Raw genomic sequence first — 71525 nt, 5'->3', positions numbered from 1 at the left:
ATACAAAACTACTTGTACACCAAACTTGAGATATATGTGAAGTTTTCAATGTTTTGATTTGTTTAATGGGTTTAATAAGAATGCCTAGACGTGAAAGAAAAGTTGGGAACAGAGGATGAGAAAGAGACTGGACAGTTAAAAGGATTGCAGCTCTGAAGATGAACTACAGTAATATGTTAATTATTTCCTTGCTCATCACAGTAGGAAATAGAAGAGAGAATGACATGAAGAATTGTGTCATTTTTTGACATATTGAAGGTACGGCATTGTTTTCTGTGCTGGAAGGTTGAGTGGGCCACTATTTTTTCTTTTACTTTTTTATTTTAATTATAACTATTCACAGACAGGGAAGTGTGGAACAGGATATGATGGGGTAAATAATATGAACTTGAAATGGAACTCTAGAGACTTGTATTCTTTTTGGAATCACAAGTATTCTTGTATTTTCCAAAAATGCATTTTATAGTTGTTGTGTCTAGTAAATAATTTTAGAATACAATTTATAAGTGGCAGTTCTTTTCTGAGAACTAGTTGCATCTTTTGCTGCAATTTGTAAGCATAGATGTCAGTAGTAGCTGATTCTGAATGCTGTGTTTCGTATCAAGTCTTTGTACTGTACTGACTGCATTTGATTAATGCAGTTTTTATTTTCATCCTGTTCATTAAAAATAAAATGATTATAGAGACTGGCTGCTCATTGCCTTCAGTGAGCATTCATATCCATGTGTTAAATGATACGACATGTTGTATACTTCGAATTTGGTAAATATCTTAAGTTTTTCCTTCCTCATCAGTCAATAAAGCCCTGCCAAGAGCTTTCTCAGTTGCAGATCTCTGCTTGGAAATAATGGGAATTCTGCATACTCAGTGTCTCTAGAATAAGGCTTACTGATGACCTTTTGTTTTAGGCTATGGGTGCAGAGAGGTTTCTCTATCAATGAGCAAACCCAGTTTGAGTTACCACCACCAAAGGTTTTAGAGACAAGACCATTGGAATTTGAAAGTATGATCTGGTTTCAAGGATTCCAGGAAAGTGATAAATTGATTTGACTTTAAAAGTTTCACCCATTTCAGAAATCAGAAATCCTACAAGTCAGTGAGTTTCCCATTACTTAAAATACAAACTCCTGTGGAGAATAATGATCTCTCAAAATGGCAGCTGCTGTACTATATATATGTATATTATTTTTTGGTAGGTCTTTTTTTCCCCCAAAGGAAATGCGTAGAAAGGTTCCTTTAAGTGCAATACTTTGGATGTTGCAGATAGACTATCTCAATTAGAACAAGTGGGTGTACCTTTCTTATTTAGTGTTCTAGTGTCCTACTATAATATATATTCAATAATCAGCTATAAAAAAACAATTGAAGCATATTTTGAGTTGGTAATGTTGACCAAGATTATTCTAAAGACATTACATAAATTTCTGGCAAAAAAGGTTATGTGTCAGGGTGATTGCTAAGAAATTCTTCCCTAGTCTTCTTGTTTCTTGCCTCTTTAAGTAAGTCTTGTAGTTTGGCTGTATTACAGGAACTTCCGATGCAAATAACTGTGATATATTCTTCTTTTGGGGAAACAAAGACAGTTCTGATTCCCTCTAAAATCTGTTGTGGACCAGGGCACTGTACAATTCTTCTGTCCACCTACTGTCCAGGGACCTGCTCTAGTAAATGTGTTGCATCTTAGTGGAGAATAGCAGAATTTGTACTTTGCCTGTAGGTTTCCTTGCCTACATCTGTGGTGCAAAGGCTGAGACACTGAGAGGAGATAGAGGTGGGAGTATATAAGCAGCTAGAAAATCCTTTATTTGACATGCATTTGCTGCTTAGTGTAATATGATTAGTGAAGGTCAGGACACTTAATTGTCAGTGAAAGAGAGAACAGGTTTGTTTGTTACTTACATGTGAACTAGTCCAAGGCCCTTCTGTCATCAGACTGGTTCCATTGCCAAGAACACACTTCATTTCTTGTGACTATCCTGTGACATCCATCTTACGCTGTGAACACTTCTACGGGCCAGATCCTCAGCTTGTGGAAATCCAAGTAGCTCTTGTTTAAGTCACTGAAACGCTAGTGATTTATGCCAGGTGAGCATGTTTCTTAATGCTGCAAAATATCTTATTAATCAAATTCAAGGTTCATTTTTTATCAGTTTATGTTAGTATTATTTTTGCACAATAAGAAAAAAAATATGTGATGACCTTACTAAATGCTCACATTTCTACCGAGTGTCCAAGCGTACAAACAAGTAAATGAAGCTTCCTGAAAACATTTTGAAATGGGACAAAAATTCTGTTTTCAACTATCAACTGTTAAGAATTTTGGGTTAATCTATGTCACGCTACGAATCTACGTATGTTTGTTTAAAAGGCGTTCAATGGTTTTTGGCTGGTGCTCCTTTATTCTTCTCCTGAAAGAGATGGCTGCAGAGAAGGGGTAAAGGTGAAAAATGGATCAGTATAGAATTTGTAGTGGTGCTGCTGCCTAGGCTGTTTTGGATGATGGCACTCCAGGAACTTCTTTTCACAATGTGTAAAGTAGAAATTTAATTTGTTTAAACGCTTGTGCTTCAATGATGAATACATTTGAGGCCAACAGGAATTTTTCAATTACTTTTATTTTAGACCTGCAAAACACAGGTTGGGAGAGAGAAAAGGGTGCAGCGTATCGAAGCATTAGCCATTTGAAGTCTGTCTTTGTGGCTTTGTTGCTGTGCAAGATATATAGTCCCTCTCTTAAGTGTGCTCAGGTTCTTTAGTGTTTTCCCTGGCAACAGCTGGTTATCTCATAAACAGTTCAGCTCTTTTTTGGTGCTCTTCTCCATTATTACTGGTATTTGCAGAGACTTATGAGAAGAAAAAATGCAGTTCCTTTTAAACATAACCATTTGCAGCAGAGGAAGAAACAGACTGAACCTGCAGCAACTATAAAGCATTCTTTCCTTTACTGAGATGTTTTGTATCGGATTCCAGTGAAGTTCCAAAATTGTGACTGACACTAGAACTTGGTTCCAATCTTGTACTGATTTTAAAGGTAAAGCTCTCTTAGTACCAAAAGAAAGGCAAACCTCTACAGTTCAAGACGTGTGCATGTGTTAACTGCAGTTTAGAGCACTTATTAATGCTGTGAAAGGAAATGAATACATAAATACTCCATCAGAGTATCAGAGCATCTTTTCTAATGACTGAATTATTGTTTGTTGATAAAAAAGCATTTCTTCAGCATCCCCAGAGATAAATGCTTTTTGTGAAGGACATTTTTTAATATAGCAGACACAGCCTGTAAATACCTAGTAGAATATGCTAGTGCTATCTCAACATGCTTACATTTCTGTAAGTTCTTCCTTTGCATTTTTGTCCTCCCTGTTAAGAAACCTAGAAACAGTCACCAAGGGGAATGTGTTTTGCTTCCCCTCTGTTTTTTAAAGCCTCACAGTTGTCTGAAGCCTCAAGCCCATATAGCTTCTCTTTAATTTTGTTTTCTGCAGGAGAGCTTATAGCTTTTACTTTCTTGTTCTCTTAATTGGTTAATGTAATGATCAGTTTGAAACTGCAAGAGGTTCATGCAGAAACCATTTCTAAAGCAAAACCTATGACTGCTTTTCACTTGAAAGTCAGTGAAATTTTATCCTCATCTACCTCCCAGCTATAGCTGAGCCCTTAGACTTTGACTAAGAGCTGAGTGTTTGAGAACTTCAAGCTTGACCTAGCTAGACTTTTGTAGACAGAACTACCACTGATTTCAAAAGATGAGCCATATATGAAGCTCTAGTAAGATCAAGATCTTTAAGAGATTAACACTTTTAGTTTAAGAATTCACACATCTCAGCTTAGTGGTCAGAAAAATAGACACATGCTACAGCATATGATTAATTTTTATTGGATATTTTTAAGGGAAGTGTCTGCTGAAGTAGAGTTTAGAACATTGTAAATGGTCCACACAATGAAAAAATCATTAAGCAGTGTTTCAATATGTTGCTAAAGCAATGAACAAGTAACAGACACTGTCAAATAAATAAATAAGGGACTCCTGATTTTCAAAGTTTTGGAGTTTCTCTTGCAGATTCATCCCAATTCTATCTTGTTTGTTCTCTTTGCACCTCTAAGACTGCACCAGTTCCTGGAATTCTGCAAAAGATAAGAGAATATTTGCAGTAGAAATAGTAATTTAAGAGGATTGGAAATAAAAGATTAGTGGTTTATCAAGAGATTTAGAAAAGGAATGAACAGAAAGCAGGTGCTAACAGATGACCAAAGGGGAAGAAAGGTATATGAAAGAAAGACATTGCTCAAACTTCCCGCTCCAAACAATAGATGGAAAGGTAGCACTTTGCTAACATTTATAGGGAACAATAAGATGCCCGTAGTAGTTTTAGCCTACTCTGCTTAATAGTGATCTTGGGCAAAAATAATGGAATGGCTAATATGGAATTTGTGAAAGAAGAAATTAAGGACTTCAGTAAAAGAGTTAAAAGTGTCTCTGTGTATTTTATTAGCTGTTTGTAGTGCTTCAGCAATTGAGAAGTGTTGATTTAGAGCATAATCAAAAGCCAAAAATGTTTTGGAGTTTCAAGTAGTATGACATTCAAGCACTGTGTTGCACACTAGGATATTGCTTTTTAGAAGATCTTCTAATTGTTTGGTTTGTGTGAGTTAGAGTATCTGCTCGGTCCCATCCCTGGAGAATTATATTAGTATATAGGTTGCTTCATACATCATGTGTGTTTATCCTGGGACATTTCCTAAGGAACTGAATTTAATACCTTCCAAAGAAACAGAAGAGTTCAGTCCTCCCCTTGCACAGTGAGCTAGGAAATCTGCACACCAGCACATTCCCTCTATGCTCTTCCCTAAGCCCCTTTCATGCTCTTCTCTGCAGCCTGCTTCTCATGAGAGAAGTTGCCATTGTCTCCAAGCCTTTCTGTGTGTGTGTGTGTGTGTGTGTGTGTGTGTGTGTGTGTTCCTATGTGTGCGTGTGTGTGTGTGTGCTTCCTGCCCAAATGGGACATGGAAGCATGGAATTATGAAATCAGGAGGTTTCTGTTGTGCTGGGCAGCCACTAAATCACATTGGCATTTCCATGGAGTTGGTGCAATATGATGCGTCCTAAAACAACCACTGCTTCCTGTCAGATCCTTAACCCACCGCTGGAGATAATAGCATCCAGCCACATGCACAAAGCCCTTTGTGGGATCTCATGCCCAGGATAATGATACTTGATCATTCTCTTTTCCATGTTATGCAAAACGTATATTGGACTACCTGCGCCTGAGCCTTGCATATTGGGTATGGTTTCACTGATCTGAGGGGGATTTCTGTTGGGAGATACTGCTGTAAATCAGCCGATGTGTGTGACCAGGTGGTGATCCTGCTATATAGGGCTGGTTCTTTTGTTCTCGGTTTGACATTTGTATATTACTAGTGCTGCTAGTGCTGCTTTACACCGGGGTAAGTGGAAGGAGAAACAGGCTACTGTTCCTTTTGAAACAACAGGAAATTTGTGAATGAGTGAGTAGCAATGAGAAGGTTCCTTAGGACAGCCTGGGTGGTTTGTTTTGTTTGTTTGGTTTGGTTTTGGTTTGTTTTTTTTTAACCTGCTTGTGCATAAGGAGTTGCAGAGATGAACCTATAAGATCAGGGACCATTTCTGCCCTCACGCAGGTTGCTACTGCAGGGGTTTCAGCAAATTCACTGGAGTTAAATTAGTGTACAATCAACATAGAAGAAAAGAGAATCACCCATCATTTACAACACATCCTGAGGAGCATTATTGTGTTTATAAATAAGTTAATACCTTCAGCCCCAATTTTACCATCCCCATCATGATCTGCAGCTGCCAAGAGGGTCTTAGTTTCTGAACTGGTCAACACTCTGGCTCCACATTCAAACCTCTGAAGAAAATATCTAGAAGAAAGCACCTTTGGTTATGATTTTCATAGAATAATATTCTTTTATGCTGGCTGCATAATCAAACTGCTCTCCATAAAGCAATTAGTTACTCCAGTAGCCAAGTCCTCCAAAGGTTGCTTTGTTTGACAAACTAAATCTTCATCATATACATTTCTGCTTTGTAAGTGCAGTCCTGATATGTTTATTTCTGCCCACTACCAAAATGTAGCCCCAAGAGTTATATTTTTGCTGTACTGGGCATTAAAGTCAGTTATTTAATAATTTGGTTTATATAAATTGTTAAATAATTTGTATTATTTAATACACCATTTTACACCATTCACAATCTACTGAAGGTTTGGTCATGTGTTTAGCATAACCTGCGCTCACCTTTACAATACAGTTTTGAAAAAAAAAGTGTTGATTTTTTGATAGTCTCTTACTAGTAGTTAAGGCAACACAGAAAATCCTTACTTGAGCTCATCTTCCTCAATAAAGCCACTTTGATCGTTGTCGAGAATCCGGAAGATCTCCTTGATCTGACTGCTACTCTTTTTAGACATCCCACTGATCTGAAAGAATTTTTTGGGACTAAAGGAATCTGGAGCTGAAAATAAATTAATAAATAAATTAACCCCAGACCACTGCGTTCACTGTTCCTGAACGGTCTGAGGCTATTGCTTTGTCACGTTTTAATTGTTCTAAATATGAAAGGTAGGTAAAGGCTGTCAAAGAATGAATATTATCATACTGTACCACACCTTCCTAAGCATCAAAAAAATTATATGGTTGTAAGTTACACACGCAAACTACTGACAATATGAAATAGTCATGAACAAATATACTGAAGCAACTAGGTAAAGAGACAACACAAATTGGTTTCCAGTATGCACCTCTTCAGTACTCCTTTGGGACTGAATTAAACTTGCCATGTGTCTCACAAAACAACAGATTTTTAGTTTTAATTGTTTTCTCACCTTGGCAGTCCCGCAGAGCAGCAGCAATATCAGAAGGGCTTAGAATGTCTGTGATGCTCATTTTAAATCTGTTCAAAATAGGGTATGACAAACAAACTCATGAAATGCAAATGCATCTTACAATAAACTTTTTTCTTCAAAGTTTTGAAGAATATTGTAGTAACTGGCTCGCAAGACTCCTGATTCAAACTGACATTACTGCTATTTCTAAACAAATTATAATACTTAGCACATTATTTCCTTAAAAAGAGCAGTGCTGAAATAACTTTTTAATGAGTTTGATTATGTAAATGATGATGTGAGTCGGCGACCAATTTTTTATCTATTACCTGCTTCCTATTTAAGTAGAGCAGATTTTTTAGACTCTATGCAACAGTTAATCCAGTCATTAGTCTTACTGGAATGCATGGCATTTGGCAATACAAGAAAACAAGATATGCAGTGGAAAAAAGAAAGACAAGAAGGTTTGCTTTTGTTTTCTCCCCCATCAACTCCGAAGAATAAAAAGAAAACTGATACTTATCTACATAAGGTCCATCCATATGTAATTCCAGCAGTTAAAATCTTAGAACAATGGTTATTGTACTTACTACTGGTACAACCCTGCACAGTAATTTCATCTAATTAATCTCTGGTCAGCTGCTCACCTTTGTAGTTTTCTCAGCTAGGTAAAGGAAAAATAGCTGAGGAGATACCAGGCAAAATAGTAATGTTGGCTATGGCTTGCCACTCTGGCTTATAAAGGATTCAAAAGGTGACAATAACCACTACTTAGGTTACTGTTTCATGGATCAAATGTTTGATTTGAGACCTAGCTCAAATTTCTTCCCTAACTAATTAAACTTTTCTTTCTATTTATATCCTAAGATAATATGGACAAGAACAACAATTTTTTAATAAATCCACTTGTGCTTAATTAAGTACAGCTCTGCCATCAAAACATATTTGCTTAAACTCTGAAGATTTTCAGTTAACCCCTGGACTTCAAAGTCACTCACTGGAAGCGGTCAAACCCTTACGAAAAGAAGCCAGTTTGGTTTCCCTGAGCCTGTAGATTCTCTGGGGTGTATGGAGAAGCTGGAGACAAAAGAGCTGAGGTGACAATGTGTCATTCTGACAAAGATAACTTGTCGCTAAGATAGGGGAAAGCGTGGCATCATTTGGGGTGATCTTTCTGCAGCAAGCTTCACTTTGCATTTCCTAACCATTTGCAAAATTACAGTGCTATCCCTGATCAGGGACAGAGCAGAAGCCAATGCCTTCAGGGACAGCAAAACTCAGAAACTAGGTAAAGCTGAGTAAGGTAATCTTGTTAACTGTATTGCTTGAAAGGTTACGTATACTCGGATGGCCTACTTAATCTATTTTGAATATTTTAAATTACATGAAATCAATAATAAACTTACTTGAAGCTGTAGGAATAATACTTTGCTAGTGTGGAGATAGATTTATATACATGTTACAACACACATACATGCAGTTTCTTTCCTTAATGTGAAATAAAATTGCAGTTATGCCTTAGTGGATTTTTTTTTATATATTTCATGAGCGTTAATTTTAGAAAGAAACTTAAAATTGAGTTCACAGATTTGAGGTTGTCCTTCTCAGACAAAAATCAACTTCTATCTTTAAGGTGATTCGTGTGGACAAGATTCTGTGGATGAAGACCCAGTAAAAGAACTTAAAAACACATGCGTATTTTGATTAGAGTTTATTGTATAACAGTCTGTTAGGGTATGTAACAATGTCCTCATAATCTGTGAACATTGTTTTTTTTAATTAATGGAAATAGCATGGTGTGCTGAACAAGGAGTATCATGCAGCGGGATAGAGTAGTAATACATTTAAGTTTTTTTTTTTTTACGTTGGTATAAGCTAATGGACTTCAGTGGATTTACTCCTGGTTTGCTTAATGTCAGTGAGAAAAGTATCAACCATAGCAATCGCTCCATAACAGCTGTGTATCTGAATTAGGATAAAGAAATAAAAGGTGAAATTAATGTAAAAAGCAGAAGATGTGGTCACAGGTCTTCTACTGCTCTTTCTGCTTATCCTCTTTGTTCAGTACTGTATGTTCCTATTCTTCAGTACCTAAGATTTGCATGATCCTATAATCTGTCAGGGAGTGAGGTGCATATGCTGTGCTTTCTACAGAATCATCCTGAAATTGTTCTCATCCTTGTAGATAGATTTTTACACTTCATCGTGAATTTTCTCCTTTATGATCATCTCAAGTTCACATGAAACCTTACAGAAGTCTGGTTCTTGACATTTTTTTGACATTCTTTACTGCCAAAATGTTTCTACCCAGAAGGGTTTTTTTAGATCTTTATGATAGTGCCATTGATGTTACTGAGAACAGAATTTCACTTTTGCTCCTACACACTGCCTGGTGAACTGCTTGCTTTGTTTAAATATTTGATTTGTCATACAACACTAATTATTAAAAGCTAGTGACAATGAGGAAATTTAAATCATACAGGGGAAAATGGCAAGATCAAGGTGGGCATATAAGATTCAAACTCAAAACAGTCTGCAACTAATTGAGATATATTAAAATATAAGGACCTAATGCTCAAGAACAGCACCTGGCTACCTCATAGGCGCTGACCTCTCGAAAACATTGGGTTTGGAACAGTTTTTACATGTGGCAAAGTATTCAAGAGCAGTAAGGTAAATGGAATGAGTGTTATAGTAAAATAATGATCTCAAATAAAAGTACGCTAATAACTGCAATAGGTTCACTATTAACACTTATGAAGGTTTCTTTTAATGTTTGAAATTCAATACTGACACCAAAAGTGATGCTGATCCTGGCTGAAAGATGGTTTACAAAAGCCTAAAAGAGCTGAATTTCAGAATCAAGTTGATGTCACTGTATATTGATACAGGTGAGAATCTAGGGTTACTCGTATTTATTTATTTATTAATGCCACTTCATCTGAAGTACAGGTTTCCCTTCTCTACAATTAGAATGAAATAATCCAGGATGAGTATATTATATAAAGTGATATTTTAACTAGATAATCTACTTCACAGCTGAATTATCTGTTTGTTTTCCTTACTTCTGGGGTATACATTAACTCAGGTGATTACAGCTCTAGAGGTGCAAAAACTGTGACCTCTGAAAGCACTTCAGAAATTTTCTAAAAGATAATATGAAGGCAATGTAATGGTCTAGAGAAAATACCTAATAATTCAACTAGAAGAACAACGGCTAGGTTGTCCCTAACAGGCAGTTTATACCAGGGCAAAACGTGGTACAGAATCTGAGTGTTGTACGGTTTCCAGGAATATTTAGCACTTGTTCCAAGAAAAATTATTTGGATTTTTCTTTTTTTGTTTGCTAGGCATGTTTGAAAGTGCTATTGAATTGTTCTTCTGAAGAAATATATACTTGCATAATTTTCCTTCTGTTGTTTTCCAGCACAGTCAAGAACATTAAAGCTACTCTTTTGGTTTCAGACTTCCAGAATTAAACTGGAAGTTGTAGTTCTGAGAAACACAGAACATTCATACTGATAAATTCTTGCTAGGACTGTCCTACTTTTTACCTTGAAATAAATCTCTTTTCTGTGAAATCTGACAAGAAACATTAAAACAGAACTATTTTAAAATCAAATGCCATTAACTTCTCTAATAAACAGAGGAAAATTGTGTATTGATAAATCATTGACAGGTTGGGGACTCTTCTTGTACTCTTTGTGTTTTGTTTGGTATAAAGTACAGAGTTACTTAGTAGTGACAGTCAACCAAAGACATGACTTCAAGCAGATGCAAATGAAACTTCAGCAGTAGCCTCAGGTGAGACCAGAGGAAAGGTGTTAACCTGAGACCAACTACAACAGTGTAAAGAGATGCTGTAGCTGCTGTTCTAAAAACCATACAATTCCATCTTTCAACTGTGTTAGTATTGGGCCTAGAACCATTGTATCATGATCCTGGATAACAGATTCTGCCTTTGTAATGAGTCTGGAAGTGTCTAAAATAGAAATTATATCCTGCCACTTCAAGCTGTCTCTCAAGGGACACACTTTAATCATATAGAAATAATTACAGAATCCAATTTGAATGGTTGCTTGGGCTATACTCTTTATCATGTTTAACAGAGAGGTTTAAGGACAAATGATTTAATGTTTGATTTTTCTGTACTGCATATTGTTACAATGAAGGGTGAAAACAGTAAAATTCAGGAATCAAAAACCTAAGTGACAAAGCTTTCCTTCCCTGCAGCAAGTAGGTAGGGAATATTGCCCAGAGCACGGAGTGGACATCTGGACTGTAGAAACCATGAAATACAGAATACATCCTGCAGCACTGAGGGACTTGGAGCTAAACAAAGACAGGTACTTCTCTCTTGTGTTAGGAGAGATGTCTTGTATGCTTTCCCCAGTCTAAGTTATATCCTTATCATTCCACGTAAATGAGATTTATTTGTCTAAGAAAATGATAGCAAAATAGACCAACATAACTTATTAATAGCATAACTAATTCATAGAGATTTTTCTGATCAGGGTAGTTTTTCACTTAAAAAGCTGACCTGAAAGATGATTTTGCTGTCCCTGCTGGCATTTGATATGCTATATGTTTGTCTTTAAAGGCACTAGCAAGTGCTTCCATGACTCAGTAACACAGTCTTCTGATTCTGACCCTACACATAATTGTCCAAGATGTTTCTGGCTGCTGTCGGCATTATAGATAGTATCAGATAGAAGGATCTTTGCAAGTCCAAATTCTTCAAGTTTTCTCTGTATTTTAAGAAAAACTTTGCCATAAAGTTAGAAGCTGTGAAAGAATCTGTATGCTGCCTTTTGTGATGTGTAGAAGATATGTACAGTGGCACTATATTGTTACCAAAGGCTTTTTACACATGGCTGCATTTCACAATGATCCACAGTGTAAGAAGCCACAGTAAAATAAAACAAGTAGCACTGAAATCATTCCAACTATTTCCATATTTACTGCCTGTCCTCATTGAAGTCGGTGGGATTTCTGCCATTAATTTCAGCAGTAGGAGGATGTATAACCCTTAGTGAAGTATAAAGTAAAATATACTCTATAGTTAGAGTTAACCTTATCATAAGTAATCATCAAAAGTCACTTATTTAACAAAAATGGCCTTCTAAATAAAGGAGAAGCAGGTGTCTAGATTCAGCAAAGCATTTAAAACATTTGCATAAAGCATGTGGCAAAATTGCATGGAAGTTAAAGTCAACAACACAGTTATGGACTCTGGAGGAAGGGGTTGGATAGAAACATTTGCTGAATACGGGCTGTGGTCTCAGGCCTGCATACTTCTCTTTCTAGAAGAGCTCTCCTCACTTTTAGGGAGTTTTATGAGAATGTGTGTGTACAATCATGCTGAGTTCCTCCCAGTTGTGGCTTTACAGGCACAATTGGAAGAGCTTTCCTAAAGCACAAAGCAGTTACAGACATTTCACAGTACCTGGCAGCCTGTGTGAGTGAGAGACAGAGAGTGATAGAAAGAAGGAGAGTTTATTCTTGTAGATGCAGATAGCATTTTCTCCACCGATCTGCTCAGTGATAATGCTGAAAAAAGGAAAGGTCTAAAAACCTCTTTAGACACAAGCCCTTCTTAACTTGCTGGAATGGTCAGCTGAAGCTGATACCAGATCTATCTTGTCATTAATTTTTTTAATGTCCTTGATGGAATGGTAAGTGGTGAAATTGTCTTAGATTTGTATAGACCTAGCAGGATAATCAGTGTGGAAGTAAGTGTGGTTAAATAAAGGAATTGTCTGCTAACTCAAAAATGATCTGTGCCTTTCTCTCTATATTAGCCATTAACACTGGTACAGTGCTTTGAGATTTACGGGTAACCCATACTGCATACTGCAAATATAAAACTTAATGTTTGCTGAGATACATTGTATTTTCTGACAAAAATGATAGCTTTTAGCTCTGCGATAATACTGCAGTTATTAATTCCTCAGAATTTCCTTTGTTTATTGCTCTCCTGAAATGACACTGAAATCATACGTGTGGATTTGGTTGATGGATAATTCTGTTTCACTGTTCAGGGAAATTCCACAAAATTAGCACCCGATTCATTCATTAGAGTTAATGGAAAGACATCTTCTGGCTAATGTATAAGGCGTGAAACACATTACTGAGTGTTCATAAAAGTCATAGAGATTGCTTTAATTTTCTGTAATGATGATGATTTCCCTGACATTATATTGATACTAATTGTTTTTCTCCTTCTCCAGAATGTCTTATCCTAAATGTGTTACGGATCAGTCAGTATCACTAGAGCATTGACAGATAATTTTGAGATGAAGGTTTTTAATCTGCAAATATATGAGACAGTCATATAATTTTCTGCAAGATTAATGCCCAAGAACTAAAAAAAAACAACAAAAAACCATAAAGACTGTAGTGTCAGGTTAGGTAATGTTAGCAATTAGTTCATCTGTGCAACCTTAATTTATTGCTCTGTGTGTTTGTATTATGATACAATCTTAATGACATCATCACTCTGTTATTTTTCAACCAGAACTCTAGCTTAGTCAGTGCACAAGTTGGATGAGGTTCAGTTAGTGATCAACTATTCAAAATTTTGCATTCTCCTCATTCCTTGTTTCCAGCTTGTTATTCCAATCTGTCTCTAAAGAAAAAAATGACTAATTTCTTTTTTTTTTATGATGCTCTTCATTTTACTACTGTTGCCTCACAAACATTTATGCATTTATTTTAGTGCTGTGAGATGTGGGCATTATGTTATCCTCAGTTTAGAGATGGAGAAAGGCAAGAGAATATTGATTAAATTGGGACAGTATGCCCTCATTTCCCAATATGAAGCACCGGGGACTTGATTTTTCAAAATGCTTTTGTCCTAATATAGCCAAAGCACAGCTCCCCTTGCTTTCAGGTGCACTTGTTAGGGCTGGGAAAACATATTGTCTCAAATTAGGCTTCCAGGCAAAATAAGCAATTTATAATTCTGTTAACAATTAATACTCTTTACATTAATCTTACAAGAAATCATTTTGGCATAGGTAGTGTTGATATGATTAAGACATGCAGAATACCTTTTCTGGCTCTCTGCATGCAGACTTGCAAGTCTCAGACTGACAGAGAGAGGAACTGCTGGCTCCTGGCTCCCACCCCTGTGCAGGTAGACCCACGTCTTGCTCCTTTGTTTCTCTGTGTCATGGTACGTAACTTGCCAGGTGCAGCTGGTATGCTAGAGATGTGATCCACTGACCAACCTGTCCAGCACAAGGAGCCAGGGCATTGGAAAGGGCCCTGCACCTAGGATTTGCCACTAAAGGGAAATCAGCGTCCAAAGTGGCCTCACCAAAGGCATATTCCCCAGTTGCAACCCAGCACCACTGATCTTGTCTCTGACCTGGCAGCCAGGTCCTGTCCTTCCTGCTCCCAAGGTCTAATGCATAATGTCTCATCATTTGGAAAACAAAATTGTAGTGATCTGTGGTCATGGATAATGTAATCTGTCAATATTGAGTCATAAACAGAAGTGAACAGAAGGGATACTAAAACTATTCTGACTTGACTGAGTTCAGACAGATAAAATACTATTTAAACTTCTTGTAAGTGGAACAATAGTGCCATCAGGTGGGCAGGCAGGTGAGTGATTCCTTGGAGAATTCATAGAACATCCTGTTGTGTGTATTTTGAATGCATTGCAATATCAGTAATTTGGGTTCATCCTGGATGCGGTTGTTTTATATTAAAACTAACAACCTAATTAGCACTAGGTCCTGCCATCCATATAGGCTACATCATCACTGTGAGATGTAGAGGCCTGCCAATCTTAATCAGTGTATAAAATGTAATCCATTGCATAAAGAATGACATAAAAACTTATGGAGCATTAAATACATGTTTTGCTTATACAAGTGTAATTTCACCACTACTTGTTACCATAATCAGGTTTTATACCCTGATGTTTTATTAACTCAAGATTTTTACAGCAGGTGCTAGCTATTATGTGAATATTGAAAATAAATGGCCCACACAAATGCTTTTAATTTCTCATTCTCTTTATATTTTTACTAGAATCTCTAAGGGCCAAAATTCATATGAGCAGAGTGGCTTCCAGTTTAATTTTCCAGTGATATAAAGACCTTCTGCTTAAAACATTGAGGAATATGGTTCAAGTAGTGCGTTGCACTACTTCAAACATTTTCTAGCAATATGAAGTCACTTGCCAGCAATTGTTCATGATCTTTCAAGGTACAGAATGTATAAACAAATAGTAGACTTGCAGTAGGAAAGATTGTTTACAGTACAGATAGCTTGGTCTTTGTCTTAAACACTTTTTAAGATTTGACCAGGGCTTGAAACTCTGAAAAAGAAAGAAAAGAATAGTAAAATTGGACCACATTTTTAATCTCACAGTCAAAACAGTATTTTAATTTTTAGAGTTAAGTTGGGAAACAAATGATATTTTGTCCAAGAATCATTTCTTGAAGTTTAGTGCATTGTATGCTGATAATAATGGATACTTAAAAGAAATGTTGCATTTAAGTATCATTTTCACATTGTATCAATAGTTCAAAAGTAAAAATCAGTGAAATGATATACTAAAATTTCCTAAATATTTAAATTATGATTCCAGTCATGAAAAATCTCTGTAGATGAAAAACTGGACTGACCACCAATTGCCCACGGCAGAATGTAGACAGGCTCCTGTGCTAGACCTTTTCTACAATAGGAAGCAGAGCTGAGCACCTCAGAATCGGATCCATAACAGCCAGCATGTGGAGCAGGGCAGCTGTCTAGAGCTAGACACTAGGAAATGCCAAGGGCAAAAAATTACTCCATTTCATAAAAGGAATCTTACCATCCACTCCAATTTTACCGTCTCCATCACTGTCACCTGCTGCCAGGAATGCCTTGGTCTCAGCATCAGTCAAAGCTCTGGCACTGGCAGAGAAGTTCTTCAGGAACAGTCTGTTAAAAATGAGAGGACAAATCAGCAAGAAATATTCAGTACTAGAAGCATTTAGAGTTTGTTATTAATAATAGCTGTAAAATTCCAAGCCTAATTCAATCTTTGAGACTATTTCAAAAACTCTTTGTGAAATCCTGTTGAATTCAGTGACGAAACTTCCTTCCACTTCAATGAGAACAAGAGTAAGAAAGGAAGAGGTTGTTGCATCATAATATGTAAAAATCCCTTGGTGACATTTTGGCTTCATTGGATTGTAAAGGTAAAATTAAAACTGATTCTCTAGTGGCAAGATTCCTCTTCCTCTTCCTTATCTTCCTTCTTCTCTCCTAAGATGTAGGTTCTTCATAAGAGTGGCAAGAATTTATCTAGCCTTACTTTTTAACTTCAAAGTCAGATGAATACGATCTGGGAGGTGGAATTCAGGTGACAAGAACCAGATGAGAGAACGATAGCCCTTTGAACTCAGTCTAGTAAAAAAACTTGCAATAATAAAAAGCAAACTCTAGCAGAGCTGCTATTTTTGTCTTTGCAGTCTGTCACTTATCCATACATGAAATAAAGATTTTCAGTGCTATAGAAGTATTTTCCCCTTGTGATCCACCTCTTCCTTCATTATTTGTCTTGCAACCTCTTCAGCACAAGCACAAAAAAAAAATTGATTTTGTTCTAGAATCCAAAGAGATGGAAAGAAAGGGAGTATTTCTAATCTTATCTTGCAGACATCTTGAGACAGTAAAATGAAAGTCTATTGATAAATCTTTTTTTTTTGGGGGGGGGGAGGGATTTACTTACTTCAGTTCATCTTCCTCAATAAAGCCGCTCCTGTCCTGGTCAAGAATTCCAAAGACTTCGGCGAGCTGGTCTTTGGACTTGGAGTTAAGACCCACTTTGACAAAAAAAGTTTTGTAATTGAAGGAATCTGCAGCTGAAATAAATAAGCAAGAGGAGATGATGAAAAGTAGTTAGAGATCTGGCACCAAAAAATAAGCTTTTTCTGCATAAAGCAACAAAGTGCTCTGCAGCACAGCGAGAGTCATTACAAACTCCATTCAACAATCTTTCGTTTTCCTCAGTTTACTTCAGATTAGTAGGATATTTCCATTAATGATCTCTCAAGCATAGAAAGAAAAATATTAACTATGGTCTTCATCACGTAGGAACATAAATTTATAAGTAGATACTTCATTCAAACAACGATTCACAAAACTTGGTTATGGAAATCCTGCTCGTATTGAAATCAGTAGGAATTTTATCATTATTCTCCAAGTAAAACCAGGATTTCAGCCTCTGTTTTTTTGTACTTAAAATTGCTAAAATGGACAAGTGATGATGGGGTCCGTACCTTGGTTGTCACAGATTAAAACTTGCATCTGTTCCATTCCCTTTTCTCCTTTTTTTCTCTTTGGTAAAACAATTAAAGTTGTAGTTTGCAAACGAACATAACAAGAACATCTTACCATGTACTCTGGAGATGGAAAAAGATGTTACATTATCTCATTCATCCCTTCAGCTTTTTCTGTTTCCACTGGAATTGGGGACTTGGGGTAGCAAGGAAAGAGGAATTTGATAGATAAACTGAAAGGCCGAGAAGTTTTCAAAAGGTAAATGTTACCTTCACAGCTTTGTAGACCAGCAGCAATTTCAGCATCTGTCAGTATACCGGCAAGAGCCATGTCCAAGCTACTGTAAAATGGAAAATAATACTGGATAGAGTTAATATAAACAATGATAAATAAGAACTATATGGAACTATGGGGGGTTGATGCTTTGATGGGAGAAATAGCAGCAGCTGTAAACAATGGTGCAGTGGATCCACTGCGTATTGATCTTGCTTTATCAGCCTTTGATGCTGCCTGATGAGGGCAGCCACGTTTGATTAGTGGGGGCAGTCGCAACATACATCCCACTGCAAACCAAGGGAGCTGCCCTGCAGGAGCACTGACTCTTCCATTCTTTTCTTCAGACACAGGTAGTGGATCGGCTTTGCTGTTATCTCTGGTTAAGAATTTTGGGTGCACAGACTGAGGACAAAACCAAAATAGAACTGCACTGCGTTTTGGGATCCTTGGTTATTTCCATGCATTTTTTTTGAGTGGATCAATGTGATGACTACAAAAGCTCCCAGAGGAAAGATTCAACTCACCTTGTTGCTTTGTTTTCCCCAAGCCAAGAACAGAAAAAAGTATAAAAGATCTAGAGTCCTCTTGACTTAATTCTTTCTTAAATGGCAGAGATAATGACTTATATAGACCTTAGTTAAGTCCTCCCGACCTTTTACAGAAGTCCTAGAGCCACGTGATGGCTCAGATACCCCAGAGGATAAGTTACTGTAGCTGACAAGACCTGCTAGCTAATCAGATTGATATTTATATCACAAAGGAATGTGCATGGTGTTTTAGACAATATGTAAGGTTTAGTGCCATACAAAGTAAATCCTCTCAACTTGCACCTATTTTTAGTCTAGCGAGTGATTTTTGAGCTGTGGATGAAAAAGTTTTATAGACTTTTTCTTGCTTAAATGCTAAGTACAAATAGACATCTTCATGGTAGACTTTGACTTGTGACGGCCCAATCCTGATAGCAATTACTCATGAAGTGTTACTCCTGTAATCCCCCTAGTAGCCTTCAAATAATGGTAGTACTGGTGATATATGTGATAGATATATCTGACATACAAGTAGAATCTCGCATAGATAAAACTTTTCATTTTGAATGATCCCAAATCATTTTTAATAAACTGATATGTAAGGTTCAGTTATTCAGTTACTGAAATATGTACTTTAGAATATAAAAATTTAATAGCAGAAGACATTTGCTCAGTATTAATTCACTACCTGATGCACATTTTAAATAATAACAATAGTAAATGTGTCCCTTTATATAATGAAGGCTGTCAGTTGCTCAGTGGCACGCAGCATTACGCTCCAAATAAAGGCAAGGCAAGGAGTGAAACTGAGCAGTGAAATCAGTGATACTTGTTTTCCTCTTTTCTGTATTGAAAAGATAAACTTTTGTGAGGATTCGAACAATGGCTAAGCACAAGCAGCAGCTTTTCTTTTAGCGAGGTATTAATAGGACCCTCAGCTTGTCTATCTCATGAAATCTATAGGAACTTAATGGCTTTGAACATGGCTGAAGCTGGCCAATGTTAAAGAAAACAGGAGTACGTTTCAAACCCACGTATACATACACATCCTCAAAATATGATTGTAGGTTTAAATGATATTTCAGTAATGCCATTACATTTAAAATAAAGTCCAATACTTGGTCAATATAATATAAATCTGCTGTCTTTTCTCTCAAAAATTGTATACATCAAAATACAGACAAAACCTCATCTTGCATACCTTAGTTTTTCTTGGTCATTTCTTCAAGTGTTGCTTAAGAGCAGAACTAATTGTATTATTCTAAACCTCTGCCATATGGTAGATTGAGCATTGTTAAAACAAAGCTTTCTGGGCTCTATAAAAGCAACCAAGCAAGTTGCTTTTAAAGGCATTTTGTCCTGAACTGAGGGGTATAAACGTAGTGATCCAATCAGTCTTCCCATCTGGAAATCTAGCTTTGCCTCTGTTTCAGATTCCTAAGAAATAATTGAGAATATTGCCTGGTGTCAGAGAGGATCTGATAATTGTGCCAGGATTTAATGAACATTCAAGAAATAACTCCTTGTCAGAAGACCACATTTATCGTTAACACTTTAAATATTGGGCGTTTATGTGGCTAACCGGAGCTTGCCTGTAGATGGCACCAAAGACAATCAAGTCCAGCCGTGAAATCTCTCTGGGGACTATTTAGGAGTAGAGAGAACCGAAGAACAGAAAGTGAGAACAGGTCCAGGGGATGTCCAGGGGACATTCTTTTAATAATAATGAGGAAGAATGGATTATTTCAGCTAGATATGGAAAACAGATTTTCCTGTGTTTATGCTGGCTAAATGTTACAGTCTCTCAGGGAGATCATTGCAAATATGAGGTCAGTTTGCTCTTTAAGCCCAGGATTTAGTGCAGAAAGTTAGTGTCTGGGAAATACCAGCTGATGAATATCTAGATTTGATGAAACCAAAGCAATTCATTTTGATTCAGATATTTGTACATTCTTAATTTGACCTACATTTCCATTTGAACTGTAGGATCGGTTGTGTCTTTGTAACTCCAGGGGAATTCATTGTCAAAGGGCACCTTCTCTTCATATTGTAATTGATGTGGTAAGCTGATTTTCTCTTTTGGGCTTTTATATACAGAAGATGCTGTTTTCTTGGTTTCATGAGCGTAGGACACATTGATGAGTAAATCTGAAGTTATTGAGTATCCCAGTCGATAGACAGCTTGCTTTGTAGGCCTTTAAGTCCATACTGATGTAATGTTATCTCTGTGCTTGCAAGCAAAAGTAATGTGGAAATGCAGAGAGTTTCATCAAATATGAAACTTTAAATTAATTCAGATTCCACAGCATCCACATACTAAAATGTTTTAAAATATACAAACGACTAAGAGTGAAAATGTTAGGTATATCTCTGTTCGGGGATTTAATCAAGATGTATCTATTTCAGTAACCCATTCCAGGAAATGAATCCTGCCTTGGCCCCTCTGCCCACACTGTTTGTGTGAAGAGCTCCGGCTGTCTCTGATGATGCTGCATCAAAGATTTTCCACATGGGCTGGCTGCTAACTCAAAGAAGAAACTTTACCAGTCTGTGTAATGAATGTTCTGACATCCCCTTGCCCTTTCTCTGCTCTCTCACTCCTCTTATTAGAAGATGAATGTCAGATTTTGAAGAGTTGGAGAGCTGAAATTGAAGTTTAGAAGTGGCTCAAGGTTGGGATTTCTACAGGAACATAAAGATATCAGGCAGTCAGCTTCTATTGAATATCAGGAGATTTTATCTTTTCATGCATCATTCTGCTCTTTCATCCTTTCTTTAGCAGGACAGACCAAAATTTTGGTTTGAGAGACATGATGGATTCAGTAGCTGGAGCAGTAGTTTGGGTTTGGGATGTTGGGTTCAAGACCTGGGCCCACTATATCCTTTGTGTAAGAGCGTGTGTATGACAATCAGTTTCTTTGTGTTCAGTTCCCACTATACAGGGTTCATAGTAAATCTTTATTTCAGAAGAAGTGTTGGAAGAATTAGAGATTAAACTGCTCACATAGGCTAATGAGGGGACTGTGTATGCGTCTGAGGTATGTGTGAGAACTTACAGTCTCTGGGCTCTGTGGAAGGCTCTGCTGTTCAAATTTTGGGTCACTCTTTAATTACCTTAAGTAAAGGTAATTAAACAAAAAGTTTGTGTACAGACAACATTTCTTTCATCCTGGGAATTATGGAGCTGTATTATACTGATTAGGATGGCCTTACTTTATAAACTGAGAAGAAGATATCAGTGTGATATACAGGATTTTGCTAGATCCTTTCTGCTTTGGCGTAGCATAAACAGTTTATAGTAGAATCTTGGGGTTGTCACTGTGTACTCAGCTGTATTTTATTTGTGTAGTTTATTCATAAAAGTTTGATTTAGAGGATTTAATCCCAATTAGGTTGCTCAGAGAGACTGTAGAACATCCATCCTTGGAGATACTCAAACTCAGCTTAGAGCAATCTGCTGTAGAGTTGGCCCTCTGATTGAGGGGTTGGGCCAGAGAGCTCCAGAGGTTCCCTCCAGCCTAAATTACTCTGTGATTCTATTCCTTAATTGGGATGATTCTATGCTTTAATTGTGGTAACACTGTGATATCACCATATGTCTCACTACTTCTTCAGGTGGCATCCAGATAGATATTCTGCAGTCAGCAGGTTTTCTCTAACACTATGAGAGCATTCCAGTTCAGAGAACAGTCCTTGCTGTTTCTTAAGAAAATTGAAGGCTGCCACTGGCTGAACTTAAATTCACTCATAGGACCTTCCAAGAAAACTGTCCTTTAGAGATGTTCTTATGAATTTCTGTAGTTCTGTGAATGAATGACAGGACCTTTCCTTTCACATCTGCTGTTTGCTTTATTCTGTGGCAATATGCTACGACAGGATGTGCATTAAGAGACAATCAGTACATGCCTTCGGTGCTCTGTCTGGAATGCAGGGCCATAATTGTTAAAGTATATCTTTAAATGCAAGATGAGGAGTATTATTTTAATTTGTTAATGCTTCCATCACACAACAGATTGAAATTGTTCCCTCTTGATGGAAATTATTCTTTCGGCTCTAAAAATGTTGATCCTAGTGTGAATGTAAGACTTCACAGAGAATAAGTGTTGTTTTTGCAGACTAGTCAGAGGGTGGGGAGTTGAAATTGGGACTTTTTGGAGTTTTACTATAATTTCTTACTAGGAAAGTGGCTGGATGGCTTTAACAAGATTTAAAACTCATCTTGTTGCCAAGAGTTACTGTTCAAAGAGAACAGATTTTCTTATGAACAGAATTCTCTTAAGTTTTACTTAGAGTTGCAGCATATACAGGAATTGCCTAATTCTCAGCTTGCGGCAACAGAAGGGAGTGACATGCCATTGCCTAGCCTCTCTGTAACACAGGATGGGTCGCTAGACAGGCTTGCATTTCTTGCATTCCATGTTAGACTTTTAGGTGTGCAAGGAATGCAATATCAGGTCTGTCACCTATGGTATTCCCGTGCGTGCCATCTGCTTTGGAATACTGACATATTTTAGTGATTTTTAGTGTGAGGAGCTAATGTGTATAATGTAGTATATCTGTATATTGCTGCAGATCTGGGTTGCTCTGGATTTTTTCTTCAGTGGATAGGAAAAGGAAGAAGGTAAAAGGAACCAACAGAGTCTCTTCATTATGCAAAATATTTCACTGTTGCAATTAACACCAGCTATAATTTAAACCCAGATTTAACACCAAAGGAGTTGGTGATAGAATTAGGATTTATATTCATGATAATTCCCAAGGCTTCAGTGAGACTGATTGCTAGAATTCCTCTTTTGCATTAACAGTCTTAAGTCTGCCAAGCAGTGCTCTTACATGCTTGGATGTAAGTGAGCTGTACTTGCCTCACATAATCATCTTGCAATTCCTGGAAATGCCAACTCTGTCTTACATAAAAGTTCCAGAAGGCTTTGTTTCTTCACTTTTTTGAAGCAGTTGCCAAATTATGTTATAATTATCCAGTTTCAGCAGGGAGTATTAAAATGGCAGTCTACTTGTGCACTGGAACCATGTCCTGGTTGGGATGGGAAAGAGACAGCTAGATGTTGGTAGGGAAGTTTCCAACCCACTCAGCCAGAAATGCGCAACATCCACTCAGTCTACTGAGCCCTGCATTTAACCGTGAACATGGTTTACTTTGTACATTAATGAAGACAATGCTATAGCTAGCTCTAAACCCTGTTTGAGACTTAGCAAAAGAAAGCATAGTTCTTAATCATTTTCAGACTTAGGTAAATTGCTAATATTATGGACTATACTGATAATTATTCACTGTAATAAATGAGTTGAGTCATGGCTGTTATTTAACAATATAACATGAATAGTATTTTTACTCTGTTTGGCATTAGATAATCAAACAGCGAGACTGAATATTGTTTTATCTGTAGCAAACATAGAATTTTACAAATGTGGCAAAGTCTTATAGTTTTTTAGGTATTAAGAGATAATAAGCAACATGCTCGTGATTAACAGAAACCCCCCCAGTACTGTGGCCTCTGTCATCAAGGGACTGTGACTTTTTACAGTGGCAGGGTTGGGGTTAGATCCTTCTCCCCTATCTCACAACTGCCTTAGATTTCGTGAAAGATAAATCTTCTTAAGGGAGAGTTACATTTTAGGCCATAAACACTTTCTGACAATATGTGCTGTAGCCTAGTACTCGATTTTTTAAAATTACCCACACATTTATTCTGTGCTTTAAGCTACATGTCAACTCCTCTTAATTTTTTTCTCATAGTTTCAGCACTGGAACTGAATATAGATTATTTTTAGCTATCTTGTTAGCATCTCTTTTCCTCAAGGATCAGAGAATTAGGCAGAAATAAAACTCCACCAAATCAGGACAGTTAAGCCTTAAAAGATGTCATATTGTTTAAGATCATCAGAACTGTGTCTGTGAGGTGAGGTGGCGAGTCAGTATGGGATGGAAAACCTAAACAGAGAGAATAAAAAAAAGCATTTTTTCCCCCAAAGTTTTTTTTATGTTTTTCTCCCTTCTTCCAGCCACAACTTCAACAAAAATCACAAAGTGCCTTCTTTACAATGGAGGTGTAACAGCACCACGTGACCAAAGCATTTGTACATTGCAAGATCTCTCAGCAATCCTGTGTGTGGAGTTGATACATGGGGATTTTGCTAATGCCTTGAAACAGTATAAAAATGTACAAACACATGTTGAGTGTGAGGTGCTTGTTGGAGGAGGTAATTGGAAGAGTCAGTCCAAGGTTGCCTTTGGTCTAATGCTGTTTATGCCTTCACCAGAGACTGGAATTCTGTTGAAGAAAGAAAGTGAGAAAGGGAATAAAGCTAGATGAAAGTGGTTTGTAACAGCTTTAGAAAAGATAGATAAAAATGTCCTAAACTCCTATCCATGGAGGTCTCCCAAAGTTATTATAACACTACACAAGGTACTGCTAAACTGAGATGCTGGGGGCGTAACAGATTTTTCACTCCTTAAAAAGAGTATGTGCTGAGAGGAGTGCGTCTGTAAATTCATATTCGTAGGAAATCCTGAGCTAAAGCTATCTTTAACCCATTACAAACTCTGACAATAGCCAAGGTGGCAGGGAGTGAATTAGAACAAGCCGATAGCTTTCAATATGAATTATTTTGGTCTTGTTATTCTAAAGAAAAAATATTAGTAATGACATAATTCCAGAATGGGAAATATGATGGTTAAGGGCTAAGATCTGCATAAATAATGTCCTATTTGGGCCTTATAAACAGAAGCTGCAAAACCTGCTGCTAAAGCAAATTCCTTCAACAGTGTATCTCTCTCTCCTCCCAAACTCTGGCTAAGATTAGCACGTGTGTCTGTTAGAGTTATTGCCACCTGTCCCAGTTCAGCTGAGACAGCCCAGTTTTCAGTGACTTCATCTCTAATACATGATGCATAATGTCCTATTTTCCTTTCCTGCAATCTCTAAAAGAAACAACCTGGCCAGTTCACATCATTCCTCTGAGGTTTTCTTAATAAGTTTGATTTAATTTCTCATAGAAAGGCTGCCCAGTAAAGTTTGTACTGATCAGATAATTTTTTGGCACAAAATTTTGTGGTGCATTGCAGCAGTTCTATCCTTCAAAAGCATTATCAGACTTATTTTAGATTATGGAATTATCCAATCAGTAATATTGGCCAACCTTTGATAGATGGAGAAATAAGTAAATCTAGGTAATAGTGTGCTTAAAAGCAAAGTATCATGTGGCCAGAAGCATCCACTGCCAGAATTAAAATTTGGAGAATGAATAGGTGTTCCAGATATTTAAAAAATCTGGCAGGCTGAGTCTATGGACCAGCCTCACTGCAGAAATTAAGCATGGAGCCATCATTATTGGCTGGAAGAACAGGCTCTACGCTGGGACTAAATGTGGTATTACAGCAACAGAGATCAAAGAGGAATAAAGCTATGAAATCAAAGGTGTGTTTGCTGGTGTAAAAACTGCGGCAGAAAGTACCGGGCCAAATTACTTGGATGAATTCTTGGGTGCCGCAGTTTAAATGTAGCTATAAAGGCATGCATTTTAAAACACAAATTTGGTGAAGTTTCCAAAAGTCCTACCTTCCACTCCGATTTTGCCATCGCCGTCAGTGTCCCCTGCAGCCAGGAATGCCTTGGTCTCCGCAGCAGTTAGCACTCTGGCATTTGGAGAGAAATTCTTCAGGAACAGCCTGAAATAGAACAGGGCTTGAATTTTATTCTCTGAAATTTCCTTGGCAACTTGGTATTTCTGTTTTTCTTACTTAAATCCAGGCCAAAAAACATGGTTATGTGTAATGCCTGCTCTTAGTGTGTGAGGAAATCCACACAGATTCAGCGAAAGACAAGATACTGCATTTTGTTTAAAAATAGCGGCAAGTTTCTTCTAGGACATCAAGAACGTTCAGAGGCCTACACTATCTAAAGGAATACAACAGCTGGACGCTACTTACTGAAGCTCCTCTTCTTCGATGAAACCACTCTTGTCCTGATCCAGGATTCCAAAAATTTTCTTTACCTGATCAGGAGTTTTGTTAGTTAAACCAACCGTGGAGAAAAAAGACTTGTGATTGAAGGAATCAGCAGCTGGAAGAAACAAAAAGTTGTTTAAATATCTTCCCTTTAAGTTGCTACTGCTGTACGTATTCCTTGGGACTATGTATTTCTTTTCTTTAAGCATCAGCCTGCTCCTGTTTCTCTTGTTTCCCAGTGCAGCAAAATATAATATAATGTATTCTTTCCCTTTTTAGTTACTCTGTGCCTGTGGTCATATCTCCTTTCAGCCAGTTTGACATTTTCTGCTACAATGCACATTCTGCTAAATCAGGATTTTTGCAGCATGTCACATGCAATTAATGATAAATATTTAGAGGATGCAACTGTGGCTTAAGGACCAATTCCTGTAATTCTTATTTCATCTCCACTTAGCCCTTACTTTGGTGAAGGATTTGGTAGAAAATTAAGTAATCCACTGTCTTTACCTCATTGAGCATTTGGAAAATTTTTGGCTTTATCCTGCCAGGGAAGAGAGCAGAGGCTGCTCATTGCTTCAGAAATGACATTTTTATTCCGCAAGCTCAGACTTTTTGCAGACCTGTTGAAGGCTAAATATTTAAATCTAGGTCTTCAACTGTTTTAAGAATTGAAATAGTGTTTAGAATAGTGTTAAGCCAGCCTTATATCAGTTGAAACTGTGGCCCTTTAACTGCTGCTCTGCATTTCGGGGAACGTTACCCACAAAATAACCACTTGTAAGACTTTCTGAATTCATGAGGCTATACTGTAATGGAGCTACAAAGAGATCTCACAGGGAAGGAATCTAAAGGGAAAATGATAGGCATGTCATCTTAAGACGTAAAAATGATATGCATCTTCTGGTTGCAGAGAGACCATTCCTTACCCTGGCAGCTGGAGAGAGCAGATTCAATATCTTTAGCAGAAAGGATGTCAGTGATGGCCATTGTTGAACTGTAAAATAAATTAAATGTGAGCTACTTAGTCATTAAAATGACTTCTCTACCTCTTTCATGGCTCTATTTGAAGTTGCTGCTGTGACACTATGTGATAGGGGAGACATTATTCATCTAATTGTAAGCGGAGCATACTGTAACAGATGTCTGCAGCAGGTGCTTCCACGGAAAGCTGGGTAATGAGGGAGGAATTCTGCATGCCGGAGTGTGGGGCCTCAGGAAGGTCTGATGCCCGTATTGCACTGGGAGGGAGCAAATCAAAGGTGTCTAGCACCACAAAACTTCATGACTTCTGTGTGGGTTTTCTGGAGGTGGATTATTACTCAATTAAAATAGACATGTATTTACAGCATACATAAAAGATAGGGCCAAATATATCCCCCGGAACTATATCTGGAACAAATTTAGTTGGAATTTTTTTTAAGCTAGTATTATTGTCAATAAATGTAGTGATCTTTACAAAGAATGAAAATAATAGCATAGAATAAATAAAATTATTTTTACTCATTTTAAAGAAACCTTAATTGATAGAGTAAGTTCCTCCTCTGTTTAACTGCACACAGTAAATGTACCATACATTTGGCCTGCTGGGCCACTGCCTCCATGAAAGACTACATTTCATGGTTGCTTTATGAAAAACTGCTCTCTGTAACTAAGCTGTGGTTTTCTTGATTCAGTGTAGATTATAGTAAGCAAGATTTTTATCTAGATTTTGGCATTTCAAAATACTGATGTGCTTAGAATAGAGGTATAGAGACTTATTACTCGTTCGTAGAAGGGAGGAGGCATTTTCTTCTGTTACAGCAGCTTTTGACAAAAGATACTCTTTGTCCCATTCAACCACCAACAGTCTCAATAGTCTTTGCCAAAGCAGTATATTTCGCTTAAGCAAATGCTACAGGCCTGAGTTTCCAGTCAATTTTATTAAGGGGAACTTAGCATCAATGCATTTCCAGTTCTAGAGTACACAGCAATGAAGACTGGTTAGAAATGAAAACTTGTGGCATTACCGTGAGGCAGCCCAATATTAGTTCAGGAAGGGGAACCGAGGCATGGAAAAGTTATTCTTGAAAATCACAAGAGAACAGAATTCAGATTTCGTGAATCCCAAACTGGTCTTCAACAATATCATCCTTCCTATCTAAGTATAGGAAGCAGCATTCATGTGAGAAGGAAACCAATGCTGGTAACCATTTATGGTCTGTGCACTGATGCTAAGATCTACACACAGGTTGAAACTTTGCCCAAGCAATCAAACGGCCGCCTCAATACCTGTTGGTCTGCAACAGAGGAAACTGTCAGTCATTTCAGTCTCCTTCTGAATATCTCAGAAGGTGCAGGGAGACCATGGGACAAATTCATGCTGATGGCCATGGGTGTTTCTCCAGCTAAGGCAGAAGAGTTACTTCTGTTTTGCCATCAATTATTTTGTCCCAGTGGCTTCTCGTGCCAAATATTTGCTCTCAGCGCTTGGCGAGATCATTTGGAGCTCTGCCATTCTCCTAATTCTCACTGCTGACAGGATTAAAAACAGAGGGGAAAGTTGGAGGAAAACCTAAAAACTGCAGCATGGTCTCATTTGCTATGAGGTACAACGTTCCTGTCTTTTTCCATCCTGTGATCTGAATGCTGATTCTATTCTGTGTTAGACTGTAAAGGTATGACAGACTGGAAGCTGTTATAAGAATATATATTTTTAATTGCATAGGTGGTTTCCATTTAGGGAGCATTTTGATCTGTGTTTCTTTTTCTGAAAGCAGAGGATCTAATCAGCTTACCTTTGTGGTCTTCTTGACTGGATAAGGAAGCAATCTGGTTGTGAGGAACGCACTTGCTGTGTGTCTCCACCAGAGCTGAGCTTGCATATATATACTTTAAGTTGTATACCATATACAGATTTTAGATTTCAGCGTCACGAAGGGGGAATGGTGTCAAATGAACTTGCCTAACTAATCATCTTGCACTATTTTTATCTCAAGAGAATACATATGATATTTGCAAACGAAACAAGATAAGTGGCTAGATATGTGAAAAGGACTGATTCGTATTGAATTTCTTCTGATTTAAGCAGAAAATACTGACTTCTCTGTATGATGTAGGGCTGAAAGAAAAAAAAAACAATCTGGTCTGCTTGATCCCAGCACTGAGATGAAATGAAGCAGTACTAACTCCTGAAGTGATGCCTTTAGTGAATGTTTAAATGTGATGATTTGTTATATTATCTGTAGATACTGCATGTGATAGAGGCTTAATCATTCGAGCACTGAAAGGGAAAAAAAAAGTCCTGTTCAAATATTGTTTGTGTTGCAAACCATTTAGGGAAAGTAATAGTCACGTTGTCTCCCAAAATGTATGATCTGTTATTGTTTTAAAAGAAAACCAGTGAATTTGTTGCTACAGGAGGTAAAATAATATGATGTGGATCCATTGGAACAGTTGGCTGGGGAGGGCTTTGTGCCTGCCATGTTTCCCGGGAAAATCTTAGAATTCCGTGGGGCTCTGACATCCTCTGTAGCTGTGTGTGTAACGCAGAGGGGGGGATCTACCTGTTACTGTTGCGTGAAGGGGGGGAAAGGGGTAATCAACATTTGCCTGCCAGAGCTCTCCTCAAAAGGGCTTTCACTGAGTCAGGTTCGCAAAGTTGAACAAAATAAACAATTTGCTAAAGCAACAGATTAACAGGTTCAGGATTGCTGGTGATAAATGCACTTACTGCAACAAATTCTACTTTTTCTGAGCTCAAACTGTTAATTAAGTGCTTTCACCAATGGTATTTTCCCCGGGGTAACGTCCGACGTTGTCGGAGGCGCAAACCTTATCAAAAAGGCGTCCCCGTTTTGGGGAGGAGAGAGGTCCAGGCCCGTCGACCCGTCCATAGGTTGGTGTTCTCATCCTCGAAATGGAGGAACGTTTATGCGCTGAATTTATACTCTTGGCGAGGTGGGGCTGAGTCAAACACTGTGGGATGTTTGGTCCTTGTGGAGCTCAGCAGAAGGTGTCAATGGCTGCTGGCCTTTTTTTCCTTTTGCCCCTATCAACAACACCAGGCTGCAAGACTCCCGCCTCGCGCCAGGCATCGTTTTGGGTGGAGCAATGTGGAGTGGTGAGACCTCCGCCTCGCCCTGGGCACTGCCTCACCCCTCACCGGCATGGGCATCAGACCGCAAATCACCCTGGGTGTCCACTGTTTACCCCACGGCAGGGAGGATCACAGATAATCACAGACCATTATCCCACACTACCCCGCTGTCTCTGAGACCAAAGTCCCTGAGCCCCGCACGAAAGATCCTTGCTTTCAGCATGGAGAGAAAACTTTGACAGTAGCATCACTGCAGGGAAGAGTATGTGAGGATTGTCTTTGCAGATGTGTAATCTACCTCCTGATCTCTCTTACGTAGCTTTTTTTTCCCTTTGCTTTTTTTCCCCTGTGCTATTTTCAAGTGTTCCGTTGTGTAGTTGACCTTTTTCTCTAGATAACATAGAAAGAATTGGATCGTTTCAGTTTTCTTTCATGAACTGTGTAGCCTAACTGGGTTAGGAACCTGTCAGCTTGGATCTCATTTGTGGCTAAAAGCAGCAGAACAGTGAAAGACGATTCATACGGATGACAGCACACGATGGCTTTGTGGCCGGGGCAGGGGATGGCATCACAGGTTGAGGTGGTGGTACAGTAAGACGTGACAGTGCGGAGCCTGTCGTAATGTCAGAGGCAATATCAAGTCATCTTTTCTCAGAAGCATTTCCCTCTAAGGCAGAAGACAAACCTAACCAAGCACTGAAGCCAACCACGAACAAATTACAGCGTGGGGCAGGAAAGGAGGCAAGTGAGATATCTGTGGGACCTTAGTCCATCCAACATTGACAGCAGCTGATGAAAAAAGAGACAAAAGACTATTGCAAAAGATCCTGGGGGAGGGGGCTGTTATTTCAGTTACTTCATATAAACACAGTAAAAAATTTTTGCTACAAGTTTTTTTTTCTTTTTACAAATGCTGTATGTCTTTCCTCCATGAAAACATCTCACACAGAGGTAGTTCTTGTGATGAGGAAGAGCTGTTGGTTAAGAATGGCCATGTCAAGCCAGTCAGTTTTTCCATTTTTCTGAATGGGGTATTGACCAGCTGGTGCTGAAAAATTTTAAGAAGAATTTGCTGGATAGACATTTGATCCTGGCTCTTGTCATGCCACTGATGACATCTGGCAGAAGGGATGCAAATATCACTTTCCCCCCTCAAACTGTTCTAAGAAATGACTTATTCTACATGGGAAAAAATTTCCTCTCCCCTGCACACGCCACCCTTTTTCCCCCCCTCCAATTCGGAAAATTGCCTACATAGTGCCAACAACTGATGTGAAGTAAGTAGGGCGTTCAACATAAAAATTGATGGCATGATATGACCTAATGAAGCTAAGTTAAGAGGAAGGCCAAATTCTGCTGAAACTCTTGGACTGCAGGAGTCTACATGGGAATTTGGGCTCCGGTGTCTATTTCAGAGAATGCATTTGATTTTAGATGCAATGGCTTCTCATTTTGCCTAGAGCTAATTCCACATATGTTAACCCCTCGCCCCCACTCTTCCTTTTAAAAATAGCATTGATTGCTGTTATTTCTCTTAATGCCTGTGGACTGTTGCCATTAGTTTGAACTTTGTATGCGAATCACACAAGGATGCAGTCTTGAAAAGTGTGCTGTAGCAGGGTGATTCCTTTTGTTCTCTGAAATTTTACACGTAAAGCACGAATGCCGTATGATTTATGGCTCCAGTCTGCTGAGCTGCATTCAGACTCTGGCAAATTTTGGAGTCACTTTTGCAGTGAGATTGGAGGCACTAGAGATCCAGAACACGTGCACTGGCTGGGAGGATGAAATGCACAGGGATCATGTAACTCTATTTACAACCAGCCTCCAACAGCCATTTTAGTAGCACGCTCTACATTAGAGATTGCAAAAAACATCTGTCTGTCTAGTCATTTTTACTTTCTTAAATCAAACAGTGTTAGTAACTTTCCAGTTGCCAACCAACTGGGCAGGGAGAAGAACTGGGAAGCATTAAAAAGTAAGGAAAAGCAATTCCTTTCAGACTGTGTGGTTAACACAGTTAAGCAGTTTGACATCCTGGGACCTGAGCATTTCAATTTGCTTAAGTCTCATTGCCTGCTAGAAGATTTCTTCTGTAACGCAACACTGTAAATACCACTCTCTTTTTTTCCTTCTAAAGCCTAAAGTTACCTTGCCAGGTAGAAAGGCTGTATTTTAGGCCATTGTAATTTTTCACTGTGTTTTCACCTCCATTCTAGGACTGTTATCGTCCTCTCATTCTTTGAGTGCTGAAGTCATTCATGTGTGTAATAGAATAATGAAAATACACCAAACAGTTGTGATTGCCCACTTTAATTTAAAGAAATCTGATTTGGTTGCGCTGTATATGCTTATGCTTTTCCATGAATGCTTATGAGATGGAACATGGGAAGTGGGGTCTTCAGTCCTGAACAGGCTTTCTTTGCTAGCGCTGAGTTTTCCTGTTCCATGTGCCACTATGTCGAATTATCCACTATCACTAGTGAAGGCAAAGAAATCGCCTCATGCAATGTATTTAATCAATCATATATAACCAATGACATGTGAATGGGGAAAATGGAATATTCGTTCAGCTTGTACTTTGCTTTGTGAACGTATGAGATGAAAGAAATTGTGCGAATGTAGTTTTGTGTAATTGTATCAAGGCGTACTCTTGTCATTCTGGGAACATGACTCTTGGAGTGAGCTGGAAATATTTGTGAGTGGTTTTAGGTATATATTACTGAATCTAACATCTACAGATGGCTTGTAACTACACGGCATGTGGAAATGTTTGCATAAGGATATTAATCCTCCCAAAAAAATGCTGAAAAAGAGAAACACTGAAACAGCAGTTATGTGGTAAGGAAGCTGCACAAGGAAAATATACCAAATAACGTTTGTTTAATTTTGCAAACTTTAATGAAATTCAAAAATTAAGTAATTTATTTTTTACTAGCTATCATTCTAATATCAAGTGACTTCAACCTCTGAGGCAGATTTTCGGAGATTCTAAGAACTGACAATGTAACTTTTTCACTTCATAGCCACCCTTCAAATGCTAATTTACAAAATTTCTTTCCTCAGTCATATTTTTCTTATATGTATAAACCATCATTTTAAAGCCAGTTGGATTAATTATGTGAATCAGATAATTTCTGATTCTGCTTATAGGAAATTAGCAAGAGACAATTTCAATTCTGATTAAAAAATTTGGGACAAATTTGATCCAGATGTAAAATTTATGTAAGTGATATACTGTAGCAATAGAACCAGATATGACTGTGCTGCAGTTTCAGATTTTTGTTTCTGAATCCAGACAACTTCACCTATTTCACTTCCATTTCTAATTCATTCTGAAAATGTTCATGTATCAATGCAGAAAGAAAAAGGCCTTTTGAAGCAAGAGAGATTCACACAGAATGACTTCTGAGACGGTAGATTCCTGAGCCTGTTTAATCTGCTGGAATCATTCCTAAATGGACAAAATACTTTAACCTCAGGATGACTCTTTCCATAGTTTGAAAATGACATGTAGCAGGGGTCAGAAAGAATACAGAATAAATAATTTTCCTGCTTTAGTTCCATAGCAAAAAAAGCTTATCTGTATTTGAAAGTATCCTAATCAAATTGCTAATAAAAACCTATGTGTAGGATAGTCATGTTTTATGAGCAGAACATAAACACAGTTCTGTCAAAGCAATCCTCTCTAGCCGAGTTAGAAGCAAAGATATCTCCTGAAAACAGAAGTTCTCCTCAGTATTTCATCTGCTATGTCCTGTTCTTGTAAGTGTTACAAAACTCTCGTTCAACCTGAGACTGGCAACAGCCCGATGGAGGGACCTTATTACCGGAACTGTCTTTGGTCTGTGTTTTACCCCGCGTAGCCCAGTGGCATCCTGGTCCATGACTGTGGTTTTAGGCACTATAAATAATCATCAGTCACAGCAGGCTTTCAAATATACTTGCATTTGAAATTAGCTCAGATGTTTCTGAGCCTGTCTGTATGTTCTTATATATTACTTACCACACTGTGTAAGCAGTGTATCCCACTAAAACAAACAACTCCATGCAGTTATGTGGCTACAGGAGCATGAAATAAGAGTCAAGGCATTATTCATGTGTCTACTAATCCAGTATTGATATTGCTGAAAAAGCAGTGGCGTAGATTTTTCTTGCAGTTACTTGTCAAGGATATACATATATTCTTAGATTTCAACCCCCCCCCAAGTGCTAACTAACAATAACATTGACTCTTAGATAGGCTTTTCCTGTGCACAAAGCCCGTACTCTGACTGATTTATAGGCGCGTGGTGAGGTGAGACTTAACTCCTTGCACCTCCATTCGTTGAGATCAGAAACTGGTCAAAACTTGCCACAGCTCCAGTAAGGCCTGTGCACTTGGGCTTCTTTTCTATGGAAACTAGAGTAGGGTAAGGGGTTGGTGGGTGCTTGGGTGTTGTCCAAATGTGGAGCTCATGTGTCCAGGATGCGCACCCAGACCCAGGAACTCGGAAGCATTCCCTCGTCCCTAGTTCAGACATTGCCAAAAAGCAGCAAAGCACTGACAATAATTAGAATGAAGACTACAGAAAAATGAGCTGAATTAATATGGAAATTGGTACTAGAGACATAATGGCATTGGATGTGAAAGCCTTAGGTCTTTAGAAACAAGAATTCATTCAGCATTTAAGAGCTAAGCCTGGTTTAATCAAATGGTGCATCAATAAAGTGATTTCACTGTTCAGATATTTAAAGGATCAGTGGGATGAACAGACAGAAAAGGGCATTGTCCTCCCTGTACAGTGCTATGTTTGTGCTGTAGCTCCTCAGTAATACCAGCTGCGTTGGTGTCCAGATATTGCAGTGATTTCAAGCTTTGTTATATGCAAATATATAACAACGTATTATTATGTATATTATTACATAATAATACGTTGTTATATATTTGCATATAACAAATATATAATAATATATAATATGAATAATGCAGACAGAAAATGTGAGTCCATATTATTCAGGTATGGACAAACTACATTATAGTCACTATGGATCCTATTAGCAAATTGCTGTAGTCAGTAGGTGCAAAGTAAATTTGTCCTCAAATCTGTTGTTCTGAATGAAGAAATGCATTTATTGTGTTCTAGCAATAAGGTCACATAGCAATCTTCCTCTAAATTATGATGGCTCCAACTGAGCTGGATTATAGCACTGATTGCATTTTACTGAAAGGATGCATTTTAAAAGGAATTGTATTAAACTGGAAACTTTTGGAGCAAAAGCTTAAGTGAAACTCTATGGCAGGAAACCTGTCTCCTTCTTAACAGTAATTCAAATATGGCTGTAACTAGTTATCTGTTATAGTAGCAGATGTCCTTGAAATGCTCAGAAGTTGACCCTACGCTCCTGCTCGCACAGAGCAAGCCCTGCCAAGCACAAATGGGAAATACTAGTATTTTTGCGATCACCCACAGAGTGGAGCTATAAACTATAGAAAACAAATATGTGAACAAAAGAAATCTTGAGATTCTTGGATCAGTTTTAGGATTTTGAAGCATCTGACTGATTATTTTTTAACATAGCATTTGGATATCTGAATAACAACCTCCAGATTTGAAAATCCAGAAGGTGAGAGCAGAAGGTATCTTGCTGACTCTTGAATTCTCCGTATTATCTTGTCCTTTTCTGAGTAGAGGTGGATGGAAGCAGGTGTTAAACTAGAATATATTTTAAATGCTTTGTTGATTTTGAAAAGTAAGACCAAGTTTTCTCTAATATATTATATGTCCTATGCAACACTGAGCTGGGCTGCACAAGCTGTAGTTCTGGGCAAAATTTGGTGCTTAAAATTGTTGCTGGAATGTTAATTGCTACTGTGAAAAACATGATGTTACTGAAATTTGATTATCTTACAAAATCTGAAGCCTCTACTGAGCAGTGTTCCAAATCAGTTATCTCACAATATCATGGTAAGGTAATTTCAAAATACCAAATCCTCAGCTATTTCCTGAAAGATCCAGCTATATAAAGCTTTACTTAACAGGGATGTTGAAAAATGCTTGCTAATCAGGGCAGAAGATTTTCCCCATCACATAACTTTATAACTGATGGTGTCATCAACAGCATAGGCGGTCATTTAAATTATGAATGCTTCTGATTATGAAAGATGATTTTTTTGGAATAGGAATTAAAGCATATGTGTTATTAGAACTAGTAGAAGAATTCAAGTCATGCTTTGGAGGAAAGCACAAAATTAGGTATAGTTTAAAGTTCATGAATATGCAGGTAACTGAGCATATTTTTCTATTAAATATGTAGATATTACAAAACAGATGGAGAAGCATCCATTGAATGAAGTTCTAAAGTTGTCTGAAGCCTTGTTGTAGTATATAAAGCCACCACCCTTATCTTAAAATACCTATAAGCAGTCACATAAAAGCCTCTATGGAAGCGGGCAGCTGAAATGCTCGGCTTCGTCTTTGTCAGCTTGTCCATTTTTCCTGCGACAGTCCAGGGAGCGATCTGCTGGGCGACCGACAGATCCGCGAGGGAGTGACTTCCCAGAAAGGGGTGACCAGCTAATCTGAGGTGTTTGCCTTCATATTTTCAAAAAACTCACTTATGTGCAGAATACACTTCTATTTAGACCCCAGGTACGTAGACAGCATTTAGCTGAAGTGTTATTAAGAAAACAAAGGAAAACATGGGAACTCATCATCTGCTGGTCGGGCCAGCAGGTCGCCCTCTGAAAGGAGCATTTCCTTTGAATGGAATTGGATTTCACCCAGTTTTAAAACTAAAAGTATGAAAGACATGGTCTGATAATCAGGCAAGACTTTCACTGTATCTTGGTGTCCTCATTCTGCCAGTTCTTCAGTGACCCCTAGTTTCCCAAGGAAATCTGTGTAGACACATTTTTAACAAGAACAGCAAAAATACCAAGCCTGTCAGCTATTAAAGAAACAAAACCCAACGGTAAAATGGAAGATAGAAGTCCTATCTTTAGAGGGAAGCTAAAAATCCCACAGTGGCTTTTATGCTCTTCCACCAGTGTGAAGCATGGCGAAACCTGCTGGAGGCAGCCCCCCGGTGTGCAGGGATATTCCCGGGAGGGGGGAGGCGGGTGCTGCCCCTGGGCTGAGGCCAGGGTGCTCTGGAATTCCCTCGTGACCGCTGCCGCTGCAGCAGCCCCCGCAGAGCTGCTGGCACCGCGCGGAGATTGCAGCTGGCTCGGGGCAAGGCAGAGGACCTCACACAGCCCAACTCAGCTGCACAGCGTGCCCAGAAGGAAAAACAGCCTGAAATTCTGCTCTTTCTCATAGGAGCAGAATCTGATTAATCTGAGATATTGTCTCATTGCATATGATTGGAGAGTTTGATTTTTTTCTTGTGCTTGTACAGTAACCTGGGAAGGCCCCATTGCAACTGAGCAGGTGCTTGATTCCCCACAGTGAGCTTAGGCTGTGCACTTCAAAGTGCAAGCAGTGGACTATGGGCCAATTGCTATGACAGTTCTACAGTCTGAAGACTCAGTATCCTAACCTGAACTTGCTTTTAATGACATGGCTTTGATGTAAGCTCAGAGTTGAGCTAATATAGCTGCTAACCTGTCTCTCTGTGTATGTACAGGCGGAGCAGATGGGAGAGGTTTAGAAAGCATAGAATTATAGCTGAGTAATGTTCACCGATAAAGTGGCAAAAGGGAGATTTGTTTGCATGTCTCTTACTGATTATTTTCAAGAGTGTTAGGGTGAAAATGGCTTACATATGAAAATGGCTATTAACTCCATTTAGGATCAAATTAGTTTGACTCCAACAATGCTTTTCAAAATGATCTTCCCTCCTTTCCCTGTGCTCCAACCCCAGCAAAAGAAAACCGGTATGTTTAACTCCACCACTTAATTTAGGACCATTTTAAGTTGTCTGATGAATTTGATAATTCAGCTTGTCCTCTACTGTTTCAGCTACTAAGGAAATTCCAGTTAGGATCTGCTGGATCAGATATCCTGTGTCTCAGCTGACCCCAAATCCCCATGATGGCTTTAGCACCATTCTTAAGAGAACCATGCAGACTTAGTGGCTGTCAGACCTGTTTACCTGATAATGGAAGAGAATTTAATTTGAAAGATAATGGCATCAGTATTAGAAACCTCAGAATTAAGGACAGTGCCCTGAATATTCTTAATTTTTGCTGTTATCTAATGTAATTCTTAAATAGGATTGAATTAAGCAGAAAATATAAGAAACTTAATGGATCCTTCTTATTTTTTGGGAAATTCTCTCCCCCCAAATTAGAAGTGAAAAGTAGAAATCTTTCTATGGCCCTTAAATGGCTTTCTCCAAGCTCTGGTCTCTAGGGATCATGTGCCTTATCCCCGCTGTGCCTGTACTGAGCAAAGCTGCATAATACTGTAGTAAATACTCCCACCCAGCTTGTGCTGCTGCTGCTCACGATACAGAGTGCGCAGTCTTGGTGCAAAGGCAACAGTGCAAAATTTAAAAGGACCGTGAATATTACTTCAGCCATGGGCTTTTCTAAAGGACAGGCTCTCAGGCGAGCTAAACAAGCCTCGTTCATGTTCAGACTGTTTTTATGGATCCCTGACAGGGTGTAAAATTACCGGCTGGTCAATGCAGAGAAAGCTGACACATACTTTCAAGCATAGCGAAAGTTTAGGGCTATATTTAACAAAAACACTGAGTTCTGTGCTTGAGTAATACGCTCTGCCTCCATATCTAAAAGTGTTACTGGAGTCCCAATTCTCACTAGCTTCTCCTGTTGATTACGTCCCACGTGCTGGATTCAGATTTTATCAGATTGTGCTTGTTTGGGGAAAGAGGTATGGTTTTGAGGTGCAAACACTGGAAATATTTTATTTAAATATATCCAGTTTTTTAAGATGTGAGGACTCCATAGTGTAGACAAAGAGTCCGGTGAAAATGTGCGAGTTTGACAAGTTAGGGAGAGGGGATGTTTTCTGAGGGTGATTAAAGCACATCTTTGCAACACAGAGCTAAAACTGTTTCTCCTGCACAATATGCACACAACCCCCCCCATTTTTGCTGTAATCTCGTAGTTGATAACGTTAGACCACTAGATTCAGGGGTTTTGAAGAGCTGCGTTTTGAATGGAGTTCTAAAAATCTGTCCGTATATCTGTCCAGGAGAAGCTGTGGAGTTTGCTGGAAAACCCGGGCAAAGTGATTCCTCTGAACACTGAAAATTAACCCCAGTCCCCAGACTAGTAATACACTGTCTGTATTTTGCCTGTTTTCACAGATTTTCAGTTTATGTTCTGAAGTCCATTGCTTTGAATTATATGTGATGGGAATTTTTCCCTGCTGGTTGTGGCTATTTCTGTTTGAGGACCCCTGAGCACTTTCCAGGTCTCTCTGAGGTGGTTTGTATCACCACTGACCTTTCTGCAGACAACTTTGCTCAGTGGTGAATCTGGTTGTAAATCCTACAGCTGTAAAATTATAGGAAACATGAGTTCTGTCTTTGGCAAATTTCTAGACAGATCTCTGATAAGGAGTGAACGGAAATTTAGTGAATAAGGATTGTGGAATCAATTTCTAATTTGTTAAGGGGAAAGTCTCTATATTCCTGTAGCTTTTTTTTACTGATTTGGTACGTATGACAACACTGACATTTGTTATGTAATTATGAAACAAAACTATGGCTTATAAAATGTTTTTTTAAATTCATTATACAGCCAACCTGTTCCTGTTTATAATACTTCCCTTTACTTTTCATTCTTACGAAGCTTTTGATTTTTTTCTGCATTGGAGATGTAGCCTCTTAACTTAGTATTGAAATTTAAATCCTTTCAGCTGAACAACATACAAAAAAAAAGATCTTTTAAAGTCGATAACACTTGGAAAGGATTTTCTCCTGTGCATGGAAAGAGAGGCTGTGTAGGTGGCTGCTAGCTCTGTCAGATTTTCATTATGGTTTTTGGTATTTATAGCTTTGTAAGAAGGGGATGCTCTGAGAATTGCACTTTACAGCAACTGATTGTAATCAGCTGTTTGTAACCTGCATTAATGAATCCCTCTTGCCAGAAATAGTTTTTCTGGGTAATTGAATCTAGTTAAAATCTCACTGCATCTCACCCTGGGTATCCCCGTGTCTGTCGGAGAACAGCAATATCCCTGTATCCTCTCTCTTTAGCCTTGCACGTAGCACAGTGAGAGTCCTTTTGGCTGATGAGAGCTGCCCATAGCTCTTTCAGAGGCTGCTGCTGTCATTTCTGTATTGGCCAGAGAAGAGATGAGACTGCAGCATGAAATCAACTTTCCCGTACAGGAATAAACACAATACACAGCCTACACAGTGCTCCCAGCCCCACGCCAAGGAAATTCCTTTGCTTCCTACGGGGAGTGCAGTGAGAGTCGGTCCTCCAAGCAGAGCAATCACTTATAAATTATAGGGACAAACATATGATATTTATAAATGGCTCCTATACAGAGACTTCCTGTTTCCATTGAAGTCAATGGCAAAATTCCCACTGACTTCAGTGCCAGCAGAATCTGGACCACAGGCCTTAAAACAAATGTTTCTTCTTAAAATCATGATATAATTAGCATTGGGCAGCTGCTTAATGAGCTGGATCTGATAGCTGCAAAAGCTGTGGATCATTAGTCTGAGTTGAATCTTCCTTTGTTTCTCTACTATTTTAATTTAAAATTAAATAGTGCCCTTGTTTTTATCCAACTCTACAAATTTTTCCTCATGTACCTCATCCTGATTAAAGCCATTTATTATTAATGTTAGTGAAGCCTATTTTGTGGACTGTGTCTTTGCCAAAACACGTGGAAGTTTCAGTTATGGCAATGTGGTTATTGTTAGCTGTATTCCTCAGAATATTAGCCATATTGTGCAATTTATTTTTCAGTCAAAAGAGGAGCAACATAAGGCCAAAGAAAGACACCATAATTTTCAATGCAAGGAGGAAACAAACACTTTTGGGGCAGCAATGGCTGCAGGATCCCCAGCAATGGGAGTGGGTCAGTGTCTGGCTGAGTTGTTCCCATGAGTGAATTTAAGAGTACGATCCCTACCCTGTTACAGTAGGGATCAACAGCAAGCACAGGATTGGACCCCACTCCTGTAGGTGCTGTAGTCTTTGCCACCAGGTAACTTCTCTCTTTGTATTTCAATCATTTAGGCTTATCAGAGACATGCACAAAAGCCAGGATGGGATACCTGAATTCTGACTTTGGTATGGAGCCTCCCTGTGGCCCCGGACAGTTATTATTTATTGGTGGTCAGTACTTCCCTGTGCAGTCTGCCACACACACACACATATTTAAGTGTTCGGCTTTCTCCCAAAAAGGCCAAAGCCAAAGTGGCAAATTGCGGTACAGCCACCTGTATATGGAGTAGATGTTGTGCTACAGACTGCTTCATTGCAACGTAGGTGAATCGGGCAGTCAGATACTGCTCGGTCTGAGTGTATCACAGACTGGTGCCTAGATGTTATTTAAGCTTCTGTTTCCTTATAAGTAAAACAGGGCCAATCTTTTTAATTACTTTAAAAGATGTTATATGAACTTGCTAGTTACCATTAATTAATTCTGGAGATGAAAAACTGTACTTGTTAAGTACAGGGCATTTTTTTCTTTTTAGCTTTTCTGTAAGTTCTTTTTTTCTAGTAAAAGCAGAATTTGGCTGTATGTTAAGATTCAAATTAATCTTTAATCCTTGCTTATCCCTATATTGGCAAAGCTCATACTGAAAGTCAGTTGAACTGCCTGAATTAGGGTTGATTTATGATAGAGGGATTTGGTCCATGTATGAATTTTCCTGGCCATCAAGATGATAGGTGTTTTATTTTGAACCAAAATATTCCCATCTGAGCTAATATGCAAGATGATAACACAGCAAAATACTTAATTAAGGAAAAAAATGTATTTTTTCTATACTTCATGTTGTGCTGTACAGTTCATCTTGGGTTGGAGAGTGAAACAAATATTGTTGTGGAGGCAAAGAAACTGTGCAAATATATTTATGTATTTCTAATTTTGTCTTTGGGTGTTGAATTGCCCTGGGTTAAGTTGCATAATGATAAGTAAAGTAACTGGACACAATCCAGTGCAAAGTGATGCATGAAACAGGCACTTTTCCCCCCTAGTGCGTGAAAATTTGTATCAGCAAGAAACAGATAGTCTAACTTGTGCGTAGCTGGAGATCCGCCTGCATTTTGATACCTGCATTCTTTGAAAATGACTCATTCTTCAGTGCAGACACCAGATCCCTGGCTTACCGAAGCTAAGAAGCGACATGCTGACACTGGGCTACAGTAACCCTCCATCCTCACCGCCTTCTGTGTACTAACATGACCCTTGTAAGTGGTGACCCGAGAGGAGCTGTGGTTAAAGAAGGGTAAACCAGCACACTGCCGTAGCTTGCAAATCCTCCTTGGAGCGGGGTTAGATGCGAAATTCAACCACTTCTTGCCCAGAAGGTGGGGCAAGGTGCTTCCTTCTTAAAGAAGGGGCCTGTCACTGCTTTTCTACTGGTGATCAGGTAACTCAGTCTTTACAGGCTCAATACCTATCTTAAATAAAGATGCTTATGAACTGATTCTGTTCTTTAAGCATTTGCCACACTGAAAACCTCCCATATAACTTTCAACCAGCTGTGTGCCAGGGAATGCTGATGTGTCAGAAAAGCTGCTGGTGTTAAAAGGAAATTGCAGTTTGTAATAAATAACATTTCAAAACAAACAAAACTCAGCATCAGAGAACAATTTTCTCTATTTTTCTTTATTTTTAAAGTAAAAATATCAAACCTGTCTATTTTTAGGCAGCTGCCTATCAGCTACTTTTAAAGTATAGAGTAACAATATTTGTGTGAAAGAGAGAAAGATTCAGTTCTAGAACAAAGTTCCCATTTGGATCTGGTTCTTTCAAAATCCACATTCTCTGTGAGGTAGCTGTTGTACTGGGATTTGGAGCAGTGCAAGAATAAATATGTGGATAAGTCAGATTATTTTCAAGAGTAGGGAATGTTTTAAATAATGTTGTAGACTAATCCATTATATAAATGTGGCTATTTTGACAGCTGCTCAATCAGAATTCCACATTTACCTTTTTCTCAGTCTCTCTCCTTTAAAATAAGGCACAAGCATAAAAATAAATTGCAGCTGATTTATATTACTTCCTTAGAAGAAGATTTGGTGCCCAATTGTGATTAAAGGTAACTGATTATGGCTGGTGTAAAGAGCTCCCAAAACTGAAACTAGCCATGGGAAAGTGAGTGCATCTGTCCCTACTGTGCCTGATACTGCTCTGCACTGCGGGTACAGCAGGCTGTTGGGAAACTGCTGGGATTCATTAATTGCTGTGATTTGATTGACAAAGGGGCAACTGAACAAATGGCAAATCCTCCTGGGTACAGAAATGCACCTCTCTGATCTCTGAAGGCCCCTTAAAGATTCAGAGCTTGTTCCTAAGTGACTGCAGCGCTGGGGTGGGAATTGAGGTTTTCCAGCTTTTTGTAGCAGATGCGCAGTACTTCTCTTTTGGAGGGAGAATAATTTAAGATACGCGGTTGGAGCAGTGAGCGCTCTGGAGCAGTCTGCTCTTGCAGTGGCCAGAGGTATGCTGTGTGTTGGATAGCTGCAGCTGGAGCAGTGGAGGGATCAAACTGGGCGACTGACTAGTCTCAGGAAAGCCAAAGAGGAAGGATAAACACTGTCTCCTCTAGCTCAGTTGAAGCGTTCAGCAATGGCTCAAAGCTGTCTGACGGTGCTAACGGGCACAGGGCCAGCTGAGGCTTTTTAATGGCTCTGATGTTGCTGTGATGTTGCTGTTGGACGGTACAGAGCGATGGCAGCGGATTTTGTATTATTCCACGCATGCATCAGCCTTATGCTCCATTACGCTTCTAGGTATGTAGCAGTCATTGCCTGGGGAACTAGTCTTTGCAAAGGAGGTGGCCACCGTGAGTGGGTTCAATAAATTCTTCACCCACTTGGCAGTCAATCCTCGTAGATGAGATTATGTTTGAAGTCCTCTGTGGCCATGGAGCAGGCAGGATTTGCCCTGAGAGGAAATGTCGTAAGAGTGGGATGAAAAAGAAGAGTGAACTGAGTTGCTTAAAGGCATGTACTGGAAGAATAGAAGGGATAATGCACTAATCAAATTCTGACAAGGTATTAAGGAGGAAAGAAGGGAAGTCATTTTTGAGCTGTCTGCACTAAAGCTGTATACATGAAAAATAAAGCAGAAGTTCTTATGCATAAACATAATTTTAATTTAGCTGGCATTACCCAGGGATAAGTCATACAATTATAGCAGCTGTAGACATCAGTGCATGCAGGAATGGGCCTTACACGTGCTGGTGATGCCAAGGAATCAGGGAGATCACCTGTTCTGAGATGGACGAGGAATGAGGGAATGAACGAGACAGGAAAACTTAAAGTGATCTAGATATATAAAAAACTAATACAAGTGAAAATTTGAACAAGAGCTTGTTCATCTTGTACTACACATTTTAGGCTATCTTGCCTTTCCCCTTTTTGTTTCCGTTGTCTGAGCTTTGCAGGAAGAACAGGACAGGGTGGTAAGCCTGTGAATACTAAACTGTACTCACTGGTAGGATTTACATCAGTGATCTCTCTTGGCTCCCCAGTTTTCCTTCCTCACATCTTACCTTCAATGATTGTTACACTTGATAAGACTTCTTAAAATGTAAAACCTTTAAACCCTGAGGATTTGCAAACACTGATGTAGAAAACACTTGTCCAAGGACCAAGATACGTTGTGAAGTATTCACTCAGCTTGGCTCCCAGCCACTAGACTGTCTCTAGCCCTGCTCAACATGCTGCTGTTTAGAATTTCCAAGCTCTCAGTGCATCCACAGAGGTTAATGAGCACCACCTTGTGGCTACTTGGCTACGGACAAGGCCTCCGGCATTGCTGGGTGGGATGATGAATGGCTCTTCAATTGCAGGAGGCAGCAGGATCAGTTTGCGAGTTAAATGCGTTACTACAGAACATAATACCCAACAGGATGCTGTTGGGTTATATACAGTGAGCATGCAAGCTATACAGACGAGCTGAGGCCCTAAATACGTAAAAATTCAAGCCTGTAAAAGCACTTGTCATAATATTTTATGAAAAAGGTACCCCTCTTACACTGCTGAGATAGCTGTGAGGATGAATAAGAAAGGCAGGCTTATGAGGATGTATCGATAAGTCACTAAATCCTGCCTTGCAGTGCAAAAATGAAGAGGGAAGATGTCAGCACCAAAGTCAAGGAAGTTTCCGATGCTGCCCCTTCCAGCTGCTCTGTTGGTTTTTGTCTTCTCTGTTTGTTTCTTCTGGTTCCCCCAGGCAAGCCTACAGCTACCATTATTCTCTGCGATGACCCAAACTCCTTTCATCCTGGTAATGAATGTCTTGTACATGAGCCTTCATCCCACTGGCTTCTGTGCTAGAGCAGTTCTTCCCATCAAACTCTGAATAGCTCCCATTAGCTTTGGTAGCTGGATCATATCCACATGTGATAAACCTTATGTAGAACCCTTCTATTATGTAGAAAGCTCAGAAAGTGGGTCCTCCTATGAGTGAAAGACCCACTTTCAAACACAGCAGTCTTTAGGGATTTGAAATATCCTGCAGTGCAATATCCTTTGGGGCACAAAAGAGCCCAAGGGCACAGTAAAAGCCTATTGGAATTATGAATATTTATACCAGCTTTTGAATAAAGCAGTATCCTGACAGGCTACAAGTTACAGAGGATTTAGTGCTTAAATTAGAATTACTCATATCAATTTCACATATTGAAAAGTCAGGAAAAATACAAAAAAATCCAGTGTGATGGACAATCTGAGTCCATGGGCTACATGAAAGCTCTTACAGACAGTTTATGATCTCATCAGGAAAGAGTTTAAAAGGAACATAACAGAGTGTGTTCAAATCATGGTAAACATGTTGTTGTTGTTACTGTTATTAATACTATTCCCATGAATGTCTGAGATGTTCTAAGTACTTCTCAGACATACAAGAAAGGATTATATTTGCCCAGGCAGTTTACAGTGGGATAAGAACTTTTTTTCATTTTGGCATGGAAACAAATAAAATAAACAGAATATTGCCAATTACTTTGCTTGATGTCGAGAGCATGTTACGTAACTGTTCTGGCTTTCTTTCCTCTTAAAATAGGGTGGGGAAGATGATAGCTGTAGAGAAAAGAATAATGTAAACACATTCATCCGTCCTGCAGAAGTTGAGAGAATCACCTTTGGAAGGTATGGAAGTGGTGTCCTTGAACTTACATAGCGTCACAGCAGATTTTTAGAAGTTTTTTTATCACATACCATACTTTGATAAAAGAGGGAAGAATCAATAAAGCAGAGATTGTAGACTGAAGAGCTGATGCTAAATAGAATTCTTAGAGGGCAAGGGTATTTGAAAAGAAAATAATAAGCAATCCAGGTTTCCCAAGTCCTCTATAATAACCCATGTTCCAGTTTAAATTACCAAGGGGGGCTACAGGAGGGTTACTCCTGATTTATACCAAGCTAAGTGAGAATAGAAAAAGCAAGCACTTAAGGAGTGAACAAGTCTAAAGTTCAGCCGTAAGGATGTAGAGGATAAAATGTCAAACCATAATTAGTTCAGGCGATGGAAGAGAGTGGAACATGTTTGAAAAGGGAGTGCCAGGCCGCACTCTTAGTTCAAATGTGCCACTGCACTGGAGCCGATGCATCAAAAGGGGAATGGAGAAGAGGAGCTGGTCTGATGAGGTCCCACCCTGTGGGTCCTTCCGCAGGTCAGAACCCCTAAATACAAATCACAGCTGTCTGAGAGGGAAAAAACACTCAGTACTTCATTTAGGTGTATCTCAGCCAATGCAATGTATGCTTCCTAGGCAGGTGTCTTCTTTCAAACATGAAACTGAATCAACAACTGCCAAATCTCCAGTGTTTCAGAGAAAGGTGAAAAAGCCCCTAGAAGCTAACCTGTGCAGCAAGGGGGATGTGCTAGGGATGTACTAGGGATGTACTAACATTGGTTGCCCTGTTAGTGGCACCCACTGGCAATCAGAAAATTGTGGGAAGCGTGGGATCCATACATACAGAACAAAGAGAGATCTAGTCTTGTTTCAACCCCCTTTGGGTATACCCAAAACATTATTGAACACAGACTCATTTGCTTATTTAGTTATACAACTCTTCCATGGGTACCTCAAGTTCCATTTTAAAACTATTTAGGTTCCTTGCCCTCATTGCTCTATTTGAAAGATCATGTCAATATGTGAACTCCTTGAATAGTTAGAAACCTTTTCTTTAGTTTTTGGCCTAAACATACAGCTGATTGGCATGTAACAATTAGATCTTATGATCATATTAACCTTTAACTTAGTTCTTTTCTCATATTATTTATCTCAAAATCTTTTTATAAAGAATTTGCATATCCTTTTTCCACTATCACACTGAACAAAATGTGCTCTTTTAATCTCTCCCTAAGGCTGATACTCCATTTCTGTAATCATTCTAATAGCCAGTCTGCACTGATTCCAGTCTGAGTTAATCTTTTTTGAACACTGTTGCCTAGAATTGTGTAACTATTTCAAACAAAATGTTACCAATGACGTGCAGAATAGTACCAATATTTCCTTCTCTACTAAAAATCTCACCTAACCCATCTTAACATTGTATTATCTTTCTTCACAGCTGTGTCATGTTGGCAGCTCTGGCACACTGGCAGTCTGTCAGAACACTCAGATCTTCTTTCTTCTCTGTTTCTTCCAGCTGATGAATCCCAAGAACATGACTTTGCACTTCGCGTTATTAAATTTCTATCACTGCAGTCAAGAAGGTCATGTAATTCCAGTGTGGTGATCTGGTCTTCCTCAATATTGGCAATACCTTCCAACTTAGTATCACATGCAATTTTTTTGAGCCCAGGCCTAGTCATTATTCCTAGGTAATGAAGGAATACATTAAATGGGATTGCTCCAAAGACAAATCCCTGAGTAACACCATCAGGAAATTTGCTCCATTTTTATTACTCCTTTTTTATATAACCTGTTGCTCCTGGTTCACCTTACTTTTGTATTCATCCCTATTATCTCTAACTTTCAGTAATGATTTCCTGTGGAGTGCTGTGTCTGATGATTTGTTTCAGTTTCAATAGCTTAAGTCCACTTCATTATTCAGGTCTAAAAAGTCAATTTTCTTATATAAAATACACTATCTTAGTCTGACATGCTTTACTTTGGTAAACCATGTAATTTATTTCACATTGTTTGCCTCCCTATGGTTAATTGTTCTTTCTTTCAAAATTTGCTCTAACACTTTGCATTGTACTGAATTGAAAAAAATACCTTTTAGAATATAGCCATTTTGTTTGCTATTCTTGAGTCCTAGGTAAACTTATTCTACAAATCAATTGAAAACTCTAGCCTCTTGCAATTTCATATACCAGTTCTTTCTGTATTCTAGGGAAGAGATTTATTAGATCCCTTGAGATTTTTCACATTAAGACATAGAGTTCCGTTTCTCCTAAGATATTGTCCTTTCTGTTATCCTACTGCCGTTTTCTTTGTATATCATTCCTACCTGTCATCAGCCTTATTGCTCAAAGCAAAGGTCCTCCCTGCTCACTCTGAAGTAGCACCATCTCTTGTTAGTTAATGGATTTTTAAAGAAATCCATCTTCTACCATGTCCGTGTCCACGATGGAGCTCTGCCATTGTTAGTGGCATTTATATTTCAATTTATGTCTGGGAATTCCATAAACATGGAATTGCCTCTATTATTCTCCGATGATCCTACATCACTTACAATTTGTATGCAGGTTTGAACAAAGAAAAGAATGACCTTTTACAAGGTCTTGTAAAAGATCCTCAACACTATTCTTCTGGGGCAATTTGCATCATATCTTATACCAGTAATTTCCACCCAAACAGAATCTATTTAACCTGTGTGAACACAGTGGATTTCTTTACACTCAGCCATTTCCTTAACATTCAGTGATACCCATCCTCCTCTCATTTCTGTCTTTCCTAAAGAGCTCCCTACACAGTACATTAGTAGCAATAATCTGACCCCAGTTACAGTGCAGGAGGCATCTCCATGCTCCAGCAGAGTTGTATATAGGGCTTAGAGCTTCTGATTTCTAATCCTGGTGTTGGCATTGCCATTCTGTCTGTTCAGGCTTGAACACTGGACGATTGCAAGACAGTTTTCAGAAGAAGAAGAGCACATCTTGTCTGGGGCCTGCAGCAGAGAAGCTGTGTAGTGCCTGTGGTCATCTGTGTTACTGAATGTGGTCACTGAATACTTTTCACAGTCAAAGTTGGTCTGTAATAGACATTTAATAATTTAGCTTCCGGTCTGCACACCCTGACTCTGTTGGCACTTGAGGCCCTGTCTATACACTCAGGTCTTAGGATTATCAGAGAGAAGTAAGTATTAATATGAAGTTAGGTTATGTAAACACTGTTTTCCATGCTTATTGAACTGCCCCCCTGCGGATGCTATTCTTTCAGTGGCAATGAGAACAACAGTCAGGGCACTTCCTACAGAGAGGTCTACTTGAGGTAACCAGTCATATCCGAGTCTCATTTGTTCTTTGCTTCTTCAGAGGAATGATTTCAGCCACATCATGAAGGCATTCATTGAGATTACAAGCTTCAGCAGGGCCAGGGGAGAAGTGCACTCCCATGTACCTGATCCCCTGAATGCAGCAGAGACTTGCTTCTCAGCAGCGAGTGCAACATCAAACAGAAAAAAAAGGACTTGTTGAGAAATGACATTGATGAAATTCTTTTCTCCCCAGCCACTCTTGCTGCACACACCCAGCTGCTGTTGATGGGAGCAGCTCCAGACACAGAGGTCGGTGATGCAAAGCATTTTTCAGATGTCTACACAATGAAGAATTGCCTTCATGGGGTCAGGAGCAACTGTTTTCACAAAGTAAATATTGTGCATTTCTATATTAGATAGTAACTAAGGGCAGCATGCACTGTTGCTGGAGCCTGAAGGGAAAGTGCAGCAGTGAGTGGAAAGAGATATTTCTTGTCTCCTGAATCAGGATGAGACCTCTACTGTGCAGTTCAAGTAATGTTTTCCCTTTTATCTGTTACTACTGGATGCCATGCATTGTGCTTAATTTTTCAGAGATGCAAAATTAAATTAAACAGAAAGAGGGAGAGCAGCAAAAGGTTCAGTGAATTGGAGGGAGAGTAATAATTTTGTATCTGACTCATTTTCAAACCATTCCATCAGATCAAAAATAGCTCAGCTCCTATCTGAAAATAATTGCCAACAACAGGCACCCCCAGCAATTTCGTATTGTTTACAAGTTAGCAGCTCCAGTCATGAATTTTGCATTTCTCCATGTAGCAAGAACTTAGCCTTCTTTAACAGCAATGTTACTAATTCAGATACAATGATTCTCCTGACTGTTAGCTGATAATTTTAACTTTGTTTCACTATTGCTATGCTCATACCTTTCCATTGTGGTATCTTATTTACAGAAAGGATTGGAACTTACCTACCATACTTCATCTGCAAGAAGTTTTAGTAGGTCTTAATTAATTAGTAGGTCTCAGAGCATGTTAGAAGGTAATTTCTCAATAGAAGGACAGGAACAACAAGTTTAGTATTGGAAAGTCTCACTTGTATTTCTGTGGGCTCTCTTTGACACTGGAACGTTTTTGGAACAGATGTTTGGTCAGAGTCATGTCTTTTGAGCATTTTGGGGATTGACTACTACCAAAAACCAATATGGTTTAAAGGCATATCACAAATACAATAGTGTTTCCAAGATCATAGTTTGCAAAGAGCTTCTGGCCTGCTGAAAATAAATTTGATATGCCTTCCTCCTGCTGGCTGAAAGGCAGTGGCTTCAATCTGAAGTTTCCTGTGTTTCTGATTGGCGAGGCACTAGAAAGCCTGCGTGAGGCTATAAGAGTGAAACCATCTAGAATCAGCCAACAGGAAACAGGCACAAAGGTATAGGCTGAACTGAGGTAAGATGAACCTGGAGCTAACTTGGTAGCAGTGGTATTTGTTATATTGCACAGTGTTATCCTGAGATTGCTCTTTCATGGAAGGGATAGCCAAAATGGAATTTGTACTTCAAGTGAAAGAGATTGGAGATGGTGTAGATATGAAATGATTAAGAACTTGAAGAAATTATGAGATCTATCTAGAATGGGATAGGTGTGTTGGACAAAGCCAGCATCCTTCTGTACCCTCAGGAGTGGCTTGACTACTAAACAGATTTGCAACGCAAACTGAAGTCCTTGTTTTGCCCTCTGATAACTAATTCATTGGGAACAAAAACATCTTTTGCCTGTTGCAACTCTGCTGAAGTCAACAGATTTGCATGCAAGAGTCTGGGGCAGAGGTTAGTCTGCCATTTGTTGCCTTTCAGATAGCTCTACTGATTTGTGGGTGAGACAGGAGGCTCATTTCACATGGGGGGAGAATTACTGATGGGAAACGGCAGCTGAAAGAAACACTTGGTCTTGTGTCTACAGTTTTAGGATCAAAACTGAACATGAGTCTGAGTACCTGAGGTTGGTGGGCTAGATCCTGCTTGTGTGATTCATTTGAGTAATTCCATGCAGTCTATAGTGCTACTTGGGTTGTAAGCTCGCCTGGGTAAAGATGATTTTATTCATGACTTCAGCTCTTAGGCACTATGCCATTGCAGACATGATTATTACTAAATGTTGATAAAGAAAATTGGGCAAGTGTGCGCTCTGTATCTGAATATTATCTTTCAACTCCAACTCAGCTGAAGTTTTGTACAGGCAGCAGTATGGTGTGATAGTTTAATAGAGATGACAAAACAGTTCTGAAGCATCTATTATTTTATGGGCCCAATTCCATGCAATTTATTATGTTTCTTAGTGATGCTTGTGCAAGTAAGTAATAGCATTAACAGTACTAGCATTAATACTGTTTGTGTTTTAATAACTCACTCCATACATAAGTCCCAGATCCAATTAGGGATGACTGAATGTTTTAGAGAAACATGTAGTTTTGGTACCCTCATAGTCAAGCCAGTTATCAGTTCAGCTGTTTATGAAGTCTACGGCATCAGTCCAGAACTTTCTACAGTACTATGTTCACATTATGTTTTTGTCAAAGAACTTTGCAATGGGATCTTTCATTCTGATTTTAACTCTTTCAGGTGATATTTCCAAATCAGGATTGTGATCCTGTAAGATGCCTATGGGTAGACCCTTCTGCCCATATAGATAAAGTCCTTCTGATTGCAGAATCAAAGGAAAAAGACTCCCAACTCTAACTGACCTCAAGGATAGGGAAGCCTTATCCAGTAACTCATATCTTGTTCCATGATCTGAAGATAGAAAATGTGAGTTTCCAAGGGCTTTTTGCTCAGTGCTTAAGCAGAAGGGAAGATCCTACCGTACTAGCCTATTACTGTATTTCACCATAGATTCACCAACAGTTAGAAAAAATGTTTCATAAGTGATCACATATTTGTTTATTCAAAACCATATTGTAATGTGAACTGCATGCCAATGAAAATACAAAATAGTCTTTCCTTTTCTAAAGCTACGCAGTCTAGACCTCAATCTCCCCAAAGTCTGTGGTATTTATTTAGAGCTTTGGTTTTGACCTAGATCCAGTTCTCATTTCTGAAAGCTACATGAAGTTATGACTAGCTGCAATTTTCTTCTTAAGGTCATTAATGTATATGTATGTAAAACCGAGAATTTCAGCCTCTTGTCATATGAACTATATCATGTTTTCAAGAAGAGTCATTGTTTCTATTTAAAGATATTCACAAGATATTGTAGGCAGGGAAAAAAGAATGGTCCATACATATTTCTTATTAACTGCTTTAACTTGACTTCTCTGGTTTTATAAGCAGCACTGGCAGGGGAACTAATTGCGTCGAAGTCAGTGGAGAGAAAATTGAGGAAAATTTCTACTCACGACAAATTAAGCTTTATTACTGCAAAGTTGTCATTATGTATATCAAAGGCTGTTGAAAATCATGTTGCTGGGACTAACTAGGGGGCTTGTTAATGCGGCCTTGATCATCTTTCTGACAGAAGCTCACTTTCTGAAATTCAATGTGCAATTTTCCTTAGGTTCACATCTCATTCCCATACTGTGGTTGTTTCCTTCTTAGTCTCCTTCCTCTTTTATCCCTCCATTAGGAACTCATTGTTCAGCATCCACAAAACTATGCAACGGATGGAGAGCAAGTCTGAAAGGAGCCTAAGTGAATGCGAGGTCCTGACTTCCATGTGAACAGTATTGGGAACTTGGATTCCCTTGACTAGTCTGTGTTGATGTCCTTGCATTTTTAGGGCCATATTGTGCTTTTAAACATAGCCACGACATACAGCAGATTCCCAATTTCTTCTTCTCGTAGATCGATTTTGAAAGACACTGTTTTCTTCCTACCATGTCCTTGTTTTAGGAGAATAAGCTCTAAAAGGGGAATATTTCTTCCTTTCTGGTAATCTCTAAAATATCCTACCTTTCCCATAGGGGCTGACCCTTCAGTCTGCGAATGGTTGGAACTGCTGTTGACATCTGTGGCAGTTAAAAAAAGTGCAGAATAAAAGAGGTATTCTTCTGGAAGTTTAAGGCTCACAGAATTTGTAGCATTAATGTAGGCATTGTGTCTTCAGGATTTTTTATGCATTCTTGTATATGTCTATCACATACAAATCTATCCATGGAATTTCTTTTCTATCATTCCTCAGTAATTCTTTTTTTTTAAGATTGAATTTTTTACCACATATAGTAACATTAAACAAAGGCATCTCAATAACAGTGCAGTAGGCAAAGAGCACATGTATGCCTGCTCTACTTCAGATGTTTGTCTCATTTATGCTAAGATTGCTGTACACTGATCATGCAGTAAGTAAGCATTTGTACCCAGTTTAAGAGCCTCTTTCATTTCCAGAGTGGTGTAAATAAACATGACTATAAACAATAGCTGTTCCCAGTATTTCCTGGGCCAAATGATGTTTTGGGCTCAAAATTACATACACAAAATCCATGACCAATTGTGTATTTTAATTTGTAATTATCACAAGTGCACGTGCTATTTGCTTGTTATGCAATAACAGTAAATTCAAAACAACTGTTTCACTTTTTGTCATCCAGACATTTGCAGTGTACAACGATTAATTTATTGGGAACTTAAGAATAAAATTATCTCTATATGTGAATGATCTCTGTATTTCTACAAATACAGTTTTATGCAAGGTTCCCTCAGCACAGCAAATCCATACATTTTTATGTAATCAGTCAGGTAATTACATACCTACTGTATTCCAAATGCTGACCTTCATATCTATGCCTTATTAAGCTTTTAGCCTCTTTAGCAGTGGGCTGAGAGCTGCATTTTTATTGTACAGCACTAAGCATGCTTTCTCTGATATCCTGCGATGCTTTGCAATTCTATATAACAGTACAAAGCTCTACTTAAAGGAAGCGAATGTCCAGAGCCATTTGGAGACGTACTTAATTTCCCAGTGGTGGACAAAACTATGTTTCAGACGAGGGCAGGAATGACAGAGCAGAAGAAGGGTGGTTAGAACAAATGGGAAGGGATATCCACTGGCAAGCTGTACAGACACTAAACTGATCCATGTCAGAGCTTGTCAGTAGGAATTGACTCTGACTACAAGGAGAACTCTACCCCTTAATTGGGCCAGCTGCATAAGTGCCACAGCACCTGAGCCTAAAAAGAGGGTTAACTTGGCTCAAGCTCTATCTGGTGCTGTTGTGCCAGTCATTGGTAGATGGTGGGATGCAAACAAGATCTCCTGCCTTTTAATGTTCATCTTGATGTTCTAGGGACCCTTCTCCCCTACTTCCTCTGCCACTATCACTTCTTCTTCAGGATCAGGCTCCCACTAGATGAGACCAGGAATCCTCAGCATGGATATTTCCTCTCCAGTGGGTCTGCACATGCCAGGAATCTGGGTCAGAATGGAGAATGCTAATAGGTCATTGCCAGGTTTGTGTTTGCCAGCTGGAGCAAAGCATGTTGCAGCAAGGACATGTGTATAAATCTGTTCCCTGTGGTGGGACCAGCTAATTGTTTAATACTGCCAGCGAAGAGGAAAGCTCTTGTAACTGTTCTGATCTCCAACAACTGCAGTCAAATACTAGGCAGGGGAAAAGTCAGACCTGATACACTGATATGTCTGCTTATGCCCAAAGAGCAGTGGAGAATGTTGGTATAAGACAGGAGAATTTAACATGCATAGGAATTTAGTATGCATTGTGTTAATTTGCTTGATGAAAATCACATTTTCTGTTACCTACATTCAGTGATTCAGCATATTTGAGACAAGTCTTTGACTAAAATAAATGTGTCTAGAGGTTTGTTTGGGATGAAGATTATATTTGAGTCAAATTGAAAAGTGGTCCCTACTGTGGTGGATGGTTAAGCTGCAAAATTTAACCAATGAGAGGGTATAAATTATAACATTGTTTCTAAAATACCAGCTCAGCTGTAAACAGAGCAGGTGCAAGCCATGTTTAATCCATGACCCCTGGGAAATGGTAATGCTAATTTCTGTTGTCTTCTTGTGCCAGATGCCAGCCTCTCTGAATTTCTAATTGAGAGCCCTAGCTTAAAAAGTCTGATAAGGCGCAACTGAGCACCTGGGTCGCATCGAAATGAGAATAGCTTTGTTAACTGCTGCTTACTGTAATGTCCCACTATAGGCTACACCTGTGGTATGACTTTATAAATAGATAACCTGATCCTTGTTCCCACAAGGTTAATTCAGAAGTTGTCAGCTTGTTGGGCAGCTTTCCAGACACCTGCTGATGGCACATACTCATAACACAAGATCAAATCAAATTTTATATGCTTAATCAACATGGTTTATTAAGACTTAAAGAAGCTTTTTTGTTATCTATAAAATTTCTAGCCTGCTCCTATGTTAAAATGAAGTTTCAAGTGGAAATGGTTTCAACCATTTCTGACTTCTTGCAGTATATACATCACCTGCCTCCAGTTATAGAGACTCCGAACATGTTCTAAAACATCTGGATACTCAAAATTAGTTGGATCTGATTATGTGTACTTGCAGAGGAATTAAAATTTTGAAACTGTTAACATGAGACTCATTCCTGCAAATACTGGCATACCTGAGTAACATCAGTCGCATAAGCAGCCGTATTCCCTTGTAGGGTCTGCCCAGAACTCCATAACGTGGTGTTAGAGGACATGCAGATACTGTTGTGATGCTGTGATGAGGGGGAAAAAAGGAATATTCCACACCATGAGCTGAGCTCATTAAGTTGTTAATATTGGGGAAGGAAACCCAGCTGCACCAAATATGATTCTCACTTAAGTTTTCACTGTCTTTCTATCTGTCTGTATTTCATAATTTGATACTAGCATCAGAGCAAGTTCACCTGTAAGACCAAAAAAATTTTTAATAGTTTTGTTTCTGCTGGGTTAGTCATATTAAAAAGATCAGCAAGGGATTCTGTAAGATGAGAGGCCTTTGATTCCTGGGTGATCTTTAGACAGACTGCAGTGGTGAAGAAAATAAGCTGCTTATTTCAGGTCTGTTGTTTTTCTAAGTAACCAGTTAAAATTAATATGTAAACTTTTAAAATGAGACACTCCTTTAATAGTTCCAATTTTTTTTTAACATGTCTGTAGTTTTTCTTTAGCAAGTTGTCCTTTGTCTGGGGCATTAAACTTTCTCATTGATTTTCTTTGTCTCCACTGTAACAACTTTCCTTTTTTTTTTTTTTTTTATAATGCTTTCATCTTCTGTTCTGATTACCAAATACTATAGAAATTTATGTCCAATTACTGCCTTCGACAAATGCTTCTTGGTGTGTATATGTATTTAAAATAATCAGAGATGGATGCAATAAAAGTCTGGGATTCATACACTCCATAAGGTCTAAAAAACAGGAATAATATCTGAATTTTGTGGTTTGAACCCATAACTATTAAAAATAAATGAAAATATCAAAAGTTATGTTTGCTGGTGTATACTTGCTAGATATTTTGATTTGTGCTCCTTGCTCTAATATTGATTTCCTTACACATCTCCATGTCATTCTACATTTGGCAAGATTCTTCCTGATCCTGCTTAATTTGTTTTGATTCATCTTCATTTATCTTGGCCTAATACTTCCAGCTAGTTGGTCATGTTGAAATTTCAGTGCTCCAGAAGGCAACATTCATCATTATAACAGAAATAAATAAGATCCAAAGCATCAAAATTGCAAACCAAGATGTATCCCTTCTTCCCTGACAGTGCTTCAGCAAACTATGCCTTCCTTTAAATCTTGAATCCTTATTTTTTCTTCCAAGTGTGCAGTTTAGCTTAAAGCATCAAGAACACCGATCATCTGTATGTTAACAGCTTGCTTATTCCATGTTGTCCCCCTTTCTGGATGTGGCCTCTAGATCCAAACATTCCTCTATTAAATTCCTTCTGGCAGTATTGTCACTCATTTCCTAACCAGGATGAGCTCTACCCCTGTATATTAAGTGGTCCTTGGCCTGAAGTTTTGCTCTCACTAGAACTGAAGGGGAGAAGGAAAGCAAGTAGTCTAAGATCAATTTCTGGTTTGATTTTGGACCAGTTACTTAAGATCCGATTTTGAAAGTTATTTAAAATGAGACGTAAGTGCCCACATATCTTGGGGGGGGGGGAAGTCCTTAAATTTTCCCCAAGCTTTAGCTTGCTCAGGTGTAAAAAGAAAATAATACTTGTATGAAGGGGGGTTTAAATTATTTTTTATAAAGTTATCTGAGACTGTTAGGTATAAAGTCCTATAAAAATGGAAAATATTATATTAATGGGCAGGTCGATCAAGGATACCCTGTTTGATAGGACTCAGGACACAGCTCTGAACAACTCAATTCCCCTTCAAAGAGGTGACACATTCAAGTGGTGATGTATATTATTTATCAGATTTAGTCTTAGAATTACTTTTTAGGGGGACATGCAAATCGTTTTATATCCTCAGTTCAAATGTTTGCCTTCCTTCATTGAAAGGAGTTGTGCTGAGGAGATCCATGCACATCTAGAGGACCAGAAACTGAGGTACCGCTTTTTTGGCAAACTTGCTTGAACAGTGTTTTGCACCAACAAGATACCGATTTCATAGAATCACGGAATGGTTGAGGTTGGAAGGGACCTCTGGAGATCGTCTAGTCCAGCCCCTCTGCTCAAGCAGGGTCACCTAGAGCACGTTAAACATGACTAATTACAGGACTGTTCACTGCAGCCTGTAGATAGATCATTTGTTGTCAAAAAGGCACCGATTCTATAATCCCTAGAGAGTTTTGCTAAATCCGTGAACTTTCAGCTAAAATTCCTTTGCAGGAGCGCTGTTCTTGTCATATTACACCTACAATGTAAGAACACCAGAAGCCTTAAGCAATAACACTTGCTTATTTGAGTAGTCTCAAACTGGACGAGTTTTTGAGAGTTGTTGAACAGCTTCAACAGCTACTGCCTTAATGAAAGTACTGCGTGAGTAAAGACTGAAATGAAGCCGCATTGTTTGACCTGTTGCATCTTACTTGGTCTGTCTGTGAGACTAATCTTTATGTTTTGCTTTTTTCTTTTTTTCTTAGCACAGCTATAATGTGTATTTAGACAAGTACTGCATTAGACATTCATTTGGTTAAATACTTTCTCACTGTATTCGAAATTGTTTTGCTGCTTCTGGAACAAAATTTAACTGAGCACACAGTTTAGCATTTACTAAAAATAAATAGGAAAGAATAGAAAATAAGTGGGATAGAATAGCAAAGAATTTCTAATATAACTTTGACAGTTCTGCAACAACGTCTTTACATGGAGGGTCATCATTTTGCATTTCCTTTTGTGTTAATGGAAATTACTTAGCTAAATCTCCTCTCTCACGGAGGAGAGAACGGACACGCATAATCTTTCTCTTAAACAGTTGGTGAGAGGTTCTATAGGAAGCCTAGGATACAGATGTATTACTACAGATGTGGCTTTTAGTTCAGTGTTAGACAGTTGTCTGCAGCATAAAAAAAGTTTCAGAATTGGCATTAATTGATATTTTGGCTGGCAGCATCATCAGAGTGCAATACACAGGGAAAGAAAATTACCCACTTTTGGCTGTAGGTCTTCCAAGCCAGGGTGGAACCCTGTTGATAAAAAATTTATACAGATGTTGGCACTTCTTATGCCTTTTTAAGAGGGTACTTAAATGTTTTCACAAGAAGTAAATTCATTCATCTGATTAATTCCATTTATTCCATAGGATGGCTCAGTGGACTAAAGTGAAATGAATCTGATTTAATAAATAAAATAATAAAGTTTAACTAAGTGGAATAAAATAAATTGAATAAGATACATTTAAAATTATGATCCAACTCCTTGTCTTCATGTTAAGATCGCTTGTTTGAAGACAAAAGTAGGTAGCACTGTTCCAGATCAGGCCCACCACATTACAGTATGTGCTTCTGAGTCAACAGAAATGAAATTTGTACTAAATTTTCTGTGACATTAGTGACAGATGCAAATCCAAATCTGAAATATTTCCAAACAAGAATGTAATTCCTTAAAGCATCATGCCAAGAGCCTCTGGACCATTATTTAACTCATTTTTAAGTTAATGTAACCTGAATTTTCAACCAGTGCTCAAAATACGCTGCCTTATTTTCAAGGGTCCATGTCTGTATGTGCAAGGTTAAACATTTGTGGGAGCAAATCAAGGAATTCTGTTCTAAACCCATTTTGAAGTGGCAGATAGATACTAAGGGAAAAATATGTGACTCAAATAAGCAGATTTCCTTTACTGATTGCTTTAAATATATTTTAGGCATTTTCCTTGAGAGCTATATAAAATCATTTTGTATACTATAGTATTGGCACGGTAGTGAACTGAGAAAGCTATCCCCAGCTATATAAAAACACAATTAGGTCACATACAAATGGAAGTGGATGTTAAAATCAGTGATATTTATTTTGTCTCTATTTAAATCAGGTGGAGAAGCAAATCACTTTGTTAAAGGTAAAAAGACAACATATGAAATAAAAGGTTATATATAAAATAATGAGAGGGATTTTTTTTTTCCCTGTGGGGGAAAATTCTAAACATTCATATATAAGGAAGCTAATCTTTATGCTTAAAACAGTGACCTGGAAAAAAGGAGACCTGGGTTCTGGTGTCAGCTCTGCCCCTGATGCTCAGTGATGCTCTGTTTTGTAGTAAGAAAATTGTGAATCTTTTGGGGCTTTATTCACAGTTACGTTGAAGACCCCTAACACCCCTCCAGCAACTTGCTTAGTCTGCTAGACAATATTCCTTCCATACCAAAAATGTTATAAAAAATATTTAAGAAAATCAACTGAAAATGAAACCATCAACATCTTTAGTTGATTCAATTATCCCTCTCTAAAAAAAGGTTTTAACACCTCCCACACAGAACAGCAGCTTCAGTAATTTGGCAATGTTAACAGTGCATAATAAAGAAACATGAGACTGTGATACGTGGTAATATATCCCATTTTGTGCACAAGAATATTTTTATTTTATTCAAGTAAACACATTTTCTTTCTAAGTACCTTTTGGACTATTTGGCCTTGCATTGTTCATCCCATCAGTCTCATATAGTTGCTACAAATGTTTAACCACAGAAATTGTAGTGGGTAAATTGTAACCTCGCTGCTGATAGTAGATGGGAGGATAGGCTCTGCAGCTTTGTTTTTGTAGTGTTGGCGATGTGCTTGAAGATAGGGAGTAGCTGTGACTCACATACGGAACAAAGGACTGGAAGGTTTGGTTATTTAGCTTCTACTCCTGGTTCTGCCAGTGACTAATTCACTGCTGACCATAAATGTACCATCATTATAAAATAGCACTCTGACAAGTCCTTTTAATGATATGCTAACATAACTTCCCAGATGATATCATAACATGATTTTTTTTATCAGTGAAGTACATCAAAGGCCCAACATTCAATTAGGATGGGGTGGGTTGTGAAATAAAGCAGTCTGCTGTGTTTAAAATGCACTGCATTGTTTTCACTATCGAAATGAGAACCCTCTTACATTGCAAACCTGCTGATAGGCTATAAATGAAGCTTTAAACATAATGTGTGTTGCTGCCCTGAACCTCAAAAATATTTCCTTATGTAATTTGCATGGTCAGTGATAGATGTCAGAAATACCTTAGACTCTAGATGCTGTAGTAACAGGTACATTAGATTTGCCCATGCAGTCGTACAACAAATGTGCTGTAGTTTGAAAAACCATCATAAAAAATGCGGGTATAACGTCAGCTAGAGGGAGACACATTCACATACAGGGGCCTCAGCCGTGGCGGCCATACTCAAGGAAGGGAGATTTGGTGGAGTGAGGAACTCCACTGAAGGAGTAAACTTGAAGTTTCCAGAAATATTTCACTAGATATTTCATTATATCTAGACAAAGAGTGCATTTTTACATCAGTACCGACCTGTTTAAATTGAGGTGGTGGTTGTTTGTACATGAAAAAAACAGTGAGTAACATATTATATATCATTGATTTTAAACGGGAAGGATCAAATTTTGCCTTTGTCCATAAAATCTACAGGCAGCCAGACAAGGAATGCTTTGGAACTATTTACTGTTTCGTGTTGCATCTTTTTAAATTTTCACAATAAGCAGCACAATGTATTAATAATAGTTTATTAAACCAACAAAAGAGAAGCTTGTCTTCCATATCACTATTCAAGAAAATATTTCCCTTGGAAGGAAAACTAATTAGAACACTTTAAAAAATATGGGTCATTTGATTATACAATTAGTGTCTTCAAGCCAGAGAGAGGAGAGCTGAGCATAGATGCAGACTTGATAACAGAAAAGTAGTTAGATTTTAAGTAGATGCCTGTGGTAGAAGAAAAGTTACTCTAGAAAAAAATTTCTTAAAGTCATAGAAGGATTGAGGTTTATGTTTGTGTCTTCCTGGACATGGTGTTCTAGGACTACTGCGAGTCCCAGGGGTGCAGTCATTGTACATTTGTTTGGGCAAGTTGTTCTCTCAAATTCATTATATAATCTTGACATAATTAGCCTTTCTGCTAAATTATTGGGAAAATGGAAATCTAGTTTGTCGGTCACGTGGTACTTCCCTGTTTCCTCGCTATGTAGAGCGACCCATTGCTTAGGTTCAGCGCTTCCCTTTATGCCACTTATAACTGTTACCTTGTTTCACGTGCTTTGAGTTCAGAAGACCTGCAAACCGAACCTAGACCAGAGGAACCTTTATTTCCGAGCCCTGCCTGTACCACTCTTTTGCCGCAGTCACTAGTGGAGTCGCTGACGCCCCTCTCGTCCGAGCCTCCTCGTGCCCCTGCAGAGGAGCGTGAATGACCCAGGCCAGCGGTCCGACCGCGGCACAAGGAACAGCCCGGTGCAGCTGTGGCCGCTAACGCCCCGGGGCTTTTGTGGTGACCGGAATCTGCCCCTTCCTCCTGCCCTGGAGTTTCCTCTCCCGGCTTTTGGCGGGAGTCGCACTCCGGGTGCAGAGGGGCCGGTTCAGCCAGGCTTCGCCGGCGGGGAGCTGGGCCACCACCCTGCCGGGTCTGTCCCGGGCCGGGCGGGGCTTTGAGCCCCCCGGGCCTCCCGCCGAGGGGCCTGCGGCCTCCCGCTGCGCCTCTCGGGGGCCGCCGGGGCGGGCGCGGGGGCGCTTCCAGGCGGCGCTGCTGCCCCCGCCCGCCGCTCTGCTCCCGCATGGCCTCCGCACGGGCTCGGCCGAGCCCCGCCTCCCGCTCCCGCTCTCGGGAACCGATTGGCGGAGCGCGCCTTCAATCTGGGAGAGAGCCCCGCCCTTCTCCCGTCTCCCGAGGGGCGGGTTGATTGGCAAGCGCGGCCTGCCGTTCTCGCGCCGCAGCCTTCGCTCGGCCTCGCTCGCCCCGTGCGGAGCGACTGGCGGAGCTGGCTGTCAATCAGGGATTAGCCCCGTCCCAGCCAATGATCCCACCTCCTGAGCGGGCGGCGCAGGCCGATTGGCTTGTTGGGCTATCGATCAGCAGCGAGCTCCGCCCCGCCCGGTCAGGTAGCCCGGAAGATGGCGGCGGCGGCGTCTGCCGGGGCCGGCGGGGTTCTGTGAGGGGCGCAGGGCTGCGGGCTCCGATGCCGCGGCGGCGGCGGGCAGCGGCTGCGGCGGCGGCGCGCCGGGGGCACTGAGAGCCTCGAGCCCCTCGTTCGGCGCCGAGCCTGGGGCCCGGAGCGGAGGGGATGCGGCGGTGCGGGGTGCCCGGCGGGGGCGGCCCGCTGCCCCTGGCGCCCCGGCTCGGGCTGGCGCTCGGCTTGCTGGTGTCGCTGCTGCTGGGGAGCGGCGGGGCGGCTCCGCTTCCGCCAGCGGGTGCAGGTGAGGCGCGGGGGGCGGCGCGGGGAGGCCCGGGAGCGGGGGGGCTGCGGGCAGGGCCGCGCGCCGCCCCCGCGCTCTGCCCGCGCCGCGTCGGGGCCGGCGCCCCGGCACGCCGGTGCCCTGCTGCCGGCCCTCGGCGTTAGGTGCCGGGGCTGCGCTGGGCTGGGCTGCGCTGCGCTGCCCGCTCGGGGTGCGCTTGCACACACGCACGTCCTTCCGTAGCGGCTGCCCTCCGCGCCTGAGCGGGTCTCTGTGCCGTGTCGCTTTTTCTCATTTTGGCTGTGAATCGCTGAGATCCGATCTTGGGTGGAGGCTCCTCAGGGCAGACGTCGCTTCCCTCGTTTCCGGTCAGATTAGGCGAATCCCCCCGTCATGTAATTTACATTTATTTGTCTCCTGTGTTAAGTAACACTTCCTTCCTTCGATTATCTTACTTATTTTCCTGTTTGTGTTAAAAACACAAACTGAAAAATGTGATCTCTCCGTCTTGTGAATGGCTGCTTAAGAGCTTATTAGTATTGACAGGTGACAGTCATCTCTGTTGGTGTTTCACTGGGGCCTGGAAACATCAGATTAGATTGGGGCTGAGTTTGGTAGGGCACCGTTCAGATGCGTGCTAGACTCGGTTCCAAGCACTGAGAGTTTGCAGCTGAAATGGACAATATGCTCAGAGGGAGGAGGGGGGGAAGGAGAGATCTCTAAAGCACAGAGACTAGGTAATGTGTCTGCTCTTCTGCAGAAAGTAACAAAGCTGGGAGTGGAATCCATAACTTATTTTTGGTACTATGCCTTTTTCTCTCCCCCCCCTCTTTTTTTATCCCCAAGAAAATGTCTGAATTGCTCATTACTTCCCCCCATCAGCCTTCCTTGAGGTCTGTCTTGTTTTCTATAAATGTAAACTTTTGAAAAAGAGAAAATTGCCAGTCAAATGTGTATTTCCTTTGAGACCGAATGAAAGTTTTCTCACTTAATGAGTTGCTTCAGGATTGTCCAAATAATATTAACTTGTCATCAAGCCATAAGATAAGATGGTGAAGTTAGTTTTGTATGTGGAGTTTTTCCCCTTTCTTTATCTTATTTCTCCCTGAAATGCAGGTGACCTTTCTATTTAAAGGTAGAAGACATCAGACTATATGCATCACGTATTCTCAGGGTAGCCTACCTTATTTTAAATTTAAATTCCTCTTTGCTATCAGGGCTATGCTGTGTATTTTACATAACTGGGAGCCCAAATCATTAACTTCTATGACAACTTCTATATAAACGTCATTCTTGGAATCAAAAGTTGATTGAACACAGTGAAAGAGATAGTATTGAAGTTATTTAAAAAACAAAACAAAAACAAACAACCCCCCCCCCCAAAAGCAAACCAGGTATGTTAAGTGCAGGATTGTTAAAGGGAAATACTTGTGGTGATGTAATTGTAGACTAATATGAAATGAATGGGATATTGTAATTTTATATACTATCTTCAGTTATAGTCTTAGGTCAAAATATATAGGTATAGGATATTACCTGAAGTTCAGCAAATGGTCATAACCTGTCATGAAAAACTCTGTGAAATTTGGGAAATGAAAATGCTGATTGGTACTGTATCTTTGCCCATATAGTAAGAAGTTATGCATTTGAATTATATTTTATTGAAAGATATTTGTTACTTAAGCCTTTAAAGCCTCAAGAGGGACCTTTTCCAATATCACTGGCATCACTTTTGCTGGCAAGGCTTTCTACTGAATGAAATAATGTGTGCATTAATAAGTGGTTTTGTGTGCAACAGATTCTTAGTCTGCAACATGTCCTGTCATAACTGTGGTATCATCAATGCACATACTGATACAACAGCAACCGGCTGGAAAGCTTCAGAACCCCCCCCCCCCCCCCAATAGCGTAGCTTATCAGTGGACAATGAAACAGTTTTTGTCTTGAACTTTCTCAGTCACTGTAGACAAATTGTAAAAGCTGCCTAGTAGACAAACCCTTGGATTGATTTTTTGGGGGTTAGGAAGTATTTGACTTGTTCGAGAACAGCTTCAGCCCTATTGTGAGTTTCTCGCTCATCTATTCCATGACAGACTGCTTTGACTTCCTGTACTAGGCTGATGATTTTGAAATGCGGGACCTAAATACTGCTTTTCATTCTGGGGCTTAGCAATTTTTGCAGTTCAACATAAGCCTCAGTCTAATACTTACAAGTTGTAAACCTGTGAAGATTTTAATGGCTTTTCATAAAAAAAATTAATAGCTTGTTTCAGAGTTATTTCAAGGTTCCACAATTCTTTGCCTAGCAAGAAGGCTTGCTTCTGTGACAGGGGAGATGCATTTTGATGTTTGTTGCCCAGAGCACTTTATAGGAAAGATGGGAATCCACAGAAAGAGGAGGAAAGGATATGTGCCTGAAGTTGTTCTGGTGAACTTTGTGGAATAATTCATGGACTATACCCATAACATTAACTTCTCTTGGGGAGGAAACTGGAAAGCAGGAAGTGGCTGTGGGCAGGTTCTAGCAAGACTAGGTTGGGTTCCTTGTTTAAAAATGCTCCGTTTTGTGGTATTGTGGAAGTATGCCAGATTCTACGGCCACAGAATTGTTAAGCTCCCAGGGCCTCGATTGAGACGAATGAGGTAGTTCTTTGTAAGTATGGCTTCGTCGTATTTGCAGATTGAGCAAAGCATTGATGATGTGTTGTATATTCTTCTTGCTTTTTTTAGGTTTTATTTCTAACCTCTTTGTTGAAAAAAATCTTTCAAATAGGAAGAGGATTTAAAAGAAATTAGTCTTTAGAATCATTCCCCTGGTATGGTTCCTAGCAATTACCGTGGAAAAAGGAAAACCAAGATGTTGAAGGTGTTACCAGCTAAAAATACTTGAGCAGTGTAGGTTTGATTCATTCTGTGAATGGAAAAAGAAGATACTAATATGCATTGTGATAGTTCTGAAATTAAACACTTCACCTGATAGTGGAGGTGAGGGCTGGGGGCAGGCCTGCTGGATGTCAGCCTCTGCACAATTTCACTGTCTAGCCTGTCAAAATAGGGAGGTTCACAGAATGAGGTGGTGTAGTTGTTTTGAGCCTGTGGAGCACTAGTGATTTTTACCTGAGTGCATCAGGCTAAGATGACTTCCGTTTTTAGTAAGGCTTTTATGTTGTGTGGCTGAAGGAAAGGCATTTAAGAAATACTCTTTAGTAATGGTGTTTTGCAAGCAAACATACTGTGCTATAATCTGATACTTCTGCTTTACTGTGATAAAGCTTTACATTCAAATTCAGGCTTTCTTTCTGTTCTTCTGACTTGAATTTTCATCCTTAACCTTAATTCAGCTGCCTCTCCAAAAAGCATGGAATCTGAATCACTTGTATGTAGTGTCGGACAAAATATTTCTAGCATCTCTGTAATATCTGAAGTCCTTCCAAATAAAAAGGAAAACGGTCTCAAAAAATATTCTATTTTCCTGTAAAACTTGAATAGGCGGTAACATTTTTAAAGGGTGTGTTCAATTTTACATTTATGATAAATTACATAGCCTATTAAATTGAATTGAGACAGCTGGGCTGATGCCTACATGCTCTCTTGATTTGTATTGAGAACCTCAGTCTTGGGACTTTCTTCTTGGACGTATTGAAAATAGTGGCAGTGATTTCTTGTTGAAAAGCCTGGTCATGTACAAATCCAGGAAAAGGCACTTAGAAATTGGTGTATAGTATTCAGGAGCGTCTAGATAGAGTATCTAGATGTTTGTGCAACTATATCTAGTATCTTCAATTGGCCACAGATGACAGGTTATAATTATGAGGTGAATTTTTCTTTTTTTTAACTTGCTAAGATGAGTTCTTTAGCATGGATATGCTCTTGGGAAAACTTGCTTCTGTGGCGTGCTGTTTCACTAGGAATTCTGTCTGGCCCACTTGTGGCTGTGATCTGTGGTTTAGTCCCAGGCAAGAGTTATGTGACATTTGCGCCTAATAAGGAAAACAATTTTCTAAGTATATACAAGTTAGAGACTCGGACTACTTGAAGTTAAGAAAAATCTTGGTTGTGAAGTGGGGACTTTAATTAGTGGTTTAATTTTCTTGGGAGCAGTCTGCTCATCTAACCTTTCTCCTCCCTTTCAAGCATTAGGTTTGTTTACTTCTCCCTATATTTTTTTCTAACTTCTGTCCCAGATGGGTAATAATTGTAGAGTTAGAGCTGTTAAGTTGTATTTTATCTTTTGTTTCTGTCTGTGATTTTGACTCCAAGGTAAGAAGCCAACCCTGATTTTTGACTGGCAGGAACGTCCCTCCCAAGTACAAGGCTTTGTTTGCAGGCTTGGTCTGCTTTCTCTGCCTCTGGCCGTAAAGTGTCTGGAGTTTGTGATCAGCTAAAGCACTCTGACAGTTTTATAGGAGGCCACTTTCTGAATTCATTTCTCACATCTTTGATGCCTGGGTATGTTTAATAATTCCTCAAGTGTCATTGTAGCATATTAAGATTACACTGGTCAGAAACAGTCTACAGGGATGTGCATCAGGCCTGGGCCATCAGTTTGAAAGTCCCCATTGGTTAGTGCTAGTTTTGCCACAAGTCCCCTATAAAAAAAGGAGTTTATCTTATATAGTCAGATCCGACGGCCTATTTGAAAACCCTTAGTTTGGGTTCAGTCACTATGCATGCATTACCTGTGCAGGGTACAGGGATCTTCAATCAGTATCGTGATTGTGAGGCTGTGAAAATCAGGTTTTCTGTTTCTGTATCTTACTCAGTCCTAATGCTCTATTTCTGCAGCTGTAGGACAGAGCATGTTGTACTAGGGTTTTCTTCAGATCTTACTATTTCATCTGCCTTCATACTTAAGGTATGCATCTAGTATCTGGAGTATGATAAGGCTCTGGATACAATTTGCAATAGCTTTGTCACTTTTGTTGCTCTCTATAAACCCTTTGTTTTTGTTGTACTGCAGTTGTGAAAGGATTTGAGCGACATCAGTGGTGCTAGAAATGTTCTGTAGATACACTTTTATAATAGGAAACATACAGACTGTGTCAGGATAGCTGTTTCAATCCATATGTTTGGTGTAAGCACAATCTCTAGCAAAAAGGTGTTAGGCCAGATATAGCTTAGGCCAGGTGATTGAGTGAAGGAGGCTGTCAGCCACTTCTCTTCTGATGGCTTTTGTCAGTATGAGGTGCTGGTCCAAAGTAACACCTTGTTCAATGTTGCACTTATATTTTCTTACAGCTGAGAAAACTCACTGCAGTGACTTAACAGTGATGTGAATTTTTAAGTCTGCCTTTGCAACCTGAAATTTATTTCGCATGAAGGAGGTGTAAAAAAGTTTGACAGTAGACTCTTGAGTGCTGGCTTTAAGCTTTCAGCCTGTAGACCAGATCCACTTCTCCAGAATCAATGATCTATGCTATGGCCTGTTCTCTGCTAATCTTTCTCCTAGGGATCCTCCAGATATGAGCAGGGATGAGAAATGGAGCTGAATAAGCTCTTTTGGCAAACTGCTGGTTCTTGCTGCCTTTTCCACATTTCTTATCCCAGTCTCTCATGTCAGAGTTGGAAATGCATCTATTGCATGATCAAAATTCCAGAAAATCTCATCATGTGAAGGGTTGCACGTATGGACTCTTTTCACAGAACAAAAAGGATATATGTTAATAGGTTGTATACCTATGAAGTGGTGGGGGAACGTGAGAGATTCTGATCTGATCTGGATGCTGCAGGTACTTCTGATGTTTTGAGATACCAAGATGTGTAATCTTTCCATGCTGCTTGAAGTGATTGTTGTCTACTCTGTTCGAAAACCTTTCAGCTCCGGTGCCGTACTACTGGAGAAATGGTACAGCACATGAGATCCTACTGTACTTGACCAGGAATTGGTTGTTAAAAGCAGTATCTAGCAGTGTAGGATAAAGCAAGCTTTGCAGAATTCTTTAAAAACAGCCATCCCCTCACAGTTAAGAGTCAGATAGTACTTTTTGCAAGATACTAATGCTACCTGGATTTTCCACATACATTGCCATGAAAACATAGGATACGTAATTTTTGAACATGTATATTTTTTACCATGTGGTAAGCTGTGTTGCTGTGTGCAAACATGAGATTCTAAGGCTGTGCAAGTCTTCAAGCAGATCATGCTCTGTAAACACTTAAAAGTACTAGCCTGTATTTTAATCCTTATTAAAATAAAGGAGTATGCTGTTGTGTGAGTACAAGTCTTCCCAGTAACGTCAAAGAATTAGAGTAATAGACTAAGGACATAAATGTAATGCTAAACCCAGTTCATGATTTTATGAGTTGCTAACTGTTGAGCCAACACTCAGGTGGGCTGGGTTTTTTTGGGGAAAAAAGAGATTGGAGCTGTATGGTATTGAGGATGCTGAATTGGATGAGAATACGGCATTGTCCTAGATATTCTTGCTTTAGGACATGCAACTGGTGCCAGCCTCATCTGTAAAGTGGACTTAAGCAGTTGTAGTTCCTAGCAGTAACAGCATGCTACAAAAAATATTTAAGGAGAGCATGGGATAAAATACTTTGGAAAGGTATTGACTTAGATGGCTGGATAGACTTTTTGCATTCTTTCTAAGAAAAAATGGGAGGACTGACGATTTCCAAGAACTGTTGACATAATTATACATCCAGTCATGATGTGAAGTAGCTAATGTTTCTTCTGGAATGCACTGAAACTTCTTGCATAGGAGAGTAGTGATTTCAGGGTCACAGCTACACAGCTATTTAGTTAAGAAACTGGCTTTTGTCACTGTAGAGCTGCATCTGGAGCACAAGGGTGTGTGTGTAGGGGGGAAGCAAAGGCTTTTATTGCTTCATGGGAAAACCTCTGTAGCAAATTGCCATTTTCTGTCTTTCTTACCCTTATTTCTGATGATTAATTGTTGTAAAGAAGAAAAGCTGGTGGTTTTTCAAAAGAGTCGCCTGTGCACATGCATTGGCCTTTCATTCTGCCTCCTCCCTGTCCCCTCATGAGGGCCTTAAATAATAGGGGTCTAGGATAAAACAGGGATTGTGATGGCCAAGTTGTGTGGAGAGGGGTGAAATATTTCAAGTTCTGCCTAGAAGAATATAGTAACAAAATAACTTGAATGTGATTTTCTTTTTTTTTTTCCTCCCCTCCACTACTGCTGAAGGTCTTGTCATCTTATTCACATCTTTCTAAGTGTTGGGACTTTGATTTAGGCCATGTAAGGCAATTCAGGTTTAGGCAGGAAATAGTTTGTCTTGCTGGCAAACTATTGCTTGCTGCCTTTAGTTTTCTGAAAGATTAAATATGAATGTGCACAAGTAATTTGGACAGCTATAGCTTCAAGTTTTTAAGTATTTTTTTTATTTGAGATTATATCTAGTAATTAGATTTTTCCACAGTAGTAAAGAAGAAAGAAAAAGAATAAGGTGACAAAGTGCTTTTGCATAAAGATATATTTCTATTACCATACCAAAGGTTACTTCATTACGCAAACTTTGCCTTGTCTGATGTTAGGGTAGTGATAACACAATCATAAGAGGGAAAGTTTTTAAAATATCACTGTCTTCAGTTAATTTTCAACAGTTTGAATTTTCAACTTTGCATCTCAGTTGAATGTTAATGGTGTTTTGAATGCAGTTCTAATATGTAAAGTTAAAGTTGTTTTTAAAGCCTATTACAATATAGCACTGCACAACTGAACAATGGTACTGTGGAAATCTCTATTGAATCTTATTCTCAAAAATGGTGCTGCTTTTGACTTAGTTCTTAAATGGAGCATGAGAGGAAAAATGTGAGATGGAGGGAATGAAGTAACCGCTGGGAAGTGCTCTAGGGTTCTTCTGGGGGGAAGGACAGGGGTTCCACTGCATGCTGTACTGTAGCTTGTCATACAAATCAGACGTTATGCAGTAGAGATGTCTGAAGCTGTTTCAAAGAGGCTTTTGTTTTAAGGTTCTGCATGTTACCTGTAGGCCTTCAAAATTTACAGGCTTATGTGTATTGGTTTTGTGCATACTAGCTAGCAAACCTTTGAAGATTTCACAGAGTAAACGAATGCAGGGAAAGTGCTTTGTAAGAAAAGATAATGATCTAAAACTCACTTGTGAAGCACTGGGTAGGGTTCAGGAGCGCTTTCCCACTTAACTGCTAGCCTAGAAGAAGATGACAACATTATTTAGGAAATTAGGGGTAGCTTTTAAAGTCATATTTACAAAAAACACAATAAATTAGGGT

The 71525-nt window shown here is 39.2% G+C and overlaps 4 protein-coding genes across 5 annotated transcripts in view; 1 reads left to right on the top strand and 3 right to left on the bottom strand.

Annotated features, from left to right (window-relative positions):
* Positions 1–4099: 4099 nt before the first annotated feature.
* On the bottom strand, positions 4100–6924 carry LOC112974340 (parvalbumin, thymic CPV3). Its single transcript, XM_026083194.1, has 4 exons — positions 6864–6924; positions 6361–6493; positions 5792–5901; positions 4100–4125 (listed from the first exon to the last, which is right to left on the bottom strand). Exons 1-4 carry the CDS (start codon positions 6922–6924, stop codon positions 4100–4102), a joined length of 330 nt encoding a protein of 109 aa, XP_025938979.1.
* Positions 6925–15169: 8245 nt separating this feature from the next.
* LOC112974333 (parvalbumin beta-like) lies at positions 15170–17477 on the bottom strand. The gene is made up of 4 exons (XM_026083184.1): positions 17417–17477; positions 16597–16729; positions 15694–15803; positions 15170–15195 (listed from the first exon to the last, which is right to left on the bottom strand). Exons 1-4 carry the CDS (start codon positions 17475–17477, stop codon positions 15170–15172), a joined length of 330 nt encoding a protein of 109 aa, XP_025938969.1.
* A 6512-nt stretch (positions 17478–23989) lies between these two features.
* Positions 23990–28768, bottom strand: LOC112974314 (parvalbumin, thymic). Its single transcript, XM_026083148.1, has 5 exons — positions 28694–28768; positions 26846–26913; positions 25899–26031; positions 25528–25637; positions 23990–24240 (listed from the first exon to the last, which is right to left on the bottom strand). The coding sequence occupies exons 2-5, from the start codon at positions 26904–26906 to the stop codon at positions 24215–24217; spliced, it is 330 nt and encodes a 109-aa protein (XP_025938933.1). The 5' UTR covers positions 26907–26913; positions 28694–28768; the 3' UTR covers positions 23990–24214.
* A 34384-nt stretch (positions 28769–63152) lies between these two features.
* LMTK2 (lemur tyrosine kinase 2) overlaps positions 63153–71525 on the top strand; it is a 44750-nt gene continuing 36377 nt past the window's right edge. For both annotated transcript variants that reach the window (XR_003256236.1, XM_026083058.1), the window contains exon 1: positions 63153–63322. Coding sequence is in view for 1 of the 2 variants with exons in the window: in XM_026083058.1 (XP_025938843.1) it covers positions 63190–63322 (133 nt within the window). In the remaining variant the exon portion in view is untranslated. The remainder of the gene's footprint in view (positions 63323–71525) is intronic.

The sequence above is a fragment of the Apteryx rowi genome, unplaced genomic scaffold (assembly GCF_003343035.1).
Source record: "Apteryx rowi isolate R43461 unplaced genomic scaffold, aptRow1 scaffold_6, whole genome shotgun sequence".
Taxonomy (NCBI): Eukaryota; Metazoa; Chordata; class Aves; order Apterygiformes; family Apterygidae; genus Apteryx; species Apteryx rowi.
Note: the sequence above shows the minus strand (reverse complement) of the source record. Positions and strands in the feature narration are given on the sequence as shown.

Bases quoted from the DNA above. Each gene is read 5' to 3' on its own strand.
- LOC112974340 (XM_026083194.1), bottom strand. From the start codon at position 6,924: ATGAGCATCACAGACATTCTAAGCCCTTCTGATATTGCTGCTGCTCTG. The intron at 6,494-6,863 runs GTGAGAAAACAA...ATTTATTTTCAG, and splicing joins TGCTCTGCGGGACTGCCAAG to CTCCAGATTCCTTTAGTCCC. The intron at 5,902-6,360 runs GTAAGGATTTTC...GCTTTCTTCTAG, and splicing joins ATTGAGGAAGATGAGCTCAA to ATATTTTCTTCAGAGGTTTG.
- LOC112974333 (XM_026083184.1), bottom strand. From the start codon at position 17,477: ATGGCTCTTGCCGGTATACTGACAGATGCTGAAATTGCTGCTGGTCTA. The intron at 16,730-17,416 runs GTAACATTTACC...TATTTATTTCAG, and splicing joins TGGTCTACAAAGCTGTGAAG to CTGCAGATTCCTTCAATTAC. The intron at 15,804-16,596 runs GTAAGTAAATCC...CATTTTTAACAG, and splicing joins ATTGAGGAAGATGAACTGAA to ACTGTTCCTGAAGAACTTCT.
- LOC112974314 (XM_026083148.1), bottom strand. From the start codon at position 26,906: ATGGCCATCACTGACATCCTTTCTGCTAAAGATATTGAATCTGCTCTC. The intron at 25,638-25,898 runs GTAAGTAGCGTC...GTTCTATTTCAG, and splicing joins ATCGAAGAAGAGGAGCTTCA to GCTGTTCCTGAAGAATTTCT. The intron at 24,241-25,527 runs GTAGGACTTTTG...TTTCTTCAACAG, and splicing joins TGGCAAAATCGGAGTGGAAG to AATTCCAGTCTCTGGTGAAG.